This window comes from Brassica napus, chromosome C3 (genome assembly GCF_020379485.1).
Source record: "Brassica napus cultivar Da-Ae chromosome C3, Da-Ae, whole genome shotgun sequence".
NCBI classification, from domain to species: domain Eukaryota; kingdom Viridiplantae; phylum Streptophyta; class Magnoliopsida; order Brassicales; family Brassicaceae; genus Brassica; species Brassica napus.
In genome coordinates, this window is record NC_063446.1 from 56,074,399 (window position 1) to 56,146,487 (window position 72,089).

At 38.9% G+C, this 72,089-nt stretch overlaps 2 protein-coding genes, 1 long non-coding RNA gene and 2 pseudogenes across 3 annotated transcripts; 2 read left to right on the top strand and 3 right to left on the bottom strand.

The window, feature by feature from the left end:
- The first annotated feature begins 32,235 nt into the window (after nt 1-32,235).
- On the top strand, nt 32,236-35,695 carry LOC111202946. Its single transcript, XM_022696220.2, has 3 exons — nt 32,236-32,585; nt 32,858-35,215; nt 35,302-35,695. Exons 2-3 carry the CDS (start codon nt 32,888-32,890, stop codon nt 35,551-35,553), a joined length of 2,580 nt encoding a protein of 859 aa, XP_022551941.2. The 5' UTR covers nt 32,236-32,585; nt 32,858-32,887; the 3' UTR covers nt 35,554-35,695.
- A 277-nt stretch (nt 35,696-35,972) lies between these two features.
- LOC106356293 lies at nt 35,973-37,476 on the bottom strand. Its single transcript, XR_001272044.3, has 4 exons — nt 36,992-37,476; nt 36,750-36,911; nt 36,545-36,674; nt 35,973-36,391 (listed from the first exon to the last, which is right to left on the bottom strand). It is a non-coding gene; the product is annotated as an uncharacterized LOC106356293 (long non-coding RNA).
- A 20-nt stretch (nt 37,477-37,496) lies between these two features.
- Nucleotides 37,497-40,797, bottom strand: LOC111203103 (annotated as a pseudogene).
- Nucleotides 40,798-40,916: 119 nt separating this feature from the next.
- Nucleotides 40,917-41,628, bottom strand: LOC111203104 (pentatricopeptide repeat-containing protein At1g77405-like). The gene is made up of 2 exons (XM_022696551.1): nt 41,191-41,628; nt 40,917-41,072 (listed from the first exon to the last, which is right to left on the bottom strand). The coding sequence occupies exons 1-2, from the start codon at nt 41,626-41,628 to the stop codon at nt 40,917-40,919; spliced, it is 594 nt and encodes a 197-aa protein (XP_022552272.1).
- Nucleotides 41,629-63,918: 22,290 nt separating this feature from the next.
- On the top strand, nt 63,919-66,721 carry LOC125583186 (annotated as a pseudogene).
- Nucleotides 66,722-72,089: the final 5,368 nt, after the last annotated feature.

Here is a 72,089-nt window from a genome sequence, read left to right on the forward strand (position 1 = left end):
CTTTCAGACATCGATTCCATCGTGACCAATTTTGACCCCAACAGTATTCCTATGCAGGTACGATTAACCACAGCACAAAGATTGTTGTCTCTTCAGGTGTTAGAGGCAAAGCCGCTGTCTCCTCTGGCGTCAAGGGAAAAGCCATTGTCTCCGTCGAAGTGATGGCTTTAAAAGATGTGAAATACGGAGCTGATGACGGCGAGCTGAGGTTTCGGTTAATCCATTTTTGGGAAGCTCGAAATGTTGTGACAAAGGTATTTATCGGTCTCGAGATGCTTCTCATCAACCAAGAGGTATAAACCGAATTCTTGATTACAATTTAGTTTATAATATTTTTTAGATGCTGAAAAACATTTTAGATTCAAACTTATCGTTCTAATATTTTGTTCTTTAATGAATTTATAACAAGTGTTTGGTTTTGTTGATATTACAATAAATATAATTTTCGTGTTGATGCATTTCCAAGATCTCCTCTCTAGCATTTCTCATTTAATTTTTTAAATTATGATAACATGACACTGTCATCCAGGGTTACATCCCAGCTGGGAGGATAGACACTTATTTGCCACACATGAGAGCTGGTGGCATTTACAGACTAAACAGTTTTTCCGGGTCTAACAACAAGACTTTGTATCGTGTTGCAGAACCAAGTTTCACCATCACATTCTCATCGACTTTTGTCCTCTCTGGTCTAGAGGACAGTTCGGTATGTTTCCCTGAGGATCGTTTCCGGTTCCATGGATGTGAGGAGTTCGAAGCTGCCTGCGACCTGAGAGGGGATCTTTATGGTAATGTCTCACTGTTTTATAGGATAATGTTAATCTAATCTTGGATCAACCGTTTTAATTCGATAAAATATATTCAGCATTCTCTGTTTAGGATAGTGTTATGATCCATACTTACGTTTTTAAGTTACAATGTTGGGCTTATGATATATAGAGCATTGAGTTTGTTTTTTATTTTGCAGATTATGTTGGCCACATCAAGCTTGTGAATGGGCAGGTTCTCAGTGACAGTCTCGTGCTAGATGATGTCGAGATAGCTTCATTACGTCGAGTTCATCTTCATGTTCAAACACATGAGTAAGCTAATCTGTATTATTTTCATATCCATGTGTTGACTCTCTTCTCACACGTGGTTTGTATGTTATAGCGGTCCGGTGATGAAGATGTACCTATGGGACAAGGCTGCCTCCGACTTCAGTGAGAAATTTAAAGCATCCGGAGGAACTGCACGTGTCATTTTAGTCACAACCTTAAACCCGAAACGACTTGGAGCTCCGTATTAGTAACTTTTTCTTATTGTTTAGAGGTACATAGAATGGTCAGGGAATCTTATCTGTTTAGGTTAGCTTTAAGTAATAGAACTGCATTTGGTAGAAAATGGAGCTTATTAAATATGAGTAACCAATAGGCTCGGATGTGACAAATTCTACATCCCATTTTACATTATAACTTTGCATTTGTATTATAACAATGGATCTGTTATAGGTGCTCTAGCTCTCTCCTCTATGACGCCATCACGTGTGTTTTTGGACAGTGATGTCCAAGCAACCCGAGATTATCTCACTTGGTAACCTTTCTTTTATTTAAAACTGTTAGTTGTTATTCCATCATTGCTTTTGATGTTTGTACGTTGGCTTCAGGATGAACACGAACCTAGCTGTTGCTAACAGAGTTGACGCAGACATTGTCACTAAGACTGAGACAGTGACCATAGGCGATCTCTTTTCCTATATGTAGCAAGAAGATGCCAAGGTTGTTCAGTACCAGTTGGTAACACATTTAATATGATTGTCTTAGTTTCTTATTTGATCGTTTAACGTTTTGCAGGTTGCTTGGTTTGAGTACATAGCAACCATTGGAGATGTTGCACACGGTTCATCATGGTATTACATAGGCTGTGGTGGGTGCCACACTAAGGCAACCAAAGGGCCTACCAGCCTTATGTGTAAGAAATGTGGGAAAACCGATATTGTTGGTGTTGCACAGTAAGTGACTCAAATCTACTTAAACTCATACTTCAATGCACCGTTCTTACTCTGCTTATGACACAGGTACCTTGCGAAGATCTTCGTGTATGATAATGATGATCAAGCGTCTGTTGTGCTCCTTGGTGGTGCTGTACATGAGTTATTGTGGGAACCGAAATTCGCACTGTCAATTTCCATTTAAATTAGGAAAGTAGGAGAACCCTAGTTTCCCAGAGGTCCCGGATATCTGCTAATACCACACGCCAAGCAATCAGAACATGAGATAACAACGATAAGAATATGAAAAATCGTATAAAGAGCAAAAGGTGTCTTATTCCGAATTCGCGTATGAGCGTTACAACAAGGTAGAAGCCTCGGCTATGAGAGCTGTCGGCGAGTTCCTAGTTCTAACAACCTAAGACTGCAAAACCTAGTTAAGTCGCAGCTAGAAAAACCAAAATCGGAAAGTTGCCTAATTGCTCTAAATGCTAAGTTTGCTCTCAAAAAGTTCTCCTTTTTCCATGCCTCTCGCCTAGGACTCCTTATATACTCGCTCCTAGGTCGGTTTACGCTTTTCCCCTTCTGTCATAGCCTAAAAATGGAGATATTCCATTTTTCCCGATCTTCGTAATTATCTTCAAAATTTTGTATTTATCCGCGGAAACTTGACATTTATTTTTCCTTGCGAACCAAGCGTAAACCGTCCTACGGTTTACGGGCTGTTGGTTAAGAAATCATAAAGTGGGCTTCGAGTCATGTCTTAGGTCCCTTTAGGCCGTCTTTTGACTCGAAGAGTTTATTACGGCTTCTTTCGATAAAAAACGAACTTTCCGCGGTTTTTACCGTAAGGTTCGATTGACGATTTCAAAGATCGAGAGACATGAAATGGGTTCGCTACGGTCTTCGGGAGATAGCATCAAAGAGTAGACGAGAATGCATGGATTCGTGTCGTATCCGATGTTTCGGGAAAGCTCGGTCGCTACGTAGCGACCGAGCGGGACGCGCGCTCGGTCGCTATGTAGCGACCGAGCTTGGCTTTTGATACGCCCTAAATCGGGAAGGATCACTTTAGCTGGGTGTTGGATATGATCCGAGAAGGCAAACGGCACTTCTGGAACTGATATGGATTGAAAGGATCGTCAAGAGATGCGGAATGGCTCTTGATATACCCACGATCTAAGGCTAGCCACCTAAGAAAGAAGGAATGTGTTGGCTAACCACCAAACAACACACAAAGATGAATTGGCTGACCACCAAATCAACAAGCCGATTCACACCAATGAACTAGCTAAAGAACTCTCTCTCTCACTCAGAGGAAAGAAGATACAAAATATAACTCAAACTTAGACTGATTTTATTATGAGAATTGTTTACATATTTATAGAAAAAGACTTAAGAATGTATTAAATACAAACTTAGTAAATTGAATCTAGATGAGAAATTTAAAGACAATGTATTAAAACTCTTGGATCTCAGATCTGGTCAAAGAGACTCTTCGGCTAACGTCCAGGTTCGTCTGAACCAAGTGGTTCATTCGCGGTAAGGATCAAGATGTGGGCTGGACGATCCATACGGCCCAAATTCGCGAGAACTGAAGATCTCCTGATTTGCAGATTGCATAACTCCCACATCTGAACTCCGTTTGATCAGATTCTTATTCGAGGAGCTCCGTAATTGAGTTGAGAACATTCTCCAAATGATTTCATGCTAAGAGGACTCGTTTGTTGGAAGATATGAGTCAAACAATGAACATATATCATTACTGCTTTCCATGATCAAGCCATGCATGTCTATTTTGTCCGGTGCGCTACTCAAGGGCGCATCATTCCCTCCCTCTTCCAAAAGATTTGTCCTCAAATCTGGAACATTAAAAGGAAAAGAGTTATAAGTAAATGAATCATAATCTGAACATTGCTCACCTTGAGTTTGGTCCGGTTTTTGAATGGAAGATGGTTTGCTTGATGACCACAGTTTTATTCTTCATCTGGCCCTTCCTGCATTGACACAAAGCTTCCAAGACCAAAGTCATATGCACCAATATCAAGAGCATTCAAAGGACCAGAAAATTCATCCTTGTTCAAAACGTTTTCAGAATCCTTTTCAAACTCATAAATTAATTCAAAACTACTTGGATTCTGTGGTTGTAAAACAGTTAATTGCAAGCAAGATTCATCAGGAACTGATTCAGATTGAGAAGAAAATAAGTTCTTATGTTCACAAGATTTCAAACCTGCCATTGGCTCATGTGTGTAGTCATCGAAAATTGGCAATGGGTCTGAAATTTCTTCCTTTTCTGGCTCGGTTTCAACGTTCTCATTCTCCAAAGTCACCAACGGTTTCTGGTTTTGGCACTTGTTAGCATAATGACCGATCCTATGGCATTTGAAGCACCTGGTAGAATGAGCTTTGCTTGTGGGTTTCACAGCCTTGCTTTTATCAGAAGACAACACATTAGTTTTCAAATCACAATTTGAAAGAGAATAAGAATTACTTTGTTGTTTTGGTGCAGAAGAAGTGTTGGTGTTTCCCTTCTTTTTAAGTTGCCGGACAACATGAATCGCCTTATGCAACATCTTTTCCAAGCTGGCATAAGTCTGAAGCTCGTTCCAGTCAAGCACATCACAGTTGCTTCTCTTGGCCTTGGTGAAGGGACGACCACCATTTCTGACCCTCTTTTTGCCTCTTTCTTTGGTTTCTTTGTTTCTGCACAGAATCAAACCCATTAAGAGAAAAATGTTTCTTATCTCCAAAAATTAATTGCTTTTTTTCAAGCACAGTTTTAAAAGGATAATAAACATCTTGTTGTAGTTTTGAAGCCTGATTTGATTTCTTGTGAAGTCCAAACATCCTGAAAACACTTAACAAAAGAGTTAGCAAATAAAAATCCGCACACTCTCAAAGTGTTTAGCTCACGATTTTTAGGTGATCACTCAGAGTTCTTTCCACTGGTTCAAAGGATGAAAGGCAGTCAAAATTCAGCAACCAAAACCCAAAACAAACTTTTGTGGGAAAAGAAAAGAGAAAGAAAGATGAAGAGAATTTTGATAAGGATCCGCTTTAACTGTCCTAAGGCTGGGTTTCTCTTCAGCCAGCAGGGTTTCTCTTCCACCACTCCCCCTGGATTTCTCTTCAGAAGTGATTCAAACCAAAACTTTTTTTTTGTTTTTTTTATCGATTTTTTTTTGTTTTTTTAATCGATTTTTTTTGTTTTTTTTAATATAATAGGCGATCACAAAGGAGTAAAGGAACAGCCCGGATCCAAGATATAAGAAAAGAAAAACGTGGAGAGATGAGAAGATGAAAGAGGAAAGAAAACAAACCAGCCAAAGTGGCTCTGATACCACTTGATACGCCCTAAATCGGGAAGGATCACTTTAGCTGGGTGTTGGATATGATCCGAGAAGGCAAACGGCACTTCTGGAACTGATATGGATTGAAAGGATCGTCAAGAGATGCGGAATAGCTCTTGATATACCCACGATCTAAGGCTAGCCACCTGGGAAAGAATGAATGTGTTGGCTAACCACCAAACAACACACAAAGATGAATTGGCTGACCACCAAATCAATAAGCCGGTTCACACCAATGAACTAGCTAAAGAACTCTCTCTCTCACTCAGAGAAAAGAATAAACAAAATATAACTCAAACTTAGACTGCCTTTATTATGAGAAGTGTTTACATATTTATACTACTTGAGGAATAGAAAAAGACTTAAGAAAGTATTAAAGACAAACTTAGTAAATTGAATCTAGATGAGAAATTTAAAGACAATGTATTAAAACTCTTGGATCTCAGATCTGGTCAAAGAGACTCTTCGGCTAACGTCCAGGTTCGTCTGAACCAAGTGGTTCATTCGCGGTAAGGATCAAGATGTGGGCTGGACGATCCATACGGCCCAAATTCGCGAGAACTGAAGATCTCCTGATTTGCAGATTGCATAACTCCCACATCTGAACTCCGTTTGATCTGATTCTTATTCGAGGAGCTCCGTAATTGAGTTGAGAAAATTCTCCAAGTGATTTCACGCGAAGAGGACTCGTTTGTTGGAAGATATGAGTCAAACAATGAACATATATCATTACTGCTTCCCATGATCAAGCCATGCATGTCTGTTTTGTCTGGTGCGCTACTCAAGGGCGCATCAGCTTGGACTCGGTCGCTACGTAGCAACCAAGCGGGACGCACGCTCGGTCGCTACGTAGCGACCAAGCAGGACATGCGCTCGGTCGCTACGTAGCGACCGAGCAGGACGCGTCCTCGGTCGCTACGTAGCGCCGAGCTTGGCTCAAGCTCGGTCGCTACGTAGCGACCGAGCAGTGTGCATGCTTGGTCGCTGCGTAGCGATCATGCTTGGCCTGTCCGTGGTCCGATCGCCATACTCAAGCTTGTCCGTGGCTGGTTTAGATACGTGTCCGTCGCCTTGGGATAGCCAGTATTTGATTCAATCGAGACTTTGAACAAGGTTTTATCGTGAGATTCCTTGTTGTGACATTTTTTACGAAGTATAAATTTCGTAAAAGATACTCGCACTCATTTTCGCGGAGGTTTGGACATTAACTTCTTCTTAACCATTTTCGACCCCAACAGTTAGCCCCCCAGCCCGATAGAATCGTGGACTTTCGACGAGATTGTAGCGTGCGGTTTGGCGAATTAGACGAGATCGGCATATTTGGGCGAAAATATGCCTGAAAAGTCTGTGGGTAAATAGTAACTTCTCATACCTATAAGAAGGGAGGTAACTTTTTCATAACTTTTCACTTGTTTATTTTCACAAGGAGTTCTTTGAAAGAATTTCTCCCTCCTCTCCATCTTCTTCTTCTTGTTTCCAATTGAAATTTACAAAATGTCGAGTAAGAAGAAGAATTCGAAGAAAGGTCCCTCTCTAGGTTCCTCGTCCGCAGATGTCCACGAAGATCTCCTTTTGCCGAAGATCGAGTTCGTACCTCACTCGGTAGACCCTGCCGAGAACGAGGCGTGGTGGACTGCGAGGTACGGTTCGATCACGCTTCCTAACGAGAAATCGTTCCCCGTCATGAACCATCGTTCGGTCGAGGATAGTGCGCCGAGCAGGAGCACTAGCGACTTCCTTCGGATCGTGTGGTCTTTTTACTGAATTTCAGATACGGTGGAATTTCAGATACCTCGTCGCGGAGAGTGTGCTAATAGTCCCCCGAAGGGTTACTTTACTTGTTACGACGCATTCATAGTGCGCTGCCGTTTGTGGTTTCCGTGGATGAGATGGGCTTGAGGTCCTCGAAGGGCAAGGATATCGACCTTGGCGACATAGATTTTTCTGTGGATGATTCCATCCTTCCGGGATGGGACCCGGGCCTCGCCTACGGTGATGGGAGCGGTACGAGCGATGCTCCTCTCCCGGACTTTGACGATTTCTTTTCCGGTTTGCCTTCGGGTTTTGACCCTCCCCCGTCTACGGACGAAACGGGAAGGTCGAGGATCGTTGCAGAAGGATCTCGCATCATCAATGGGGTTGGCTTCTCCTTTAAAGAATTTTGCCGATAGAACTATATGTTCTTTTTCCCGTCTAAACACGTTAGTTGATTTTGCAGGGTCTGAACTTGCTTGGCTCAGCCCTTGAGGCGAGCCATAGAGAGGCCATGGTCTATCGCTTCAAAGCGGAGAAGGCGGAGAGGGATCTTGCTCGTATGCAAGGCGAGATGTTGGAGCGAGACTTGAAATTCGCTCGTGATCACGCGAGGGCCGTTCGTAAGGCGGAATGGAAGGGTAAGAGGGAGATCGTCGAGGTGATGAATAGTCGTGCCTCTCAGTTCCAGATTGAGTACGGGAACCTCAAGGATGCTTACAGCTTGGTGGGTGATTACCGTGAGTGTCGCGGTTCAGTTGGGAGTCTTTAGAAGACGCAGGCGGAAGACTATGTTTTCGAGGAGGAGATGAGGTTCATGAAAGATGGAATGAAAAACCATGCCCATGCTGAGGTGCTCATTCCCCTGATCGACGGGAGGATCCAGGGATTTTGGGATCCCGTCCCGGTTTCTCCCAATACCATAGAGGCCACGACCGAGTTCGCCGGTGACGATGAGGAAGTGAACTGTCCCGCGGATGCATTCGGAGCTTCCTTGTCCGGGAATTTTAAATTTGATCTGTGAGAGGCGAACGTTTGACGGGAAGAAAATTTTCCCTTATCTAGAACTTTGCGGCCGAGTGTGGCTACGTCTGGCCGAATGTGGCCTTTGAAATTTGTATGGGCCTGTTTTGGGCGTTTTTATCTTTATCGGGACTGGCTGTTGGTGGCTTCGAATCCCTACCACTATGTGGTTTCTATATATAACGTATGTTTGTTTTCGTTACTTTGTTTCGAGTGGGTTTGAAGTAAACATGAGTTGTCGTCTCATATTTAATTCCGTTGAGACGTTCAATCTGTTGGTTTGTTTAAGATGTGAGTTTTCGTAAGAATTATTTTATTCTTATGAACTTTCTGGAACGTTCAGATATGAACGGAGAGACATGTTTTAGGATCTCGTATCATTTTTTAGATATCATGTCTTGAGATGTTAGAGACCAATGCGATGGGTTTAGGGCAAGACCTAGGTTTATTCTCGGTTTTAAGGTTTGTGCGGTGACTAGCCAGCTATCGATTTTCCTGTTGTGATTTCTACCTGATTCGTACCGATTTAAAGTCCGCGATAGGTTCTCGGCTTATATGACTTGTATGGCACGAATCGAGCATCTTTCCAGAGACAATTTTTAAGCCAACTGGAAGTGCTATACCAAAATTTCGGATTTTTTTTTGTAGCGCGCTTTTATCCTTGTGTTGGATGTTCGAGGATCACAAGAGTGATCAGGTTGCGTTTGTTTAAGACGGCTGGCGTGTTCGTCGGGGCCAATCGATGAACAGGGTGTAAATATTTGTCGGGTTTTTATTGGTCGCATTTGGAAAATTTGTAGAGTTTCGAATTTTAACTTGGCGATGTCTCGCAGTTGTTTCGAAGACTATACGTATAATTTGGGTGTTGGAGAATGATTGCTTTGCGATTTTGACCGGATAAGGCTATTGACAAGAGTCTAATGTTCGTAGACTTTTTAAGTGTGTCCTGAGACTTTTTTAATTGGAGCGTAAACGTTCGAAAAAAGAAAAAATGCATATTGTAGTAAAGGATTTTTTTTTTTTAAAAAACTCGATTACAATGATGCATCCTTTAAAACGTGGGAGTATACGAGTAAACGTACCCACTCCCCCCCCCCCTTTTAGAGAGGGGGATAGCTGAACTCGTCTTTTGACGAGCTGCCTATGTACCTCTTTTGAGGATCAAGCCATCTTGTAGTTCTGTTTTGTGCCGCGAGTGTTCTTACCCGGCGGTTGTCGCCGTGCTGACCGCCTTGATCATGGTGACCGTGGCAGGGTCAACGTTTTTGTCCGGGTTTTCCGGAGGAGTTATAGTGTCGACTTCGGAATCGTGCTGAGTTTCGATGTCCGAAGCGTTCGTGTCAGCAGACGATACGGAATCGTCTTTCTTTGAAGTGTTTTCGGTTGAAGGCTGAGCTAACTTCGTGCGATTGCGAGTTGCCATTGCAGAAGTCGTGATTTGCCTTAACTTATGTTCTGCGAGGAAGCAAAGCCGCGACTGTTTTTGACAACCCAGATGGATGTGACTCCGCTCTGGGTTGGGAATTTGACGCCGAGGTGGTATGTAGATGGAACGGCTTTCATGGCGTTGAGCCATGGGGTTCCCATGATCACATTGTAGATGGCAGGATGAACGACCACCACGAAATCGACAATTTTTGTGATCTCCTTGGCCATGACTGGCAGCTGGATCGATCCGAGGGTCATCGATACTTCGCCTGAAAAACCCGTAAGTGGTTTTGGCGTTGGAATTCCTTCCCCGAGATCGATGTTCATCCGATTGAAAGTGTCGTAGAAGATAACATTGACCGTCCTGCCCGTGTCGATGAGGACTCTCCCGACTTCCAGATCTCGTATGACAAGATCTATGACGAGTGGATCGCAGTGAGGTTGATCGATCCCACTGGCTTCATCCTTCGTAAAAGTTATCGAGTTGTTTTGATCATCTCGGGGAGGAGACTATGTCGGCCAGTTTGCACTTGATTCGGCCTTCTGTTGGTAAGCCTTGATGGCCGAAACCGTGTCGTTGCAATATTGCGACCCTCCGATGATCATGTATTGTTGTCGTTTCCTTTGTCGTCAGGCCTTCTTCCGCGTTTATCCCCGGACTGGTTTCTTTGTGGGGACTTCTCCGCGGGCGGATTTCTGTCCGTTTTTGGGGGGCGATCAGTCTCAAGGATGAGATCTTTTACACTGGTCACTTCGGAGAGATCTCCAGCTAGTAGCTTTGCGGCCAATCTCGATCCTAAGACTTTGCAGTTCGTCGTGGAGTGTCCTCGGGACTGGTGAAACTCGCAGAAGGTGTTTTCGCCATATCCTTGGTTGCGAGTCTATGTATTTCCCATAGTTCGACCTTGATCTGAACTGATGCCCTCCTTGGAGTTCTTCCCTATCGTAATGGACGTACTTGTCGTTACGAGAGTTTTTCTCTTTCGTCTTTTGGTCTACATCTTTCAAGGGCGGCTTTGTTGGTTTATGCTTTTGCGACAAAACTTTTGCTTCCTCTTCGATTAAGATGTAGTCCGTTGCCTTGTGGAGGGCATCTTGGATCGTCCGCGGTTTGTCGAGGGTTATCCACTTTCTGAATTTCGACTTGTACCAGAGCATTTTTCTGAGCGCGTCTATGGCCACCTTGTCGCTTATCCCGCTAACCCTTGACATGACCAGCTTGAACCGGCTTATGAACTCGCAGAGGGGTTCGTTTTCCCCCTGGCACATGCTCCAGAGGTCGACATCAGATGTTTTCCTATCTATGAACATAGAATATTGTTTTAGAAATTCTGATGCGAGCTGGCGGAAACTTCCGATGGAGTTTCTCCTGAGGCGTGCGAACCATTCGAGAGCTGCTCTTTCCATGTTTTCGACGAATAGACAGCAGTAGCCGGCGTCTTTTTCGCTATCCTTCAGTCTGGCCCTTCCCATCGTGATGGGGAAAGACTAAAGGTCAGCTTTGGGATCGGTCGTACCATCATACTTTGGTACTTCGATTTTTCCCGGATCAGATACCCTCATATCGGAGATGCGAGCGGTGAAGGGTGTCTTCCGAGCCCCCTCGAGCAATCTGTCGATCTCAGGGGCAGCACTGGTAGCGTGATGGATCTGGGATTTCACGGCCCTTACTTCTGCTGCAGTTTTGGTGATGTAGTCGCGAAGATTGTGAATGTCCAACGTCTCGTCTGCAGATTTCCGAGCTTGTCGGCGTTTGCTGCGGGCGATCTCGGTTTGCTTTTCAGCCAGCTCTTCCTGCTCGTCCCAATAGAGGATTTCCTCCTCTTTCGTCATTTGTGAAGAACCCTAAGATAGGGAGGATCACTTTAGCTGGGTGTTGGATATGATCCGAGAAGGCAAACGGCACTTCTGGAACTGACATGGATTGAAAGGATCGTCAAGAGATGCGGAATGACTCTTGATATACCCACGATCTATGGCTAACCACCAAAGAAAGAATGAATGTGTTGGCAAACCACCAAACAACTCACAAAGATGAATTGGCTGACCACCAAATCAACAAGCCGGTTCACACCAATGAACTAGCTAAAGAACTCTCTCTCTCACTCAGAGAAAAAACAAAATAAACAACCAAATCTGAACTGATTTTATTGATGAAATGGACTACATATTTATAGTGTTTTGTAGATCTAGGAATTAAATGAAAACGTAGATCTAGATCTAGTCTTTAATACGAAAATAAAGAGATAAGACTAGACAAGGTGACTGTTCGTCTTCTGTCCAGATTCGTTGTATCCTGAAGCATGAACTGCGGTAAGGAGAACGACGGATGTGGGACTGTCCGTATGAACCACCATGTCCAGATCATGAACCATACTGGACCAAGTGTGTCCTATGTCTTCAGATAAGTGAAGGATCCTTGCCTTAGTGAGATTTGGCTGATCAAAGTGCATGAACTGATCAAAAGGGTCGATCAGTCCATCAGTACGGTCGCCGGTACGTGCAGTATGAGGCAATCGAGCCAAAATAGAAAAGTCTCGATCATTTTGTGAAACCTCATGATCCAAGTCAAGTCTGGCAGGATCTTTCTCAAGTCTGGCATGATCCAAGTCAAGTCTAGCATGATCTTTCTCAAGTCTGGCATGATCCTAGTCAAGTCTGGTACGGTGAAAAACATGAACCTCGGTTGAAATGTTCAGAACGTCCTGAACTCCATGCTGAGCTGGTTCCATGTAATGATCTGTGGACTGCGGCACATCAATTGGTTTATCGAACGGAGAGCTTTCCCGAGCTGATCGGCTTCTGGTCCTTCTCGGATGTCTGTCAGCGTCCTCCTCGGTATCGTTGGAGACGTCGCTGGGATCCAAGTCGACGTGCTCGACTTCATAACCTCCGAGCCTTTTGCGGGAGATGGAGGGCTTTCAGAGTTCCTTTTCCCGGCAGGGGATGTTTCGCTAGGGTTTTGGCTCGAAGGTCGTTCCCGCGATGTTCCAGGCCTGTCGAGTTGGGTTGCGAAGTTGAATCTTCTCCCGCGAACCTTCGTGATTCCGCGGAGACGGATTGCTCGAATCCTTGCCGTTAAGGTTTCGACCTGTTTGGTCAAGGTGTTCACGAGCTGATCCAGTTCTTCCGACCTTTTTTCATAGGTGGCGAACATCTTTTTAAACTCCTCGAGCGTCGGGGAGTTGGCTGGTATGTTGGCCGCGGAGACATCCGCTGCTGGAGTGTGGAGATTAGTGTCGCTTCCTCCGTTGAGAGGAGTTTGCATGTTGTCTGCGTCGTCAGTTGACATGTCTGGTTGAGCGTGATGTGGTTGAGAGTTAGATTGATCCGTATCCCCCTCCTTCTAGCGCCAAACTGTGGGAACCAAAATTTGCACTGTCGATTTCCGTCAAAATTAGGAAAGTAGGAGAACCCTAGTTTCCCAGAGGTCTCAGATATCTGCTAATACCACAAGCCAAGCAATCAGAACACGAGATAACAACGATAAGAATATGAAAAATCGTAAAAAAAAAAGCAAAAGGTGTCTTATTCCGAGTTCGCGTATGAGCGTTACAACAAGGTAGAAGCCTCGGCTATGAGAGTTGTCGGCGAGATTCCTAGTTCTAACAACCTAAGACTGCAAAACCTAGTTGAGTCGCAGCTCGAAATAACAAAAACGGAAAGTTGCCTAATTGCTTTAAATGCTAAGTTTGCTCTCAAAAAGTTCTCCTTTTTCCATGCCTCTCGCCTAGGACTCCTTATATACTCGCTCATTGGTCGATTTACACTTTTCCCCTTCTGCCCTTAAGCTGTCATGGCCTAAAAATGGAGATATTCCATTTTTCCCGATCTTCGTAATTATCTTCAAAATTTCGTATTTATCCGCGAAAACTTGACATTTATCTTTCCTTGCGAACCAAGCGTAAACCGTCCTATGGTTTACGGGCTGTTGGTTAAGAAATCGTAAAGTGGGCTTCGAGTCATATCTTAGGTCCCTTTGGACCGTCTTTTGACTCGTAGCGTTTATTACGGCTTCTTTCGATAAAAAATAAACTTTCCGCGGTTTTTACCGTAAAGTTCGATTGACGATTTCAAATGTCGAGAGACATGAAATGGGTTTGCTGCGGTCTTCGGGAGATAGCATCAAAGAGTAGACGAGAACGCATGGATTCGTGTCGTATCCGATGTTTCAGGAAAGCTCGGTCGCTACGATGTTTCGGGAAAGCTCGGTCGCTACGTAGCGACCGAGCTTGGCTCGAGATCGGTCGCTACGTAGTTACTGAGCGGGACGCGCGCTCGGTCGCTACGTAGCAACCGAGCGGGATGCGCGCTCGGTCGCTACGTAGCAACCAACCAAGACGCGTGCTAGCGACCGAGCTTGGCTCGAGCTCGGTCGCTACGTAGCGACCGAGCAGTGTGCATGCTTGGTCGCTGCGTAGCGATCATGCTTGGCCTGTCCGTGGTCCGATCGCCATACTCGAGCTTGTCTGTGGCTGGTTTAGATACGTGTCTGTCGCCTTGGGATAGTCGGTATTTGATTCAATCGAGACTTTGAACAAGGTTTTATCGTGAGATTCCTTGTTGCGACATTTTTTACGAAGTACAACTTTCGTAAAAGATACTCGCACTCATTTTTGCGGAGGTTTGGACATTAACTTCGTCATAACCATTTTCGACCCCAACAGTTATCTGGAAAGAAAGCTTCTGAGTTGGTTGAGGATTATTTCGAGGTAATTACAAATCTGTGTGCCTTTGTTATTTAGAACTGTATTTCCCAAGATAATTAGAAGTATATAGTGACAATTGATTACTTTATGTTAGGCCAATGAGAATGTAGGAGATGATCACTTGGTTCCGGTACCTCAAGCTCTTATCGATACCATATGACACACTCGTAAATTCGTTGTGAAGGTGTCAAATCACAATTTGACTGGCAAGACCCAATCTTTGACTGTGACAAAGGTGCTCACTCCAGAAGTTCCAGAAGTTGAAGCCAATTTGGAAGGAAATGGGGATGTACCAGACGCACAGAAAACTTTGCACAAGGAAGATGCTGATGATGATCCTTCCACATGCTTTGGGAGTGTGAAGAGGGCTGCTGATAAGGTTGAGGCAGAGGATTCCAAGCGAGCCAGAAGTGGCTATGATGTGTTAAGTGTTGGTTTTTATGGTTACTGAAACTCTATGCTTTGGTTTTTCAATTTCAGACTTTATTTTTGCTAAAACTCTATGCTTTGGTATTTCAATCTCAGACTTTATTTTCCCAACATTGAATTATATTTCTTTCTTATAATCTATTCTGGCTGCACTTAATAATTTCTTTCCTTAGCGTTAAAATACATATACATTGTCAATAACTTAATGGATCTGTGATGTTTGAACATATCTACTACGTCCAATGTATGATTAGTAAATATTCTTATTGATCTTTATTAGTATTTTCCTTATCAATGGCCAACCGAGTGTCATCGAGAATATTACAACTTTTTACAAATTTAGTAATATGAGTTGGTTGTAAATGAGGTTGGGAAACCTTATGATGTTAATATTCTTATTGATCTTTACGATCACATACAGCAAAAAAGGAAATACAATATTAACCAAATCGTAACGTTTTGTAAAATTAACATAAAGGAACGTAATTGACTGCATAAGTTTTGCACCGTAACATTAATTCAAACCAAATAGTTATGACTAAAACTTATTCCAAAACGTAAGATTTAACCACATCTTCTCTGCACTAACATACTTATTCCACCTTCCTCATAGCGAGTCAAATCCTTTCAAGAAACACAGCACAAGGAAAAAGCTCAAACCCTCTTTCACATATTCCAAAATGCTTCTCAACTATCATTGGAACTATCCTCTAAGTTCTAACACTAAATACTCCATAAAACTGTTTAAGTGTAAGGAATCTATGATTAGGCAAAACTTACAAAACTTAGTGCATATCTCTAACTTTTCTTCAAAAAAATTCACAGGGTTGTTGTGGGAACCGAAATTCGCACTGTCGATTTCCGTTAAAATTAGGAAAATAGGAAAACCCTAATTTCCCAGAGGTCTCGGATATCTGCTAATACCACACGTCAAGCAATCAGAACACGATATAACAACGACGAAAATATAAGAAATCGAAAAGAGAGCAAAGAGAAGTCTTATTCCGAATTTGCGTATGAGCGTTACAACAAGGTAAGAGCCTTGGCTACGAGAGCTGTCGGCAAGATCCCTAGTTCTAACAACCTAAGACTGTAAAACCTAGTTGAGTGGCAGCTCGAAATAACAAAAACAGAAAGTTGCCTAATTGCTCTTAGTGCTAAGTTTGCTCTGAAAAAAGTCCTCTTCCATGCCTCTCGCCTAGGACTCCTTATATACTACCTCCTAGGTAGGTTTACGCTTTTCCCCTTCTGCCCTTAAGCCGTCATAGCGTAAAAATGGAGATATTCCATTTTCCCGATCTTCGTAATTATCTTCGGAAACTTCGTATTTATCCGCGGAAACTTGACATTTATCATCCCTTGCGAACCAAGCATAAACCGTCCTACGGTTTATGGGCTTTTTGTTAAGAAATCGTAAGTGGGCTTCGAATCACGTCTTAGGTCTCTTTGGGCCATCTTTTGATTCAGCCGTTTATTACGATTTCTTTCGATAAAAACAAACTTTCCGCGGTTTTTATCGTAAAGTTCGATTGATGACTTCAAATGACGAGAAACATGAAATGGGTTCGCTACGGTCTTCGGGGAATAACATTAAAGAGTAGATGAGAATGCATGGATTCGTGTCATATCGACGTTTTGGGAAAGCTCGATCGCTTCGTAACGATCGAAACGTGCACGTGCTCGATCGCTACGTAGCGACCAAGCTTGGCTCGAGCTCGATCGCTACGTAGCGACTGAGACGTGTCCGTGTTCGATCGTTATGCAGCGACCTTATTCGGGTTTTTCTCCGATATTCTGCGAACGTGTTTTTTCCACAAGGCTCTTTGTAAAAACAATCTTTTTCGAAAGAATATTTTTCGTAGAAATATTCTCGCTTACTTCTTCGGACATTTGAATGTTAACTTTGACATAACCGTTTTTGACCCCAACAGTTAGCCCCCCAGCTCGTTAGAATCGTGGATCGGGACGAGATTCTAGCGTGCGGTTTGGAGATTGGGGCAAAGACAGGTGTATCGGACGAAGTTTTCATTCTGAATTCTGCGGAGGAAAGTCATCGAGGAAATATATATTATAAAAATCTAAATCCTAAGCTCATACTTCTATAAGTAGTGAGCTCCTATCATTCATTTCTTTCAAACTTTCCTTCCTTCAAATCCTCTCTAGCTTCTTTCCTAAACTCTAGTCTTTTGACATGTCTTCTTCCCAGGGTGACAAGAGAAGTTCCGACGTTGAGATGGGCGAGGCCACCTCCGAAGCTCCAGTTCCGGCTTCCTCGATTGAGGTGCCAGCTTGCGTCGCCGGCCATCTTTCCTTCCGAGAGAAACTAGCTCACCGCAAAGCCGAAAAGGAGCCAGTTCGAGCCGGCACTGAGTTCCCATCCTCTTCCACTACGGTTGTTGCAGAACGCAGGACCTCAAGTTGGCACGAGCGTTATTTGTGTTCCGGACGCTTTGGTTCAGCCCACTGGATCGTCTACGACTCTGATCCTTGTCGAGGATAAAGAGAAGGTCGCCGAATCTATGCCTCCTCCTCCGGCTAGGAAAGAGATTGTCCTAGCGCTGTGTGCTCCCAGTGCAGTTCCGGCCGCTCAGCCAAAGGGCCGGAAAAGGAAATTCACCAAGGGCGGCGATGGGGAATCTTCGCAGCAAGGAGGCTCAAATCTAGCGTCGGAACTTCGCGGAAAGGTTTGTCCCCTACTTTGGATTTTTACGATTGGCTCGTTGGATGTTTCCATTTTTTTTTTGTTTTTAGGGTTTGTCCCATTTCGTATCTCTAATTGTTCTCTTGTCTCGTAGTTCGTGTCCCTGATCGATGGAATGATCAGTGAGTGCGGTTCTGAGGCCAGTCGTTTGGCAGGGGATCTGACGGAGATGCAAGGAAAATGTTCTGAAACAGAGGCCATGCTGAAAGCTATCAAGGGTTCTCATTCCGTGAAGGTGTCTAAGCTCGAGGCCGAGATCGGGGAGCTCGAGAGGGACCTTGGGAAGACGGCGAGCTCACTGCTTAAAGAGAAGAAGGCTAGGAAGGCCAAGTCTTCGGAGGTTCACCGACTTCAGCGTCAGATTGAGAGTGGTGAAAGATCAGCGAGTCGCGGGATCGAAGAGGCCAAGGAAGCGCTTCGCGTTGAGTTCCAGGCTCGTTTGGCGAAGATCTCCGACTTTCTAGGCTCCCTTGAGCGCATCCGCGGCAGGGAGTTGGCCTTAGCGACTGTCGAGGGCGGGATGGCCGTAGTCCGGGCACTTCAGAGTGAGACTCCTCCATCCTTATGTGGCCTTATTTCTTGTTTCGGGACTGGCCGTTTTTGGCTTTGAATCTCTGCCGCTTTGCGGCTTTCTTTAAATGAAAAGATAATCAATTTGTGTTTTTGTGAGTTAGTGCATGATGTGGAAGGAAGATAATGCTTTGTTCTCGGTCTGTTTCTAGAGTTTTTCCGCGAGATCCAGGTTTCGCGGGGTATCTGGAGACGTTGAAAATAAACATATAGGTATGGTTTAGGATCTCATATCTTTTCGATATCATGCCTTGAGATGTTAGAGACGAGTGCGCTGGGTTTAGGGCAAGACCTAGGTTTACTCTCGGTTTTAAGATTAATGCGGGGAATAGCCGGCTATCGGTCTATCTGTTGCGATTTTACCCTGATTCGTACCGATTTAAAGTCCGTGATAGGTTCTCGGCTTATACAACTTGTCTGATACGAATCGAGCATCTCTCCAGAGACAATTTTTAAGCCAACTGGAAGTGCTAGACCAAAATTTCGGATTTCTTTTATAGCACTATTATCCTTGTGTCGGATGTACGAGAGTCATCTTCGTGAGATGGCTATGTCTGTTTAGGACGTTTAAGAGTTCGATGTGATCAGCAACGAACTTGGTGGTAGATATTACCGTTTGGGTCTTCGCGAAGAATATGTGTTTTGCTGAGATGTTGATGAGTATATTGTTTTTCGTGACGAGGGTTTCAATTTGTCGGCCAGGAAACAACTCTTTAGGCGATTTTGTGCGACGTTTCGCAGGGTCGAAGGTTGGTTTTTTCTTAGCGACTGGTTTATTTGCGGATGAAGATGATTTGCTCGGTTAAAAAGTTTCAGAAATATCGAGGGTGTGGTCAGATATTTTGAATTTGAGACTATACGAGTATACGTATCCACTCCCCCCCCCCCTTTTAGTGAGGGGGGACACCTGAATTCGTCTTTCGACAAACTGCCTACGTACTCCTTATGGAGATCAAGCCGTCTCGTAGTTCGGTAATCGTGAAGTTGTTTGTTTAGTGATAGTATTTTTTGAGATGCATTGCATTCCAGGTTCTCAGAACTTTTACGCCTTGCATGTTGGTTATTTCGTAGGAACCTGGTCGAACGACTTTTTCGATCTTGTAGGGTCCTTCCCAGTTTGCTCCAAGTTTTCCCGCGTTTCACTCGGCGGTGTTTTGGAAGACTTTGCGAAGGACCAAATCCCCTTCGTTGAATCTGCGATTCCGTACGTTGGAATTATAATATTTTGCAGCTGCGTGTTGGTAATTTTGGATTCGAATGAGTGCTCGGTCTCGGCGGTCGTTAACGAGGTCAAGATCGTCTAAGAGCATGGCGTTATTAAGCGCTTCTCGTTCGGGTAGTAATCTTCTTCGAACACCGGGGAACTCGACTTCTGCGGGAATCATGCATTCCGTTCCATATACGAGAGCGAAAGGCGTTTCCCTCGTTGCTCGCCTTGGGGTGGTGCGATGCGACCAGAGGACTCCCTCGAGTTCGTTGGCCCACCTGCCTTTTTTAGTCTCTAGGCATTTCTTAAGTCCATCAAGAATGGTCTTATTGATTGTCTCGGCTTGTCCGTTGCATTGCGGATACATGGGAGTTGACTTGTTTAGTCGTATCTTCCACTTCTCGCAGAATCCTTCGGATCGGGTGGAGATGAACTAAGACCCGTTATCGGTTACGATCTTGTAAGGAACTCCATGTCTACAGATGATGTTTTTCCATACGAAATTTTCAACTTGGACGTCTTTTATACTTGCATATGAGTCTGCCTCTACCCATTTTGAGAACAAATCGGTGAGGACTAAGAGGAAACGCTTTTGCTTTGAATTGTGAAGAGGTCCGGCGATGTCCATGGCCCAGCGCATGAAGGGATATGGTGGCGTGATGGAGGAGAGGACTTCCGCTGGTTGTAGGATGGTTGGAGCATACCTTTGGCATTTTTCGCATTTTCGTGCGAACTTCTCACAATCTCCGATCATCGTTGGCCAGTAGAATCCATGGCGTTTGATTTTCACTGCTAGCGACCTTCCACCGGAATGGTTTCCGCAGGACCCAGAATGAACTTCATCCATGACTTTTCTCGCCTTTTCTCCCTCCAGACACGTCATGAGTGGTCCGGAGAATCTCCATTTGTAAATTTCGCCGTCGACTGTTACGAAACGCACGGCCTGTGTTCGGATTTTGCGGGCCGCCCATTTTTCGAGAGGTAATGTCCCGTCGGTGATGTAGGCTCGAATTCTTTGCAGCCATGGGGTATCATAGCCGTAATCGGATTGTTCCGGTTCCGGCTGTACCGAAACTTCCTCTACCTCTTCGTCTTGGTCCCCGATGAGGTTGACGACGATTGGTTGTCCGATACTTGGGTGTTCGATGAATTCGACCAGAATTACTCTTTTAGAGACCTGGGTCGGAACTTGATGCCAGGGCCGCGAGAGCATTGGCTTGGACATTTTCGGAACGGGGGATTTGGTAAGAGCGAAGCAGTCAAATTCTTGGGCTAAATTTTGGACCAATTTGAGATACGCGTCCATTCTTTTGTCTCGTGCCTCGTATTCTCTGCTATATTGACTTGCAACTAGCTGGGAATCGCAGTAGGTGCGGATATTGCGTATCTTCAACCCGTGAGCTAAACGTAGCCTCGTTGTTGGACGCGTGAAATTCAAGCCTGAACGACTGTTCTAGGATCTCACCGGTCGGAGATGTGAGGCGGATTCCGATGCCCGATCCTTTCTTGGATGAGGATCCGTCGACGTGAAGGAGCCATGTCGAATTTGGTTCCTCGTTGGTCACGGTTCCTGTTGGTAGTTCGACTAAGAAGTCTGCGAGTACTTGGGATTTTGCGCTTGTTCTTGGTCGGTATTCGATATCGTACTCACTTAACTCAATCGCCCAATTGGCTAGTCGGCCCGACTGACTCGGGCTATGCAAAATTGTCCGCCGGGGGAAGGTCGTGAGGATGACGATCGTGTGGGATTGGAAATACGGTCTTAGCTTCCGCGCCGATGTTACGACTGCGCATGCTAATTTTTCCATTAGTGGATACCTAGATTCAGCATCCAGCAAGGTTTTGCTTATATAGAAAATAGGTTTTTGTTCGCCGCGCTCTTCCCTGATCAGGACGCCGCTCACAGCTGTTGCCGATACCGCGATGTATAAGAACAAAGGTTCTCCTTCCACAGGTTTTGCGAGGACTGGAGGAGTAGCTAAGTATCGTTTCAGCTGTTGGAAGGCGTTTTCGCACTCTTCCGACCATTCGAATTTTTTATTTCCCCGTAGGATGTCGTAGAAAGGTAAACACTTGTCTGTTGACCGTGAAATGAATCGTTTAAGTGCTGCGACTCTTCCGGTCAATCTCTGGACTTCTCGCTTATTTTTGGGCGAAGCCATCTCGATCAACGCATTGATTTGTTTCGGGTTAGCTTCGATACCGCGGTATGTCACTAGGTAACCGAGGAACTCTCCCGATGCTACGGCGAATCTGCATTTTGTCGGGTTAAGCTTCATGTTATGGGAGTTTAGTTGCGTAAAACATTCCTCAAGATGTGATACGTGATCCCTAGCCCGGAGGGCATTGACGAGCATGTCATCGATATAGACCTCCATCGTTTTACCGAGCTGTTTGGAGAACATACGGTCACGAGTCGTTGATAAGTTGCGCCGGCGTTTTTGAGGCCAAAGGGTATTACCTTATAGCACTAAGTTCCGCGTTCAGTAATGAACGCAGTTTTCTCGCGATCGTCGGGATTCATCATAATTTGATTGTAACCTGAGAAGGCATCCATGAAAGATAGAAGTTCGTTTCCCGCCGTCGCTTCGACCAGCCGATCGATGTGTGGTAAAGGGAAACTATCCTTTAGACAGACTTTGTTAAGGTCAGTAAAGTCCACGCAGACTCGCCACTTCCTGTTTTTCTTTTTGACTACTACGGGGTTTGCGAGCCAGTCTGGATATCTCACTTCTGTTATCGATCTGACTTTAAGCAATTTTTCGACCACGTCGTTCACTGCGGAAGCGCGTTCGGGTCCTAGCTTACGTCTTTTTTGTTTGACTGGTTTGAAAGTTGGATCGATATTCAGTTCGTGACATGTTATGTTAATGTCGATTCCTGGCATATCCTCCGCAGCACATGCGAAAGTATTAAGGTTCTTTTTCAGACAGGTTATGAGCTCTGTCCTCAGGGGCTCACGGAGATCGGCTCCGATCTCGACACACTGTTCTGGGAACGCTTCGTCGAGACACACCGTCACCACGGGTTCGCAAGTTGGTTCACGTTTTTCTTCTGGGCCAGGATTTTACGGGATTGCCAAAAGAGTTCCGCTAAATCCTGACTCCGGGTGTTTTCGTCGGAGGCCATTTTCTTCACCTTTCTAGGAATGGTTTCGAGGTCGGGTCTTTTTCCTTTTTGTTCTGCGGCGAAACACACTTACGATACCCTCGGATTTCCCCATATTACCTCGATTCCGTTAAGAGTTGGAAATTTGAGGCAAAGGTGGTACGTTGATGGGATCGCGCGCATGGAATTTAACCATGGCGTTCCCATGATAACGTTGTAGGATGCTGGACGGTCTACGACTAGAAACTCTGTGATTCTCGTCATGGTTCCAGCTTTTACAGCGAGATTAATTGATCCGAAAGCTGGTTTCTCCCGAAAGTCCCAATAACGGGCTAAGATTTTCCACTATTTCAGATGGATCGATCTCCATCTTCTCGAGAGTATCTTTGAAGATGATATCAACCGAACTTCCAGTATCGATTAATACCCTAGCGATATCGATATCACGAATCGTTAGCTCGATAACAAGGAGATCGTTATGAGGTTTGGCCTGATCGACCGTTGCTCCCCCCTTGAACGAGATGATGTTCGCGCATGTCGAGTTTTGCATATCGTTTCCGATCGTTGAGTGGCTTTTGCGGGTTAGATTGATCCGTACGTCCCCTCCTTCTAGCGCCAAACTGTGGGAACCGAAATTTGCACTGACGATTTCCGTTTAAATTAGGAAACTAGGAAAACCCTAATTTCCCAGAGATCCCGGATATCTGCTAATACCACACGCCAAGCAATCAGAACACGATATAACAACGACGAAAATATAAGAAATCGAAAAGAGAGCAAAGAGAAGTCTTATTCTGAATTTGCGTATGAGCGTTACAACAAGGTAAGAGCCTTGGCTACGAGAGCTGTCAGCGAGATCCCTAGTTCTAACAACCTAAGACTGCAAAATCTAGTTGATTCGCAGCTCATAATAACAAAAACGAAAAGTTGCCTAATTGCTCTAAGTGCTAAGTTTGCTCTGAGAAAAGTCATCTTCCATGCCTCTCGCCTAGGCCTCCTTATATACTAGCTCCTAGGTCGGTTTACGCTTTTCCCCTTCTTCCCTTAAGCCGTCATAGCCTAAAAATGGAGATATTCCATTTTTCCCGATCTTCGTAATTATCTTCAGAAACTTCGTATCCGCGGAAACTTGACATTTATCTTCCCTTGCGAACCAAGCATAAACTGTCCTACGTTTTATGAGCTTTTGGTTAAAAAATCGTAAGTGGGCTTCGAATCACGTCTTAGGTCTCTTTGGGCCGTCTTTTGATTCGAGACGTTTATTACGATTTCTTTCGATAAAAACGAACTTTCCGCGGTTTTTATCGTAAAGTTTGATTGATGACTTCAAATGACGAGAAACATGAAATGGGTTCGCTACGGTCTTCGGGGAGTAGCATTAAAGAGTAGACGAGAATGCATGGGTTCGTGTCGTATCGACGTTTTTGGAAAGCTCGATCACTTCGTAACGATCAAAACGTGCACGTGCTCGATCGCTACGTAGCGACCAAGCGGGACGCGCGCTCGGTCGCTACGTAGCGACCGAGCTTGGCTCGAGCTCGGTCACTACGACGCACTCGGTCGCTACATAGCGACCGAGACGTGTGCGTGTTCGATCGTTACGCAGCGACCTTATTCGGGTTTTCTCCGATGTTTCGCGAACGTGTTTTTTCCGCAAGGCTCTTTGTAAAAACAAATCTTTTTCGAAAGAATATTTTTCGTAGAAATATTCTCGCTTACTTCTTCGGACATTTGAATGTTAACTTGGTCGTAACCGTTTTTGATCCCAACAGTCGTCATATGAACGGAATGGAGAACCAACATCCTACCCCCCCCCCCCCTGTGGATATTGGAGGTAAACAAATCCTTACTCAGTGTCAAAGTATTCCTTATACTCAATTTTTTGGTGAATCTCTTTATTAGTCTTCACAAACCATTTTAGATTATCTCCTCTGGAGATAATAAGCTCTATCTAATGCACTATCTCTGCAAATATGCTCTCCTCTTTTTCTACCACCACCTTGCCTAAAAACTCAGCCCTGTTTTCTAAGTGATCATATAGGATCATCCTTCTCTATTATAACTTGCATCATGATAGAAACGTTAATGCAAAACGGATGATCTATCTCCCAGACTATATTTGCGAAGTGATTTTGCCAGATGTCCTCTCTACAATCAATTTCACAAAACAAATATGACATGGCTATTGAAATTGATGACATGGCTTCCGGAAAAATATGACATAGATAATTTCATTTAATGTTGATTTATATTTTTAGCAAACTTATTAGAATATGATAATAATTCATATATTACATTTAATATTGACATTTCTTTTTGGTAACCTTTTTTAAAATATGGTAATAGCTCATACATCATCTAGGGCTGGGCAAAAAATCCGGATCTAAAGAACCGAACCGAACCCGATCCGAAAAAGTAGTACCAAACCCGAACCGAAATTGATTAAATATCAGAACGGGTTCAAAATTTTGGTATCTAAAAAACCGAAACCGAACCCGACCCGAACCGAAGTATCTCGGGTACCCGAATGTAACCGAAATAGATTTATATACCTAAATATATTACTTATTTTAAGATTTAATATATATTAAAAACATCCAAAATATATAAGATACTTTAAAGTTGTCTAAAATACTTAAAAATATACATAAATAGTCAAAAGTAAATGTCTAAAATAGCTAAAATATATTCAAAACACCAAAATTCTTGAAATATCTATTAATTTTCAATCCATATATTTAAATCAAACCAATTTATATGTTAATTTTAGGTATTTTGACATATATTATACAAATTTATATGTAATATATTATTTTGATTTATTGATTTTGAGAAATTTTAAGCATATAATGAATATTAAAATTTTAAAAATAATTTAAATGGGTTATCCGAACCTGAACCGAACCCGCAAAGATCCGAACCGATCCCGAACAGAAATTTAGAAATACCCGAATGGGGCTGAAATCTTTAAACCCGAAACCCGATTAGATCCAAACAGAACCCGAATGGGTACCCGAATACCCACCTTAACATCATCTATAAAATAAATATATTCATATATAACATTTCAAATTTCGAAATATTATTATTTTTGTATAATTATACAATTTGTATTACTAAAACTTTCAAAAAATTTTACAATTTAAAAAAAAAATATCTAATCGTAAAATCATTAGTTTCTTATATATCTACAAATTTTATAAATATTGTTTAGGCTAAATTTTTGATAATTATACAATTTTTATTAGTTTTATGCAAATTGATTTAATATATATCAAATCTATATTAAATATTAGTAAGAAAATAGTAAAATATATAATATTTAATAAAAAAAATTTAAATATAAATTAGATTTAAAAAATTCATTACTGCACACATGGTGTGCAGGAAAACACCTAGTTTAACAATCATCATTCTCTGTTAGAAAGTTAACCATTAGGATGTCACTATCTGTAGTAAACATTACGCTTAGTGGGCTATTAAGATAGTTCTGCGGGAAGGTCATGATAGCGTTAAAGAATCCCCATTCCCTGCAAAGCCACCAACTTTATTAAAACCCCATAAAAGCATTGAGACAAAAAGCAGAGCATTGAGACAAAAAGACAGAGCGATCCTCACTCCTCTCCCTCTGTTCCGATGTAATCAATTGGAAGCAATACCATTTCAAACAAACCCTTATCTAAGAGTCAATCCCAAGATCTCTAAAAATGTTGATTAAAGGAAGTAGGAGCTTACGAGAGAGTATCATGATGTCCGATAATGGTAACGCTCCACTTGGATATATTCTTCTCATCCACCAGTGTAGCATAACAATCGTTTATCTAAATCGCAAATATACCAGGAAAAAACAAATTGTAATCATCGCAAGTATCATTCCATGGTTACATGAAGGTGATAAACTAAGCTTAAGTTTTATGTTAAACCAAATGCTTACAAATATTTCATTTTTACAGGGAAATTATCACTCACAACCACACCAGGATCACGTTTTTACTTTGATAACGACATTGATATCATACAACACTTCCAAAAGATGAATAAACTGCCATCCTAAGCCTAATGGCATAACTCCAATTGGGATCAAACGTAAACCAGTCAACGGTTTTTAAATTTGCATTACCGTTTCGTAAGTCAATTAAAAAGGCACACTCAAATACTCTTTTCTCCTACGGAAATTGATTGAACAACTATTTTTTAATTAAGATTATAACTTAGATTACTATTTTTGGCTTATTTATTTAGTTTATCTTAATATTTGCAAATTTTCATTACCGTTTCGTAGTCACATTCATGAAAATATCTTATAATATTCCAAAATTCATGTATAATTATGAATAATTATAAAACAACTTACTCCTACTAATTGGTAAATCATCGCATCCTTAAAATCGAAACTATGATATTAGATGATAACTATACACTGTTTGTAGTTAATTTTTTAAATCATTGGGTCAAAATATAATATAATCCTCATACAATATGTTTTCTAAAAGTCAAAAATGGAAACTGACCGAAAATTAAACACATGTTGGTAGGAGAGTTCGAACCCTGGTCCAGGAGCATTTAGGAGGTCTACTCTACCACTAGAGTAAGGATACACTTTGGATAATTCGTGCTCGAAATACCACATATAATAGGAAGCCGGAAGACACAGGATTTTTTTAATCACGCCGTTTCAGAAAGTTCGAGTGTTTCTTCTTCCTTTTAACGAGGGAAACTCGAGACTCTTCCTCTTCATCTCTCCACTGCTCTCAAATCGATCACATCCGCCATGGCTGAACAGAACAATTCTCCTACTACTCGATCTAGACGGCAGAGGTTCACCGAGATAGATTCCTCACTCGGAGAGTCCTATCACTTCCGACCTCAAATTCAATTCAAGTCGTACGATGATCGTCTCCAGAGCAGCCGATTGTTATTCCGCAATACCGTTACCCCAATCGGAGGATATTCTCGCCGTCATCACAATGAGGACGCCTCTATCGGGTATCGTTATCTCTGTCTCCGAGGCTTTGTAGTTCAGGGTCCTTTTAGATCCTAAGAATCATGCTTTAGATGATGTGTTTAGCATTATCGATAGCATAGGATGGTCCTATACTGTGATGCATGTGCATTCGTTCTGTCCTAGAGTTGTGAGGGAGTTCATCTCGAACAAACCCTACAACGATGAGGGTGCTCTTATTCGGGGTTATATTCTCCAATTTACACCATCGGTGATCAACCAACTGATGATGACACCATCTGTTGAGCACTCTTTTGAGTGGAAAAAGGTTGTTCTGAAGCAAGCCATCTCCCATCTCACTGGAGGCCAATGCTCCGGATGGACAGGATTCAACCTCAATGCTTTGCTCAATCCTTTCCATACACTCTACCGTGTGTGTGAGCGGAATTGGCTTCCAGGTCCTGACTCTGATTCAATGATGAAGAACCGACTCCACCTTCTATATGCTGTCGCCAAACGCGAGAAGATAAGCTTTGTTCATCTTGTGTATGACCAAGTGATGGACATGACCCGCAAGACAGATTGGGACAAAAACCTGATTTTCCCAAACCTCATCTACCAACTCTTGATGCTTCAGAAGGAAGTTCCTCTGCTACCAGGAGATGAAGAACCTATTGGAAGAGGTCTTCCCATCAGTGGAGTATCAGTGACACAAGTGGACCAAGGGGACGTAGAAGGCTGAATTAGAATAGCAGCCAAGTGATTTTTTGTAAAGTCAATAACTCTTTGAAGAATGTGACTAATATATGATCTTTTTGTCAAGTAGCTTGTGTCTGAATCCTCTTCTAATCGGTTGTAATCTCAATGACAGTTAGTTTTTTGGTATAATGTTATTGTCTAAGTTAAAATGTTGTTTCGAAATGATATAATGTTCCGAAACTCTGTCTGCATCTAGCATAAAGCTAAATATCTCTCTCTCTATTTTTACTGGTTGAATCGTTTCAATGATGGTGATTCACAGGATACAAGGCCAGAACCATAACCAAAGACTCCTTCAGATCTTACTTTGTCTGACAGATCTTCCGAGCATCTCACGGTATCTGCTATTCTTGCTTGGCTCAACGGCGGAGATTGGAGGATGGTGAATCGAGAGTGGTTCAGGCAGGACGACCTGCTTCACACATCAGTCTCCTGTTTCTCTCTTCCTCCATACCCGAAGTTTCAAGCTTCCTCAACGTATCCTCTCTTCCTAAGATTGGTCAGTTTAACCCGAACCTTAACTCAAAACGTTTGGTAAGAAAGTCTTCAATGACCCACACATCTGCTCCATCATTGCACACATGAGTAAAAGAAGTAAAGTTATAACAAAAGCTTTCTAGATAACAGGCCAAAAGGGTCAACGAATTGGCTATAAAGCTCTAACTTTCAGGAGTAATCATAGTATATGAAATATTTCAAAACCCTATTCTACAATGCAAAAAGCAAAAAAAATATTACTCTGTGGCTACGGCTTGAGTCTTGCATAACATGCTCCAAAACATAAGTTTTTGATAAAAATATAGTTACTAAAAAAAATTAACCTCTAAAAAGTATTATTACTAACTTTAATTAAAAGTTGTTTAAAAATACGATAACATATATTTGGAAACAAAAAAAAATATTATTAAAATATCTTTTTCTCAATTTTATACAATATCTTTCTATTAAAATACTACTAAAAAATATTTGTAATATTTATATTTCAGACATTCTTATTTGTGTGAACTTTTTATTTATTGGATACTTAAAACTACATCAAGTCTCGCATTTTTTTATAATGCTGTGAAGACTTTGTTTTCCCTTTATTTAAAACTATGCTTCTAAATTATTTTTATTTATATCATGAAAAAAATATTTAGTATTTCTATGGTATCAATTTAATTAGATATGTGATTCTATAAATAATAATTTGGATCCTTTCATGAACGGTCCCAATATTTATAACCATATTTCCGTATTTAATTGAAGAGAAACAAAAAAAAAACAACAACTTATACCATTGGATTGACATGATTTAACGGTGGAGATTAGTAGTTGAAGTTATCCTCACCATTGGTCGAACTTTTTGGAAGTAACCTAGATATGCTACTACCCTTATCGATTTCTCTCTTCCCTCAAACCACCACAACTCTCTCATATGCCGTAATCCATCTCAAGCCACCACAAACTCTCAGAGCCTCCACAATCCTATATCAAATCCGTCTTCAACCACCACGATTTAGATAACAGTGTTATCTTACACATGTTATCGACATCTAGTCCCTCGATCTTATTCATCCATCTTATAAATCTTTTGAATACACCACAAGCCTCATAGATCCACAAAGATTTGAAGCCTTACGTACCTCAGAGATAACCAATAGTCTCGATTTATAGGGATAGTCAAGGATCTAACTTTTGTAAATTTATCAGTTTTGTCTTTAGTAATTCCTTCTTCACATAGTTTTGTTCATTAACTTAGATTGCATGTTCTTATTTTCGTTATTTACTTATTTTAAAGATCTAAATTTGGTTAACTTTCCAGCTAGCAACTCTAATGGAAGCAGAGAAGCAGTCAACACAGCTCAACCAGACACAATAACCGCCACAACAATTAGCGGTCAACACAGCTCAACCAGCCACATCAATAATTAAGCACTCAAGAAAGCTCAACCTCAGGAGTAACTAATGTATACAAGCTAACCAGAGCCGAGCGCAAACCAATTGATACGCATTGAGGATCGGGAAGAAGACATCGACCCAGATTACATGCATTATCTGAGGGCAATAGGTGCATATGACTCAGTTCAACCACAGTCAGCACGAGGAAAGTGTCGTGATCGTAATGGTCCTCGCTAAAACATCTACCTAATATTCCTACTGCTGTGATATTTGTATCACCATTGCTTCACTTATGTTTTATTTGCTTCAGTATGCTATATTTGCTTGGTATGTTTTATTTTGATTCTCTATGTTTTATTTGCTTCAGCACGATATTTTCTTTCTCCTATGTATGAGATTTGTGTGTGTCTCTAATACAAATTATAATTCTAATTGTATATTTCCAAAAAATCTACAAATTATGCAATTAAACATTCCAAATCAAACAATTTTGCAGCAATTCAACCAGCAAATGTTTCATTATCCAATATGCTACATATAAAAAAATGTATATATGAAACTTGATAACCTATCACAAGAAAAAAAAACTACATTATAGTATTCAATGACACATGGTAGATGATATAATCTTTGTGATTTAATATAGCAATATAAAACATTATAATACCGTGTTTCATAATACCCAGACTATGTATTTAAAAAATGATATACATATGAGCACAAAAAAAATAAACTTTAGCAAAAAAACAGAGTATTTTAATTACTAATAAATATTAAGTATGATTATTAAAAGACTAATATAAACATTTTTTCAACCTCTTCAACTGATACCATTTGACTAATATAAACTTTAACTATGTTTACATATAAAATATGAAACAAAATATGAATTTATGGTATTCCAAACAGAACATTATAATCTTCCGAAGAACTTGCTCTGATTTTACAAATATTTTATAAAAAAATAAGATGATAGTAATGATTTTGATGTTATAGTTGATGTTAACACAACAAATTCATTAGTATAATTTAAACAAAATCATTAGTATAATTTAAACAAAACATAAATTAATGATATTCCAAACATGACACTATAATCTTCAGAAGAAATTGCTCTGCTTTTACAAATATTTCATAAAAAAAATTATTAATAGTAATAAACATTTCAAATCAAACACAAAATTGCAATATCCAATTTTCCTTAATATAAAAATTACTAATAGTAATAAAATATTCCAAATCAAACACAAAATTTAAATAGCCCATTTTCTGCGCGTAGCGCGGACAACGACTCTAGTCCGGATAAAAATAAAATCTTGCACTTACTTTAGACCATCTGACTTGGAAAAGAAACGTTTAACCTTTTAAAATCCATATGTACCATGTCCTGAGCCTTGTCTACTGGATATGCAATATGCACTGATGACAATGTGGAGAGTTGATAAGAGTTTCTGTAATAAATCATAAACACACAGATACACAGACATGGAAGACAACCGTAAATCTTGAAATAAAACCCCAAACCAATTCCATTATTCCAAACCGTAAATCTTGAAATAAAACCCCAAACCAATTCCATTATTCCAAGACCTTGCAAATAAATGCTAATTAGAAACCAAGTTCCCCCCTTTTCTTGAAAAGATAGTCCTTAATTTTATAAGCAATCCATCTCCTTATTTATTCCTAAGAGAACCACCAATAAACTCCAAAGCAGTTGTACACTAACCTCAGTGATATGATAGAGAATTTCTTGACTCATTTATGAAAATCACCCTTCATAGATCTTGACTTGTTTATGAGAATTTCTTGACTCTTTTATGAAAATCTCCTTCATAGATGAGTTAGTTTTTTTCTTTTGTGTCGTGATAAGTATTCATCATTAGTCAGGAATTTTTTTTTTTTTTTTTTGTTAGTCAGGAATTATAAATTGTTGTTTTATTAAGGGAAATGCAAAGCATAATAATTTGTTTAGTAATTAGTATTGATAGAGAATATTCTCTTGCTCAATTCAAATAAATAGTATTAATAATTAATAATAAAAATAAAAATGTAATGTTTATTAAAAATGTAATACAACACATTGTAAATAATTCAAAACTTCAAGGTGACCTCAAAAAGGACCCTTCAGTTTTAATAGTATTGATGATAGATATGCTATACAAAAAATTTATTTGTATTTATGAAATTAATTTTAAAAAAGTTAGTTTTTTAGAAAAGTATTGTATTAATTTAATTTATTCTAAAGTATTATATTTATATACTAAAGATATTTCCTAATTGCATATTTTAATATTATTTTTATGCATATTTTATTTTTTAATGATAATATTTTTATTCAATTACTTAGATGCATATTCCAACTATATAAAAAGAAGTTGGTATGGATCTGCTAACGTTTTAGCTAAAGTAAATGATAATAATTAATTAGTATTTATGGTTTTATTTTGGTTTGTAAAGAAAATTTATTTGTTACCATAAATATAGGGATATTTTCATTGTTTTGTAAATATGATAAAATCCAAGGGTAGAATCCTGGATTTATAAAATAGGATCCTGCTTTAAAAAACATAAATTACCTTTCTCGTTGACCCCCACCCCCAATAGAAGAAGAAAGACACTAGGGTTCCGGCGATCTAACATCGGATTGGATTCGCGAGGAATTAAATCCTATTCCTCGGACTAGCATTGATTTCTCATCAAGCTTGGGTCTTTGTTATCTCCGGGAGTCTCACCTTCTCTCCCGACCCGATTAAGGTTCTTTTTTTTCCTTTTTTTTTGTGTGTGTGTGTGTGTGTGTGTGTTCATATATATATATATATATATATAGTTCAAGTGAATAAATCAATCTTATTATTCCCGTAATAGAAAGGCTAGGGGATTCACGTTTAGTCTTTGGTTTGTATGTATTCATTCAATAGTAATTGTAGTTTCTTTTCTTTACGAACTTAGCTTAATTCACGGTGGTTGGTTGTCAATTCGATTCCTATTCTTCTTCTATTTCTGATGTTTCCTTGTTGATGTTGTAGAGAAGAAGAAGAAGAAGAAGAAGAAGAAGAATGACGTCGCCACCACAACCTCCTCCAGAAATCTTAGTAGTGATTGAGAGAACAGCACGTGTGGTAGCCCAGTTGGGCTTAGAGCATGAGAAGTTAATCTTGGAAGCCAATCGTTGTATTGAGAATGCACCTTACAAGCCGCCTGGTAGCAAGACTGTATTGGAGGTTGAAAGGTCCGGCTTTTTGAAGAGTTGTGATCATCCCTATCACCAAGTCTACAGGAAAAAGCGCGATGCATACTTTGCTCAGTGCCAAGATGGGGTGATTCATTTCCTACGACCTAAATTCGATGATGATGATGATCTCAAGCCTCCTCCCAATAGGGACGACCCTCCTCCTCCTCCTCACCCTCCTCCAGATGACATCACACCCATCGACCTCGGTTTGGTTAAGGTCACTGCTCTGTTTGTGGCGCGCTACGGCCAACAGTTTTGGCACGCTTTGATCGACATGCCCATGTGCCCCCATTTCAGCTTTTTGAAGTCTTCTGACAAGACATTCAGTTACTACAACGGACTTGTTGGTCTGTATCATAGAGTCCTAAGGCCTTTTCCTCCTGATGCTGATGAAGCTCCTCTTGGGGAGTTTTTCCGCTATGTTCAGTTGGAGAAGCTGCATCAGAAAGTCACTGATTTGCATGCTTTGGCGTATGGTCTTGACTGCATGGACGACCGAGATGCTTCTCCTCTTGCCATGCCACCCTCCTTTTCACTTATGACTATGCCTCATCATCCTAATCAAGATGAGGATGACATCCAACCCCAGTGTGAACCTGATCCCATTCCCCCATATATGTTTCCCGAAAGGATTTCACTAGAAGAGCTAGTTATCATTAAGCTTACTGCATTCTTTGTGTCTCGGTACGGTCAATGTTTTCTTCGGGCGCTGATGATGAGAGAGGTTTCCAACCCTCACTTTGACTTTCTGTTTTTCCGTTGGGATCAAAGGCCTCAGTTTCCGTCAATGGAGCCAGCTGAAATCAGGTCCCATGTTTTCAATGTGCTTGTTTATGCCTATTCAAAAATACTAATGCCTTCCAAAAGGGCCAACGACCCTGGTTTCTGTTCGGTGGTCGTTCTTGCTGTTTTTTCTTCCCGTCTTCTTCGACTTGAGAAGCCGAAGCTGGGGGAGGGAGTGAAGACTAGGGCTATCATTGATTTGCATGCCTTTGTGGCAGGTGTGGACTATCTTGCTCACATGCATGAGCCGCAGTATTCTGGTATCATGTCACCACCTCAACGCCTTTCAGTTATGATAAAGAACCTGCAGTCACCACTACAAACGCCGCATCCTGGTATACTTGTTCTGCTTCCCCTGGGACGTAAGCTCAGTGACTACCCTCAATGCTCAAGGTCCATGTGTAGCCACCTTGAATACACATTTCCTCAATCGATTGGACCCGATGAGCTTGGTGTTATCAAGCTCACAGCGCTGTTTGTAACAAGGTATGGGATGTCTTTTATGGAGGCTTTGATGAAGATAGCGCCTACTGAGTTTGAGTTTCTGAAGCTAACTCATAGCAGGAGAGCGCTCTTTTTCGCGTTTATTGACGTGTATTCCAGTGTATTGAAGCCTTTCACAAAGGGCGGTGATCATTTGGCCATGGCTCTTGAGTTTTTCTTCTACTGTCTTCAGTTGAATAAGCTTAAAAAGGGAGTGGCTGTGATGGAATTGTCGGCTTTTTTGAGTGGTGTTGATCATTTTGCATGGATGGATGTTAATGGCTACTCTGCTATCGTGGCTGCACCTGAATGCCGTTCAGTGATGATGAACCGGCTAACGCAGATTGATACTGGTGGTGGTCTTGATCAGCCTCCAACTCTAAGAACTCCCTTCTCGTTTCCTTCTAACTATTATCGATTTTCCTCACCCCATGATATAGCTATCATTAAGCTGACAGCTGTGTTTGTGGCACGGTATGGGGTGCGCATTTGTCGGGAATTGAAGAAGAAATTGGATGCAAGAACAGTTTTAAAGTTTATGGAACCAAGTGATGAATTGTTCCATTTTTATGAGGTAGCTGTTCATGCATATTCCAACATATTAGAGGGTTCAGATGATGCTGATACAGAGACAGTTATTGAGAGATACTTCCATTGTGTTCAATGGGAGGAGCAAAAGGAAGAAGGGTCAATGACTTTTGATGATGATTTGTATGGTTTTGTGGAGGCTGTTGACTGCTTTGCTCAGTTGGAGGATGGATACTTTTTTCAGATGATGGGGAACATCCATCTCCATCTAGTACGTCCGTGTGATTGTCTTTATGAACAGACCTCTTCATCAGAGCCAAAGAGACGAAAGGTTGACGAGTCATCTAGTGTTATAGAGGTAAATATTTTTCTTCCTTGGGCTGGAACTGGACTAGTCTTTGTGTGTTAAACTTGATATATATGTATGTGTATTTTTTTTTCAAGGATTCCTCGACGATCAAGGTGTGGGTTCCAACAGTGTATGGAAGGAAAGTCATTAAAATAGCAGTGGGGTCGTTATCGGAAAAGGTGTCGAGTTTGAAGGAGAAAATAGCCAATGAGATTCAAATGCCAGCAAAGGATCTGAAGTTACGTGGCAAAGAAGGGGTATTGAAGGGGGACAAGTCACTAGCACAAAACGATGTTGAAACAGGAGAAATCCTCACCCTGACTTGGCGCATTTCTAGGTGGTATTAGAGAAATGCAAGTCTCGTCTATTTACTAAAAATATGTCCAAAACTTGTTTTTGATTGGCAAGCAACGTTTTGTCTCTGGTATCTCTGTTTTGTCTTAAAATATTTACTACTTTTGTCTCTGCTATCTCAAAAATATTACTACTTATGATTGTGTGCTCATTCACTTCATTGGTTTCTCGTGCAAAAAACAGAGCATCACAATAACATTTGCAACAGTTTATGAACAAGGTTGCGCACATGTTCTGCTTTTGAAATAATGAGAGCAGAACAAAACATGGTACAGGGGTCAAGGCTTGTGAACAGGTGCTGAGCACCAACACCAACACCAACGATACCATATTTACTTGTAGAAGCATCAATTCAGCGACAAGTTGATTATAGATTCTACGTGGCTAGGATGCTCGTTCTACTTTGATCAGCTTTGGAACATGAAAAAACTGATTTACTATATCATACGTTTTACAACCTGATAATCTCGTGTCAATGCATCAACCACAAACACACATCCAAAAGAAAAACAAAAAAAAAACCTACAATATTTCACATCTTGATATCTCTTTCTTCTATCATATGGATACTGAACATGACACAAGTGATATCCCCAGCTTTTCACCATCCGACTCCCAAATACAGACTTGGTAGGAATATCTTCTCACTACTAAAAGCTTCCACCTCCACTCTGAACAGAAGATCTCTTCCTCGTCCCCACAATCAACTCATTGGGAACTCCGTTCTCCCATTGTCTTGGCTGGCTGGCTTGGCTCCTCATATTGACGAACGTCTCATTATATGTATGGTGTCTCTGTGGTTTCCCCTCAATCCACCAGGCCGGATTTCACCTGCAAATTAGGCAAGTGAAACTTTTGGATTACACAATAATCTAACGTTCACTATCATTCGAATAAACTCTCTCCAGTCACTTAAGATAACCTATGCAGCCTCTTCAGTACAAACCATTATCATATTAGCTTACGCATGGTAAAGAAGCATACGTTTATTCAGTGCTACCACGTCAAACTTAACGGAGTTTTACAAGCATCTGCAGCTCTTTTAATTGCCCGTAAGATAGAAAACAAGATAAGGACGGTTTCCTTGTTACTAAGTAACACCGACAACATAGGGCTGCAAAGGGAAGATGTAATAATCAAAAATTCAACAGAAACTAATTAGCAACAATAAACGGAACTTAGCTATTACCCACAAAACCGAGCATATACATGCTCATCCATGCAGTCTTCTGAAGGGAAATCCGGGTCATGTGCAAGAACATGGATCAGGAACACTATCATGTTAATCTGGACAATCAGTGAGTGATCTACATCCCGTTGATCTACACCCCCAGCTTCTCTTGTAGCATTTCTGATGAATCCATTGATATATCTAAGTGACTGAACAACTGAAACATTCCCATCTTAGAGTGAGAAGTATTAGCAACTTACATCATTTTGCAGATCTCTGCATGGATCACAGATGGATGGAAAACGAAAAAGCACATGCGTATCTTCTGGCTGGGTATCATATTTTCCATCAATAGCTTGTGTAATTTGGTGAGAAAAGTCATGGTAATAAAAGCATTGGAGTCCTGACAGAAAACAAAGGCAAATGACCAGAAAGACAATCAAGTGCACCATAAACTCAACCAAACTAATCCAACTTTCTGAACACAGGTATCTAGTACAAGAGACCAAAAGAAGCAATTACAAGTCAGACAGCCCTCACTGCCACTAAATGGTTAACTATACTAGTAACATCCCTTTTTTCAGGAACAAATGACCATAAACCCAAGCCAATTCCACTAGAGCAACTTTTGGATATGTCACATATGCAAGGGTAGATACTCTCATAAGTTATCAAGAAATTCACATAAATTCCTTCAATCTAAGAAATCGATATGTGATCAAGTAATGTAGAGTCAAAGAAATAAACGCACGTTGCAGAAAAAATAACCTTGCATAACTTGGAAAAGACAGATTTTTCAAATGTCTAGCCAACGAAGCAATGGCAGAAACAGCATGTTTTGCCTGAGAACGAGTACCCTCCAAACACATCTTCTCCAGAACAGTGGAATAGTCACTGCAAAAGCAAACCAATGTCTTAAGTATGTCCAGGTCTCACTAATCCATACGTAGTATAGTAGTTGTCTAGGCATTCAAAAGTAACAAAGTATCTAAAACGAACTCAAAGCATCTAATAAATCTATAAATTTTAGTTACTCTTTAGAAAAGTAGACTTTATGTTTGACCGAAAACGATAGACTACATAACGTGCCTATATCTGAAATTTTGTATTCAGAATGTTCATTGTATATCGCCGTATAATAATCTTCTTCAATTAGTTTTCCATCAGAGAACTAATATTAGTTATGGGTGTAGTATAAACAGGCAGAACACTTAAGCCCAATAGCTTGATAAGTTTATGTTTATATCAGCACAACATATTTGCAAATGTTTGTAAATCAGATCTCAGAGAGTAGATTCTGAAACCTTGCGCTACAAAGATGGACAGGAAATTCTTTACTATGATCAAACAATTGGTTAACAAATTAGCTTTTTACTTTGTGTCTGATTACGTATACAAACTCAGTAGAAAATGCCATGTTACACATTTCTCTAGCAACACCATAAAGCAGTATAGCAAGATACTTAAGATGATAGCTTAACCTAAACCCATTGCAAGTCAAATAGTGCTGGATGGTTACCTGAAGTTGGCAGAAATATATGGAGCTGCCTTTGACAAAGCTTCAGTTACCTCGTCAGCGAATGAATCATTGTCCTCTAACAGCTCCGAAAACTGTTTTTTTTTCTGAACCTCTCAGGTAAGAAGGGAACATGTTGAGGATTACCTAATTTAGGAAAACAGTAACTGTGTCTCATTTTCATATCCGAAGTCGATTTAAGCATATAACACTAATGTACACTTAAGAACGATGATATTCATAAAATAAAATTTAAATGTTTTATGGATTATGGAACATTAGCGCACAACAGAACACCTTAAATGAACAAAGGACGGATATCAAACGGAACAACAAAAAATTATACGCAAGGATAATAATTAGAGGATGCCTGCATGTTTCTCTGCATTTGTTCTTACCAGAAGAAGTTTGATGAAAGAAGCCTTCAACTGCGTGTCAGCAGAGGTGCTGCTAGAAAGCTGTTCCAGAAGATACCGAACATGCTCTGAGCTAAATATAGTAGGGGCACATTTTGTAGAAAGTATGCGCAGGAAGTCAAAAAGTTGATGATTTGCACCAATTCTCTCGAGAAACTTCTCCTGGAAAAAAAAAAAGTAAAATGTAAAGAGCAAATATGTACTGAAGTTGAATATATCTACTATGCACATTCAAGTGTTTATATATTTTGCTTCTTTCTGAACACCAATGCCTTTCCTGAAAAATATACTCTAGCCGATAATACTAAAATAACGCAGCACAGAATTAATCAAGAAAGAAAATGAATAGAATATTCACGATACGGTAGATGTTTCAGAGAAAACCTTACGAACTGTGAAGTGAATTTAACATAAATTACGCATAAGCCAATCATAATAAAAGTTTGGACTTACTCTAATAGTCGGAGCTTTTGTGAATGTCAGTTCATCCAGCAGTAGAGTTAAAGCATCAAAAATTGAGGTGTCGTCCATTTGGTCGAATTTGTGAAAGAAATCTTCTGCCTTAGAGGCGTCTGGAAAGCAAGCTGAAAGCTGTACAAAATAGCTTTTCTGTTTTTTTTTTTTCACTTCTTCTACATCTTGATCCTGAAGCAAGCATCAGATTAAACTAATAAAGTGAGCAACATAAGGTTTGCGAACCCTCGGGATCTGTGAGCACCAGATTTTAAGAGATAAGCGAATACTGTTAGTGTAGATGAGGCGACGAAAACAAGTGCAGAAAAGTAAGATCACACGTTTATTAAAGCGCAAATGCATAATAAATACCAGTATTTGATCTTCAGAATTGTGCAAATCATAATCGATAGATAATTAATCTCTGTACATCCATACCTTTCCCTCCTTCACTAGATTTTGAAGAATAACACCGACAAGTGACGAACTCGCCTCTTCTTTCAGAATATCAGTCATTATGGTTAGAATGTCATTGAATAAACTTTGTTGCGCTTGCTGCGTGTTAGCCTCTCGCTGCTGCACTTTAGCATTCTTCTGATGAACTAAATTCTGTTGATAGTGCTCCCTGTAACGAGAAGGAAAAAAAAATGATCATGAATACACCAGAGTAGTCTCGTAACAGTACAAAAACAAAATGTTTCATCTCTTACCTCACAACAGAGAAAAACGTGTTAAGTCATGGCAGTCCACGTCCAGCATTAGCATACAACATTTGCTATCGAGAAACTGTCTCCAAGATCTTTGCCCTTCTCGAGAAGTGAGGGCTTACAGTATCAGAGAACTCAGCAAGAAAGAGGTTGAAGATATCCTGAAATTAGGATACCACATGTTAAAAAAAATAACCCACCTGACAAAACCGAACCTAGTACTACTAACGCTGTAAGTTCCACAAAGATGCAAGTGACTACTACACAAACAGGAGCCATAAATGAAAAGGGGCTAAAGGAAATGTTTATACCCTGAGATACTTGTCTTCAAAAGGTGGCTCAGGTGCCAGAATCCGAAAGATCTCACTGACGCAAACAGTAACTAATAGATTCACGTCGTTATCAACGATTCTTAAGAAGGTCATGCTTGATAATGGATTTCTTCAGCGGTTTCAGCTCAGCTTCAAGCAGTTTCAGAGCTTGTTTCTTGCTCACAGTTTCAGTAACTAAAGGCTGCTCGATTTGTGACAGTGTAGTAGCAGCTTCCTGCAAAAAGTTACAGATACAGGTAATGAACATAGATTTCCCTATCACACTATAAACAGCCCTCAGATCAGCGACTAGCTTACCGATAAAACCCTAAAATAGATTTCAAATGTGCAAAAGCAAAAGAAAAACCTTTGGGATACTAGGGTAAAACCCATCACACACGGTCACAAAGTTGTCAATCGAACTACAGAGTGATGAAATCGAGTTGATTGGAGTAAACCCACATACTTACACGTAGTGATTTTACGAGAGAGCCCTTGTTCGGATGAGAAGACTGAAGCAAACGAGAACCCATCTCGGAGACAATCTGCTTTGGAGTTTTCTCCATGTTCCGTACAAAGATAGTAGCACAATACAAGGTTTGAGCAGGAAAAGAAAAAAAATCATTTTTCATGGTTCTTATGAAAATCCTCTTTTCAGGACATGACCGGTATGATCTCCATAGCGCTTCTATATCTCTGGTCTATTCCTTGTCTCATTCTCTTATGTACCCATCACTCCTTCTGAGGTCAAAGCATCCAACACCAACTTATATGTATACTCTCTAGGAACCAACCCGGCCTCCACCATCTCCACGAGCCTCTGCCACTCTCCTTGTCTCAAGAAGAGCGTGAATCAGCGGCGTGTTCGTGCTTGAAACAGGTACACCGTGACCCATCATCTCAACCCCACGTTCTATCTCATTGGTCACACTGTAATACTTTAGGAAAGAATTATACGTCACCTGGTTTGGGACACACTCTCTCTTCTTCATATCTTCAAACAGCTCCAATCCTGTTAGTTTTACAGCATCCATCGATCAAGCAATTGTAAGTAACCACATCAGGTGCAAACACTCTGAACAGCATTTCCCTAAACATTCTATTAGCTTCCCACATCCTCCTCCTTATGCGTCCCATATCTACAGTTATCGGTAACTGCAACAGGAATCTAGCCTTTTTGAAGTTCCCTACTCTGCAAAGAGCGTTGATGATTGTATTGTAAGCGTAAACATCATCGGGTTTGCAGTGATACTCTTTCATCCTAGCTAACGCCTCTTTCACAAAACCTTCTTCTCCTAGACATTTCATCAAACAGGTTATAGACGCCATGGTGACAACACTTCTTCCTCCGTCGAGAGACTCGCCGGAGAAACTCCCAGAGACCTTTAAAGTCGTTTGGTGAACAAACACGCCATGTCTCTGCAAGTGCGCCTCGATCCAGAAGAAGAACTCCGTTGCTTTCTGCAAACCGAGAGACGCTTTCTTAGGATCCATATACCCCCCCGGGACCTAGGACTAGGACTTCGAGACGGCGTCGTACTGATTGTTCACGGAGGTTTCTCTGTTTTAACGGTGATCGGTGACGGAAACCGTTTTGACGACCGATGGAAGGTGGAGAGATGAAGAAGAATCTGGGGATAGAGCGGAGAATGTCGGAGACGAGATGATGAGTCCATGGATTCGCGGCTTTTGCCCTCGAATGGACGGTTTTAGATCATTGCGGCGGCGAGCTGATCAGTAGTGCGGTTGCTTAACGGTGCTCTGTCCTAACTTCGAAGCGTTTAACTCTTTTTGAATTACAATTTAGCCCTGTAAGTTTTGAATTGATAGGTTCGGCCCTTCACTTATGATCAGATTTACAGCATTCCCTTTTTGATGTAGACAACTTTTTGACACCCACATTTTTCTTTCTTTTCTTTTCAATCACAGAAATTCGAAAATTTCAGATATTAATTTATTGCTATATTGTGATCCGCCCTCTGAAACCACCAAATATTTTATATCGTAAAGTTAGTAACCAATACATCAAATATTTTGGTAGAGATATAAAAATGCTTATAAACTCGTCTCATTTAAATCCGTATCTTTTATGATCTCCCCGATTAAATTCCCAACCCATTTACACCAATTTTATTTTGGACATAATTAATAGATATGTTAACCCCTTAATTCATATAAAAATGCTATTTTTTAAAAATATTTATAGAGAGTTTATAAACCCAACTCTAATCCCTTAATACTAAACCTTAAACAATAATCACTAAAACCTAAACCTAAATGTTAGTGTATTTTTTGATTGGTGGTATTTTGGACAAGTGGTACTTAGCTTGTGGTATTTCTAAAAATCTATATTATTAAAACTAAAGTATATTTGGGAATTGTTTGGAAACATGGATATGAGTATAAAAAGGAATAATATTGTTTGGAAACATAGATAGCAGTATATTTAAAAATATACATAATAGGCTTATGTTATTAAAAAAAATTGGAAGTCTATTATACTATGAAAAACAATCTATCTCGGTCATCTTTAATATATATACGAAAAAAGGTCAATCTAATTACCTAAAAACATATTTTGTCTAAATAATCATAAAAAAAAATTTAACTTTATATACACATTTCAAATCAAAATAATAATTTAACATCAAAAATTGATTCAAAAATGTACATGTATTCAAAAATTGATTTTTACTAAAATATTTTTCAATAACCATTATAACAAAATGTTTTCAATACAAAGTTCAATTTCAAACACCAACTTAAATTATGGTTTTTATATTTTGCATTAGGTTTTAAAATATAATATATGTGGTTATTTATATGATGATACATATAAAATACTATTAATTATATGATAACTTATACGATGGTACATATAAAATATGATTAATTATATGATGACACATATCTGATATATAATAATGACTAAGGGTAGGCATTCGGGTACCCATTCAGGTTCGGTTCGAGTCTGTTTGAGTTTCGGATTTCGGAGTCAAAGATTTCAGTCCCATTCGAATATTTCTAAATTTTGGTTCGGATTTCGTTTCGAATCTTTCCGGGTTCGGTTCGGATCTTTGCAGGTTCGGTTCAGATTTGGATAACCCATTTAAATTATTTTAAAACTTTAAAAATCATTATGTACTTTAAATTTTGTAAAATCTATAAACAGAATAATATATTACATATAAATTTGAATAATATATGTCAGAATACCTAAACTTAACATATAGATTAGTTTGGTTTAAATATCTGGATATAAAATCAATTATTATTTTAAGTATTTTTGGTGTTTTGAGTATGATTTAACTATTTTAGATATTTATTTTTGACTGTTTGTATATATTTTCAAGTATTTAAACCAACTTAAGAATATCACATAGATTCTGGATGTTTTTATATACATTAAATCAAAAATAATTAATATATATATATAAGTATATAAATCTATTTCAGATACATTTGGGTATCCAAAATACTTTGGTTCAGATCGGATTCGGTTTTGATTCTCTAAATACCAAGATTTTAATTAATTCTCATATTTAGGGGGGTGTATTCAATATAACTTTTGAGGTGATTTGACTTTTAATGGAGTTTTAGATGATTTCAATAAGTTGGAGAGATTTATATGATTTTTGTTAAACCACTCTAGAATATAACCTAAAACCAACGGGATTTGGGTTTTATTTTTTTTAATTAAGAAACTCCACCCAAACACCCTAAAATCATCTCAAAACTTTAAAACTCCACAACTTAAAATATTTCAATAACAGTGGATTTTATAGTACTCTACGAAATGGTAAGTTCAATAACAATGGATTTTAAATGAATTTTTAAAATTCATGTTTAAATAACAGTGAATTTATCATTTTAATACAAATCACCTAAAACTCTCAGTTGAATACATCCCTCTTAATCAATTTCAATTTGGGTTTGGTACTACTTTTTCAGATCGGGATCGGTTCGGTTTTTCGTATTCGGATTTTTTACCCAACCCACTTAATTTGATACGAAGATGGAACTCATGTAGATTTTGGAGGTTAGTCTTCGATTGAGATTACGATATATGGTTAAGGTTCATGATTTGAGAGGAGGAAATAGATATATCTGCCTCGCCGACCAAAAAAAAAAAAACTAAATACAAAGTCGAGGGGAAGATAAATTGTCCTGGAAAAATTTAGTTAGATTTCCAAATGGGCTTAGTTAAAAAATACAAATTATAAATTTTTACTAATAAATTATTTTACTAATATGATCTATTAATATGTTTATTGAGCCTTTGTGGATTAGACAAATATATATACCAAACTGGATTTACAATAGTGAAATTATATGAAAAATAAAATAATAGCTTCACCATTATAACATATAAATATATATATGTTCCTATAAATTTTTTAAATTTATGTTCCATTTTTTTACAATTCACAAATACATTCCTATAAATAAACAACTAGAAGAATACAATAAAGGAAAACTTAAAATTACAATGCATAAACAATAAAACTATTAGGGTTAACATAGTAAATATTATATATCTATAGTATTAAAATATACTAGATTCTGACTCGTATACCCGCACATAAGTTTATTTTACGATAAAGATAATGTTTGTAAACACAACAATTTAATAGTTACATTTGTACTATTGCAGTTTATTATTGAGACCATATAATACATTAATGGATCATGTTATGCATATATTTACTGTGGGAACCGAAATTCGCACTGTCGATTTCCGTCTAATTTAGGAAACTAGGAAAATCCTAATTTCCCACAGGTCTCGGATATCTGCTAATACCACGCGCTAAGCAATCAGAACACGAGATAACAATGACAAAGTATAAAAATCGTAAAAAGAGAGCAAAGAGAAGTCTTATTCCGAGTTTGCGTATGAGCGTTTACAAAAAGGTATAAGCCTGGGCTCGAGAGCTGTCGACGAGATTCCTAGTTCTAGCAACCCTAAGACGGCTAAACCTAATTGAGCCGCAGCTCGAAATAACAAAAACGGAAAGCTGCCTAATTGCTGTAAGTGCTAAGTTTTTCTCTGAAAAAGTCCCTCCTCATGATGCTCGCCTAGGACTCCTTATATACTCGCTCCTAGGTCGGTTTACGCTTTTCCCCTTCTACTCTTAAGCCGTCATAGCATAAAAATGGAGATATTCCATTTTCCCGATCTTCGTAATTATCTTCAAAATTTCGTTTTTATCCGCGGACACTTGACATTTATCTTTCCTTGCGAACCAAGCGTAAACCGTCATGCGGCTTACGGGCTGTTGGTTAAGAAATCGTAAATAGGGTCTCGAGTCATGTCTTAGGTCCCTTTGGGTCATCTTTTGACTCGAAGCGTTTATTACGGCTTCTTTTGATAAAGAACGAACTTTCCGCGATTTTTCCCGCAAAGTTTGATCGATGACTTCGAATGGCAGAAAACATGAAATGGGTTCGCTACGGTCTTCGGGAGATAGCATCGAAGGGTAGACGAGAATGCATGGACTCGCGTCGTATCGACGTTTCGGAAGAGCTCGGTCGCTACGTAGCGACCGAGCTTGGCTCGAGCTCGTTCGCTACGTAGCGACCGGGCAGTGTGCATGTGCGGTAGTTACGTAGTGACTGAGCTTGATCTATCCTCGTTCCGACCGTCACATTCGAACCTATCCGTAGCTGGCTCAGATACGTTTCTGTTGCCTTGGGATAGCTTGTGTTTAATCCAAACGGGGTTTGAACAAGGTTTTATCTCGAGAACATATGCCGTGACATTCTTTTGACCAAGTACAATTTGTCGCGGAAAGACACTCATACTTGTATTTTGCGGAGATTTGGATGTTAACTTCGTCGTAACCGTTTTCGACCCCAACAACGGACTTTCAGACATTGATTCCGTCGTGACCGATTTTGACCCCAACATTTACTATATATGTGTTGGATGAGTTATCTAATTATAAAACTGATTAGATCTATGTATACATATCAATGTTTTGAAAACCGGACTGGATTGGCCGGTTGAACTGTGACTCACTTTTCTAATTGTTTCCAGATTGTGTTTAAAATCAGAATTGAATTAAACCGGAAAACCTGGCCAAAAGTCTATCTAACTTGCTAATACCAGTGACCCAGTTCGATATTAAAAGTCAGTTTTTTTCAAATTCAAGTTAAAAAGAAAATCAAAAAGATGTCCAAAAAATCATATTATTTTTAATATATCTAAACAAATTAGTTGTCATCATGTTTTATATTGTTGAGAAAAATATTTTATTTTCATATCTTTTTTAGATTCTAACAATTATAAAGTTCTATCAAATTTTAATAGTTATACCCACATAGTTTTAAAGCCCGGCTGGGTTGGTCCGACCATTGATCCAACTATCAGCTAAAACTTTGTGGGAACCGAAATTTGCACTGTCGATTTCCGTTTAAATAAGGAAACTAGGAAAACCCTAATTTCCCAGAGGACCCGGATATCTGCTAATTACCACACGTCAAGCAATCAGAACACGAGAATAACAACGATAAGAATAAGAAATCGAAAAAGAGAGCAAAGTAGATCTTATTCCGAATCTGCGTATGAGCGTTTACAACAAGGTATAAGCCTGGGCTCGAGAGCTGTCGGCGAGATTCCTAGTTCTAGCAACCCTAAGACGGCTAAACCTAATTGAGTCGCAGCTCGAAATAACAAAAACGGAAAATTGCCTAAATTGCTCTAAGTGCTAAGTTTGCTCTGAAAAATCCTCTGCCATGCTCCTCGCCTAGGACTCCTTATATACTAGCTCCAAGGTCGGTTTACGCTTTTACTCTTCTGCCCTTAAGCCGTCATAGCATAAAAATGGAGATATTCCATTTTTCCCGATCTTCCAATTATCTTCAAAACTTCCGTATTTATCCGCGGAAACTTGACATTTATCCTTCCTTGTGGACCAAGCGTAAACCGTGCTGCGGTTTACGAGCTTTTGGTTAAGAAATCGTAGGATGGGCCTCGAGTCGTGTTTTAGATCCCTTTGGGCCATCTTCCGACTCGACACGTTTACTACGAATTCTTTTTGATAAAGAACGAACTTTCCGCGGTCTCTAATCCGCGAAGTTTGATCGATGAATTTGAATAGCGGAAAGCATGGACTGAGCTTGCTACGGTCTTCGGGAGATAGCATTCGAAGGTTTGACGAGAATGCATGGATTGATGTCGTATCGATGTTCGGAAGGGTTCAATCGCTACACAGCGACTGACTACATAGCGACCGAGCGGGACGAGCGCTCGGTCGCTACGTAGCGACCGAGCTTTGGCTCGAGCTCGGTCGCTTCGTAGCGACAGAGCTTTGGCTTGGACTAGGTTGCTACGCAGCGACCAGACAGCGTGTATGCGTGGTAATTACGCAACGGTCGAGCTTGGTTAGTTTGGTTTGAATCTTCAAGGATATTTCTTCGTAAAAACTTCGTGTTTGGTTATATTTTACGAAAGTTACATCTTCCTTTTTACTATCTCTTTCGGAAATACGATCTCCGAGGATTTTCGGGTGGTAATTCCGTCGTAACCGTTTTTGACCCCAACAGTTAGCCCCCCAGCCCGTTAGGATCATGCATCGTAGGATCCTAGCGTGCGGTTAGGCATATTCGGCAAGTTAGGCGTGATGGATGGAATTAATATCCGAAAGTCCGAGCTTGAACAGTAAATTCTCATGCTTATAAGAAGGGAGGTAACTTGTTTCATATTTTTTTCCCTTTCTTGTCTTTCTCTAAGATCTTTCTTAAGAAAAAATTTTCTTTCTTTCTCTCCACCCTTTTCCTCTATTTTCTTAGGAGAAGTTTAAAGATGTCGAGCAAGAAAAAGATTGCGAAAAAAGGGTCTTCATCCGCGAGTGCTTACGAAGAGCTCATTGTTCCGAAGATGGAGTTCGTGCCTCACTCGGTACATCCTGCCGAGAACGAGGCATGGTGGGTTGCTCATTATGGCTCGTTGACCCCTCCCAAGGAGAAGTCGTTCCCGGTCCTGACCCATCGTGGAGTCGAGAAAGGGGATGCAAGCAGGAGTACCGACGAGTTTCTCGCGATCATGCGATCGTTCTACCATATCCCGGATGCTGTGGAGTTCCGGGTTCCTCGCCGTGGGGAATGTGCTAACAGCCCCCCAGAGGGTTACTTCACTTGCTACGAGGCGTTCGTAGTGCGTTGTCGTCTATGGTTCCCAATACCCGAAATTCTCGTCCGAGTGTTGGACCGTTTCGAAGTTGCGATAAGCCAGTTGACTCCCCTTGCCATTCAACATCTTATTGGGATCCTGATCCTAAGCTACGAGCATGGCCTTTCCCTTTCCGTCGATCATTATGAAGCGCTTTTGAGGCTTCAACTTGTCACAGATACGGATAAGCATAGGTTGGTCCCTCGGAAATTTATGTCAGTGGTTATGAAGTTCATTTCGAACTTCAACTCGTGGAAGAGGTTCTTTTTCTTTGTTCGTATAGACGCTGCGTCCGTCGAAAAGAGTTGCATTCCACTGTTCCGGAGGTTGCCGAATGATCGTCCCTTCATCAACCCTCTTGTTCCGTTCCCTAAGGACATCATTGAGGTGAGGGATCTTCTCAGGAACGGTCCCTTCTTCTGGACTTTTTTTACGCCAAAGAGGGTTCGGAAGGCACTGAGATTCGTGCAACCCGGTCCTGCTTTGGCTGCGGACACGGGAAGCGACTCCGAATCTGACAACCAGAATCCCGTCGAAGCTCCAACAGCTGTGCCGGAGTCGAGCTCTCGGAAGGGAAAAGATGTCGATCTTGGCGACATACAATTTTCAATGGATGACTCTATGCTTCCAGGATGGGATCCGAACCTTGCTTACGGCGATGGGAGTGGTTCGAGCGAGGTCCCTATTCCGGATTTCGATGATTTCTTTGCTGATCTGCCACCGGGTTTCGATGCTCCTCCTCCTACGAAAGAATCGGCGAGGCCGAGAGTCGTTGCGGAAGGATCTCGCATCATCAATGGGGTTAGTTTTTTGAGAATTTTTTGGTGATTGTCCTATGTATATATATATTTATAACATGTCAATCGATTTTGCAGGGCCTGAGCTTGCTGGGCTCGGCCATTGAGGTGGGCCATAGAGAAGCCATGGTCTACCGCTTCAAAGCGGAGAAAGCGGAGCGGGATCTCGCTCGCGTGCAAGGCGAGATGTTGGAGCGAGAGGCGCAACTTACTCGTGATCATGCGCGGGCCATCCGCAAAGCGGAAAGGAAAGGCAAGAGGGAAATCGTCGAGGTGATGAAGACTCGTGCCTCTCAATTCCAGGTTGAGTATGGGAACCTCAAGAATGCCTTTACCTTGGTGGGTGACTTTCGTGAGTGCCGTGGTTCGGTCGGAAGTCTTTGGAGGACGCGAGCCGATGACTATGCGTTTGAGGAGGAAATGAGCTTGATGAAGAGTGGGATGAATGAACGTGCCCACGCTGAGGCGCTTATCCCTCCGATCGACGAGCGGATTCAAGGGTTCTGGGATTCCATCCCGGTTTCCCCTGATACCGAGGAGGTTTCGACTGGGTTTCCCGATGATGGCGAGGAAGTGGATCGTCCCGCGGATGCGTTCGGTGCTTCGTTGTCCGGGGACTTTGACTTTGGATTATGAGAGGTGGAATAGTTATCGAAAGAGAGATGCTCGTCTTTCTGTTTCATGTTTATGGCCGATTGTGGCCGAGAGATTTGTACGGGCCTGTTTTGGCCGTTTTTATCGTTTATCGGGATTGGCCGTTGGTGGCTTTGAATCCCCTTACCGCTTTACGCGGTTATTTATATGATGAATGTTTTCGTTTTCGAGTTTTCCTGAGTAGGTTTGAAGTAAATATGAGTTGTCGTCTCATATTTAATTCCGATGAGACGTTCAATCTGTTGGTTCGTTCGTGATTTTCGTAAAAATTATTTATCTTTACGATTTTCGAGAACATTGAGATACGAACGGAGAGACATGGTTTAGGATCTCGTATCTTTTAGATATCATGCCTTGAGATGTTTGAGACCAGAGCGTTGGGTTTAGGGCAAGACCTAGGTTTACTTTCGGTTAAGGTTTATGCGGTGACTAGCCGGCTATCGTTTTTCCTGTTGCGATTTCTTCCTGATTCGCACCGATTTAAAGTCCGCGATATGTTCTCGGCTTATATGACTTGTATGGTACGAATCGAGCATCTTCTCAGAATTAACTGGAAGTGCTAAACCAAAATTTCGGATTTTTGTTGTAGCGCGCTTTTGTCCTTGTGCTGGACGTTTTTAAAGATCAAAAGAGTGATCGAATTGCGTTTGTTTAAGACGGCTGGCGTGTTCGTCGGGGCCAATCGACGAACGGGGTGTAAGGTTTTGGTGGTCGCGTTAGGACAATTTGTTTGTATTATCTTCGAATTTTAACTTTGCGACGTCTCGCAGTTGTTTCGAGGATTATACGTGTATCTTTGTGCGTTTGAAGGATGATGATTTTTTTACGATTTTTAGGCCGGATGAGGCTGCAGACAAGAGTCTTAATGTTTTCAGGCGTGTCGTGAAAATTTTTTGTGTTTAACTGAAGCGTAAACGTTTTCCGATAAAAGGGACAACATATATTGTAGTAAAAGTTTTTGAAGTTTCTTAAAAACTCGATTACAGTAATGGCGATTTTTTAAGTGGGAGTATACGAGTATACGCACCCACTCCCCCCCTTTTTAGAGAGGGGGATAGCTGAACTCATCTTTTGACGAGCTGCCTACGTACCCCTTTCGAGGATCAAGCCATCTCGTAGTTCTGTTTCATGCCGCGAGTGTTCTTACTCGGCGGTAGATGTCGCGATGTCCGCCTTGACCTTGTCGATCGTGGCTGGGTCAACGCTATTTTCCGGATGTTCCGGTTGAGTTGTAGCGTGGGCTTCAGACTTGTGTCGAGCTTCGACGTCCGATGCGTTTGCGTTGGTAGACGTTTTTAATTCGTTTTTTCCCGGGGTGCTTTTGGCCGAAGATTGGTCTATCTTCGTGCGCTTGCCGTTTACAGCTGCAGAAGTCGTGATTTGCCTTAACTTGTGCTCTGCGAGGAAGCATAGCCGCGACTGTTTTTGGCACCCCCAGATGGCCGCGACTCCGCTTGGGGTTGGGAATTTGAGACCCAGGTGGAAGGTTGACGAAACTGCCTGCATGGCGTTGAGCCATGGGGTTCCCATGATCACGTTGTAGATAGCGGGATGATCGACCACCGCGAACTCGACGATTTTTGTGATCTCCTTGGCCATGACTGGCAATTGGATCGATCCAAGAGTCATCGATACTTCGCCTGAAAAACCCGTGAGTGGTTTTGGCGTCGGAATTACTTCTCCGAGTTTGATGCTCATCCGTTTGAGAGTGTCGCGGAAGATTACGTTGACCGTGCTTCCCGTGTCGACGAGTACCCTTCCGACTTCTAAGTCTCGTATAACGAGATCTATGACGAGCGGGTCGCAGTGAGGTTGATCGATGCCGCCGGCCTCTTCCTTTGTGAAGGTGATCGAGCAATTTTGGCCATCTCGGGGAGGAGACCATGTAGACCAATTTGCGCTCGACTCGCCTTCCGTTGGTAAGCCTTGATGGCCGACACAGTGTCGCCGCAGTATTGTGATCCTCCGATGATCATATTGACTCTGCGGCGATTGTTATCGTTCCCTTTGTCGTCTGGCCTCCTGCCGCGTTTATCCCCAGGCTGGTTTTGTTGAGGGGATTTTTCAGCGGACGGATTTCTGTCCGTCTTTGGAGGGCGATCAGAATCGAGGATCAGATCCTTGACGCTAGTTACTTCCGAGAGCTCTCCAGCGAGTAGCTTCGCGGCCAGTCTTGCTCCCAAGACTTTGCAGTTGGTTGTGGAATGTCCTCGGGATTGGTGGAACTCGCAGAAGGTGTTTTCGTCATACCCTTGATTGCGAGTCCATGTGTTGCCCGTGGTCCGACCCTGATCCGAGTTGATCGCATAGTTATGCGCCCCCTGGAGATCTTCCCCCTCGTGATGGACGTACTTGCCGTTACGAGAGTTCTTCTTTTTCCCTTTCGGGTCCACGTCTTTCGAGGATGGTCTTACCGCCTTATGTTTTTGCGATAAGACTTTAGTTTCCTCCTCTACTATGATGTAGTCCGTTGCTTTGTGGAGGGCGTCCTGGATCGTTCGTGGTTTGTCGAGAGTTATCCACTTTCTGAATTTCGACTTGTACCAGAGCGTCATTCTCAGCGCGTCGATGGCCACTTTGTCGCTTATCCCACTGACCCTTGACATTATCAGCTTGAACCGACTGATAAACTCGCGGAGGGGTTCGTCTTCCCTCTGGGAGAGACTCCAGAGGTCAACATCGGAAGTTTCTCTGTCTATGAATACAGAGTATTGCTTGAGAAATTCCGATGCAAGCTGTCGGAAACTCCCGATGGTGTTACGACGAAGGCGTGCGAACCATTCAAGTGCTGCTCCTTCCAGGTTTTCAACGAACAGGCGGCAGTAGCCGGCATCTTTTTCGCCGTCCTTCAGTCTAGCTCTTCCCATCGCGATGTGGAAAGCCTGAAGGTGCGCTTTTGGATCGGCCGTACCATCGTACTTCGGTACTTTGATTTTTCCCGGATCGGACACCCTCATGTCCAAAATGCGATTGGTAAAAGGGGTCTTCCGAGCTCCTTCCAACAGTCGATCGATTTCGGGGGCAGCACTAGTAGCATGATGGATTTGAGACTTTACGGCCCTCACTTCTGCCGCAGTCTTGGTGATGTAGTCGCGAAGATCGCGGATATCCGATGTCTCGTCAGTAGATTTCTGAGCCTGTCGGCGTTTACTGCGAGTGAGCTCGGTTTGTCTTTCAGCCAGCTCCTCCTGTTCGTTCCAATAGGCGATTTCTTCCTCTTCCGTCATTGGTTTTTCGAACGGGGAGCCTTCCCGACCAGATCGGCTTCTGGTCCTTCTCGGATGTCTGTCGACGTCCTCGTCCGTGTCGTTGGAAACATCGCTAGGATCCAGGTCAATGTGTTCGGCTTCGTTATCCTCCGAGTCCTTTGCAGGGGGCGGAAGACTTTCAGGGTTCCCCTTTTCGATGGGAGATTTCTCGCTAGGGTTTTGACCGGAAGGTCGTTCCCGCGCGACTCCTGATCTGTCGAGTGGGGTAGCGAAGTCGAGCCTTTTCCCGCGGATTTTGGTGGTTCCGCGGGGGCGGATTGCTTGGGTCCTTGCCGTTAAGGTTTCAACCTGTTGGGTCAAGGTATTCACGAGCTTATCCTGTTCTTCCGACCTTTTCTCATAGGTGGCAAACATATTTTTAAACTCCTCGAGCGTCGCGGCGTTGGCTTGTGCGTTGGCCGCGGATACGTCCGCTACTGGAGTGTGGAGATCGGTGCCGCTGCCTCCGTTAAGAGGAGTTTGCACGTTATCCGCGTCGTTAGTTGACAAGTCTGATCGAGAGTGATGTGGCTTTTGCGGGTTAGATTGATCCGTACCCCCTCCTTCTAGCGCCAAACTGTGGGAACCGAAATTTGCACTGTCGATTTCCGTTTAAATAAGGAAACTAGGAAAACCCTAATTTCCCAGAGGACCCGGATATCTGCTAATTACCACACGTCAAGCAATCAGAACACAAGAATAACAACGATAAGAATAAGAAATCGAAAAAGAGAGCAAAGTAGATCTTATTCCGAATCTGCATATGAGCGTTTACAACAAGGTATAAGCCTGGGCTCGAGAGCTGTCGGCGAGATTCCTACTTCTAGCAACCCTAAGACGGCTAAACCTAATTGAGTCGCAGCTCGAAATAACAGAAACGGAAAATTGCATAAATTGCTCTAAGTGCTAAGTTTGCTCTGAAAAATCCTCTACCATGCTCCTCGCCTAGGACTCCTTATATACTAGCTTCAAGGTCGGTTTACGCTTTTACTCTTCTACCCTTAAGCCGTCATAGCATAAAAATAGAGATATTCCATTTTCCCGATCTTCCAATTATCTTCAAAACTTCCGTATTTATCCGCGGAAACTTGACATTTATCCTTCCTTGTGGACCAAGCGTAAACCGTGCTGCGGTTTACGGGCTTTTGGTTAAGAAATCGTAGGATGGGCCTCGAGTCGTGTTTTAGATCCCTTTGGGCCGTCTTCCGACTCGACACGTTTGCTACGATCTTCGGGAGAGAGCATTCGAAGGTTTGACGAGAATGCATGGATTGATGTCGTATCGATGTTCGGAAGGGTTCAATCGCTACACAGCGACTGAACTTCGGCTCGAGCCCGGTTGCTACGTAGCGACCGAGCGGGACGAACGCTCGGTCGCTACGTAGCGACCGAGCGGGACGAGCGCTCGGTAGCTACGTAGCGACCGAGCTTCGGCTCGAGCTCGGTCGCTACGTAGCGACCGAGCTGGACGAGCGCTCGATCGCTACGTAGCGACCGAGCTTTGGCTCGGACTTGGTCGCTTCGTAGCGACCGAGCTTTGGCTCGGACTTGGTTGCTACGCAGCGACCGGACAGCGTGTATGCGTGGTAATTACGCAACGGTCGAGCTTGGTTAGTTTGGTTTGAATCTTCAAGGATACTTCTTCGTAAAAACTTCGTGTTTGGTTATATTTTACGAAAGTTACATCTTCCTTTTTACTATATTTTTCGGAAATACGATCTCCGAGGATTTTCGGGTGGTAATTCCGTCGTAACCGTTTTTGACCCCAACAAACTCCAAGTCAATGTTTGGTATGGTTTTCAAAACATTGATAAATATATTATGTTGGGTTAAATGTATTATTAATATATTATGCTGTTTTGGGACAAATTGAAAATCAGTTAAATATGTTATCATATTACAAATTTAATATCGTATTTCTTTGATAAATATGGGGAGATTGTAACTTTAAAATATTTAATGGTTAATATTATTCATTTTATATACTTAAAATTGATAGTGTTGTTTAAAAAATTATAAACAATGATGGTTAATTAAAAGTGATTCATGTATAACATCATCCAAGGTCTTTATTTTATCAGTTAGAGAATATTTAGGTAGATAGATAATTAATAGAAATTTTAAATGCGTAGTTATTATTGAGGGAGTGACACAAATTGGTAAATACTAAAAAAACAAAGGTTATTTCAAATTTGTACTTTAATTTTAATAATTTAAGATATATATATAAAATGATATCTGCGCGGGTGAGTGGGTCAAAAGTTAGTTAACATCTTGACATTTTTTTCCCTAAACTTTCAAAAAATTCTAGAGCATCTAATATAAAGTATAGTTTAATCTAATGGTGTCATAATTATATAACACTAGAGAACATTATATTAATCTAAAATATATGAAGTGTGTATTCTTTCCTTAAATAAAAGCTACGGAATTACCTAATATAATTTACATATATATGGCGATTAATGATTATGAATAATAAAGATTTGATAACAATTTTTGTATCCTTCTTCATTTTTGTTTAAATTTATATTATTAAAAAAATTAAACACATTAACCATATAATAAAAAAATTAGATTTTTTCTTATATGTTATATTTTGAATTTTTTTAAATGACTTTAAATTACAAAAATGAGGAAACCTTATATGTTATTTTTTTTAAACGACTTTAAAATACAAAAATGAGGACATCTTATATGTTATATTTTTCTTATTTGTTAGAATTTTCTTATATGTTATATTTTGAATTATTTTAAAACGAATTTAAATTACAAAAATGTAAGTTTTCCTTAACTAAACGACTAAAAACATTAAAATGACATGTATCAATTCGATGGTTGATTTGAAAGCTTTCAAAACCATATGGAAGATACAAGTCAAAGTAATTTAAATGTGGAAACACTACTGTTCACTTTTTTCAGGAATGTGTTCGAAGAAAAAAATAAGGTTTTTATGTCATAATTTGTCTAATGTTCACTAGAGAACATTATATTAACCTAAAATATAAGAAGTGTGTATTCTTTCCTTAAATAAAAGTTACAGAATTACCTAATATGATTTACATATATATGACAATTAATGATTATGAGTAATAAAGATTTGATAACAATTTTTGCATCCTTCTTCATTTTTGTTTAATTTTATATTTTTTTTAAAAAAATAAACGATCACATTAACCATATAATAAAAAAATTAGATGTTTTCTTATATGTTATATTTTAAATTTTTTAAAATGACTTTAAATTACAAAAATGAGGAAACCTTATATGTTATATTGTTTTTTAAATCGACTTTAAAATACAAAAACGAGAACACCTTATATGTTATATTTTTCTTATATGTTAGATTCTTTCTTATATGTTATATTTTGATTTTTTTTTAAAACGACTTTAAATTACAAAAATGTAAGTTTTTCTTAAGTATACGACTAAAAATATTAAAATGACATGTATCAGTTCGATGGTTGATTTGAAAGCTTTCAAAACCATATGTAAGATAAAAGTCAAAATAATTCAACTGTGAAAACAATATTGTTCACTTTTTCAAGAATGTGTTCGAGAGAAAAAATAAGTTTTTTTATGTCATGATTTGTTTAATGTCCACTAGAGAACATTATATTAACCTAAAATATAAGAAGTGTGTATTCTTTCCCTAAATAAAAACTACGAAATTACCTAATATTATATATATGGCAATTAATGATTATGATTAATAAAGATTTGATAACAATTTTTGCATCCTTCTTCATTTTGTTTAATTTTATATTATTAAAAAAAATAAACAATCACATTAACCATATAAAAAAAATTAGATTTTTTCTTATATGTTATATTTTGAATTTTTTAAAATGACTTTAAATTACAAAAATGAGGAAACCTTATATGTTATATATATATTTTTTAAAAACGACTTTAAAATACAAAAATGAGAATACCTTATATGTTATATTTTTTCTTATATGTTATATTTTGAATTTTTTAAAACGACTTTAAATTACAAAAATGTAAGTTTTCCTTAAGTATACGACTAAAAACATTAAAATGACATGTATCAATTCGATGGTTGATTTGAAAGCTTTCAAAACCATATGGAAGATAAAAGTCAAAATAATTCAACTGTGAAAACAATACTGTTCACTTTTTTCAAGAATGTGTTCGATGGAAAAAATAAGGTTTTTATGTCATAATTTGTTTAATGTCTAATCCGATCAACCCATGATGTATTAATTATAGTTTTGTTCCATTATTTTTAATAAAAAATTGATCCGATCCATCGGAAAAAAATTATATAATACAACAAAAAATATTTTATATATATAAATAAAATGATTAAATATATAAAAGAAACTATCGATAATATATACAAATAAACTCACCTTGCGCAATGCGCAGGTTTTATTCTGGTATATATTATTTTCTTTTCCTTTATTCACAGGACAAATCTTAAAGATGTGATATTAGAAGGAAGAGCGCATTTAGCTCTGCCCACGGCATACGGATAGACAATTTGCTGAAGTGTTTGATCGTGCAATGTCAGAACTTTCCACCATGATTTTAAAAAAGGTTCTAGAAGTTTACAAAGGATTTAAAGATGTTAACTTTTTGGTGGATGTTGGAGGAGTGAGTGGCACTACAGTCTACGAGTGGAGCATGTTCCTGGAGACATTTTTACCGGTCTCTTAGGCCCAAAGTGGACAATATCGTACTAATCGAAGAATAAAGAATTGGACATGGGATTTCACGATCCCAACAATGCAGTATTTATGAAAGTAAGAATATATATGAATATAAAACTTGATATCTTTGAATTTTGTTAGTCTAATATCTCTAAATTAATGTGGTTAACTTGTTGATAGTGGATACTACTTGATTGGATGGACGAACTTTGTATAAAGCTTCTAAAAAATTATTGGAAAGGAAAATGGAAAAATGATCATTGTAGATTTGATTACACCAACATAACCAAAGAGGGGTAACTTTTTCTCTAACTATATGTTTTCTATAGACATGTTGATGCCGTAGAGAGATGTGCTTAACATGATAGATCTTATTGATAGCTAGGAGTACATTATATACACGTACATGAGGAGATAACAAGAGATCAAAGAGAGAATATACTCCTATATTCTAGTAACAATATACAACAGTATGTACTTATCTATGTACTTATCCTTATCCTCCTATACGCCCCCGCAAAATGAGCGACCGTTAGAGAGCCCAATCTTGGAATTCAAAAGTTCAAGCTGTGGTCGAGGCAACGGTTTCGTCAATGCATCTGCAAATTGATCTTTGGAGGAGACATGAACTACTCGGAGAAGACGAGACTGAACAAGTTGACAAACAAAGTGGTAGTCCAGTGCAACATGCTTCATTCGAGAATGAAAAACATGATTAGCTGCAAGATATGTAGCGCCAACATTGTCACAGTATATGACAGGTAGTGAGGAAGAAGATATGCCCAGCTCAGTCATCAGTTGAGCAACCCATCGCAACTCAGCAGCAGTGTCAGCTACGGACGTGTACTCCGCTTCAGTAGAGGAGCGAGCTGGTGTTTTCTGTTTCTTAGACGACCAAACCACCGGGTGAGAGCCAAGGTAGACAATGTACGCACCAGTTGAAGTATAATCATCTCGATTGCCTGCCCAGTCAGCGTCCGAAAAAGCATGAAGATTCAAGGAAGTGTTGCTGCGAAGAAAAATGCCTTGATCTCGAGTACCAAAGAGATAACGAAGTACTCTTTTAGCTGCTTTATAATGCTCATCAGTTGGACAGTGCATGAATTGAGACAGTTTATTAACTGCAAAAGCTACATCCGGTCTCGTGAAGTGGAGATATCGCAGGCTTCCAACAACAGTGCGATACTCACTTCCATCTGCAAGAGGAGAGCCGGACTTAAGATGTAGAGAGCTGGAGGATGCCATTGGTGTGGAGACAGGATTTGCATCAGCCATGTTGAAGCGAGCTAAGAGATCAGTTATATACTTCTGCTGCGTGAGGAGAAGACCCTTTGCTGTGCGATTTGCTTCAATTCCCAAGAAATAGTTTAGATCACCCATGTTTTTTAGAGAGAATATGTTCCCAAGCTGCTCAATGAAACTGTTAATCGCCTTGGTATTATTACCAGTAACCACAATATCGTCTACGTAGATAAGGACATATATGACTACTCCAAGTCGATTGAGAATACAGAGAGACGTATCTGAGAGGGAATTTTCAAAACCAGAGGCGAGGAGGAATGACTTCAACTTTAAGTACCAAGCTCTGGGAGCTTGTTTCAAGCCATATAAGGCTTTGCGGAGCTTGCACACATAATGAGACTTTTCACGGTTCACAAAGCCAGCTGGTTGAGCAATGTAAACGTCCTCATCGAGTCGCCCTTGGAGAAAAGCATTATTAACGTCTAGTTGATGAAGGGCCCATCCACGAGCTACTGCCTGACCAAGGACGAGACGAACAGTTCCAGCTTTAATGACAGGACTGAAGGTCTCTGCATAGTCCACTCCTGGTCTCTGGTGACATCCCTTAGCAACGAATCTGGATTATATTTACATTTGCCATTTGGGAATCGTTTGATCCGATAAATCCACATAGTGCCAACAAGATTGTAAGAAGGATCAGGAGGAACCAAGTCCCATGTGCCATGCTTGATTTGCGCGTCATATTCTTCACCCATAGATGCTCGCCATTTATCATCTTTAAGAGCCTGAGCTACTGACGTTGGCTCTGTTTCCAGAGCTGTTGTGGTGAGCATGGCAAACATTGGATTCGGTTTGCTGATTTGATTCTTGGATCGTGTGACCATGGAGTGCTTGTTTGTCGGAGCAGGTAATGGTTGCTCAGTTTCTGCAACAGGACCAGAAGGGGTCGTAGTTGTTGATTGAGTTGAAGCCGGCACATTTTGCTCCTCTGTTTCAGTAACTGCACTCGGTGTTGTTCCACTGATTGGTGAAGGACCCGAACCTGGGGGCGTCTCAACTGCATGCGTCGGTGGAGTGGAATGGCCAGATACCTGCAACAATGGAGGAAACCAAAGAGTGGAAGAAGAAGACACATGTAATGAATTTATTTTGAGATTTTGGTGAGGAAAGGTGGTTTCATGAAACTGAACATGCCTCAAGATAAAAATTCTTTTAGAGGAAGGCTCAAGGCAAAGGTAAGCACTTTGAGTTTGAGAGTAACCAAGAAAGATGCACGGTTTGGAACGAGGTTCAAGTCTGTGTTTAGTATATGGTCTTAGCCAGGGGTAACAGAAGCAACCGAACACACGTAGTTTAGTGTAGTTCGGGGATGATCCATTGAGACATTCGAAAGGAGAAGAATTTGAGACAGTGGATGTTTGAAGGCGATTTATGAGGTAGGAAGCTGCTGAAAGAGCATAGCTCCAGTAAGATATCAGAAGAGAAGCATGAGAAAGAAGAGCTAAGCCGGTTTCGACGAGATGACGATGACGTCTCTCAGCAAAGCCGTTGTGCTCAGGTGTATGAGGAGGAGAGGTGAGATGAGAGATACCATTTTCAGCTAGAAGTTTAGCCATGGCAGTGAACTCTCCCCCATTGTCCGAATAGAATGTGATTATTCGGTGATTGAATTTGTTTTCCAAAAGTTGTTTGAAGCGGGTGAAGGTAATTAGAACATCTGATTTCTTCAGTAACGGGTATAACCACACATAGTGCGTGAAGTGATCGACAAAGATCACATAGTATTTGTACCCATCGATAGAATGAACCGGAGAGGTCCAAACATCAGAAAAGAGGAGTTCGAGTGGTTTATATGATGTGAGAGTTGAGGTAGAGAAAGGAATTTTGTGGCTTTTTGAGATTGAACAAGCATTGCATAAAAGGGATGAATCTTTATTGAAAGTAGGTAAAGAGTAATGAGAGACAACAGATTTTAAAACCGAAACAGAGAGGTGCCCAAGCCGAGAATGCCAAATAGGCAATGGACTTTTTATTGTTGCAGAAAAAACACAAAAACGAGAATCATTCAGAGCTGGCCATTCATATCCACCTCTAGATGTCTTTCCTTGGATCAATTGCGCCCCTGAGTTGAGATCCTTCACGTGAAAAGAGTTGGGAAAGAATTCCACCGAAACAAGATTATTAGTGCAAAGTCTTTTAACTGAAATCAAGTTTCTTGCGATGGAAGGAACAGTTAGCACATTCTGAAGAGATAAAGCATGTGTAGAGTGAGGAAGAGAGAGTGAACCCGCGTGAGTGATTTGGAGTCCAATACCATTTCCTACCATCACCTCTTCAGAACCATTGTACGGGGAGTGCAGCGCAAGGTTAGCAAGATCAGATGTAATGTGATGAGTTGCACCACTATTTAAGAGCCAAGACGAAGGATCTGGTGGCATAGTTGATACATTGTACGCACTTGGAGAACCATTTTGCGTTCCTCTGGGACGGAATGCCGGAGTCGACTGTGCAGATTGTGTTTGTTGCTGTTGCTGTTGCACAAGATGAAACAGAGGACATAGCTTAGCGCTATGTCCTTGTTGACCGCAGGCTTGACACTTGCCAAGGTATGGACGGCGATTGTTGTTGTGGTTCCTGGAAGCTGAGTTGTGTTGCTCCGAGGATGAGTTCGAACGCCAGTTGCGGTTCTGGTTACGGTTCTGCACGTAGTTAGCAGTGGCTGGGAATGAGGACGATGGTGGTTGGGCGTCGTTGTTGATAGCTATCTCCCGATTGAGAAGCTTCTCATGAAGTTCATGGAAAGAGATCGATACATCTCGACTATTGATGTCTTGAGATTTTGAATGGTTTTAAGCATCATTTCTATACTCATTTAGATCATTTAGGATGCATTTAGAGTCTAAAAAGGTACATAGCATATACATGTGTGGTATTTTAGGTTTGCAAAAGCTAAAGTTGAAGTATGGAGAGTTTGATGGGAAATCATGAAGAAGGTGCAAAACATGTTTCTACCGCGGACGCATTCCGCGGACCAACCCTGTCCGCGGATTATGGGCAGTGAAGACAATTGAAGCTAAAAGAACCGCGGGTCATGGCTGCGGATGCGTGCAGTCCGCGGAATCATGGCCGAGAGGTCAATTTGGTGTGAACGAACTGCGGGTCACGGACGCGGGTTGAGGCCGTCCGCGGGATTGGACGAAGATGGACTGCGGACATCGACTGCGGACGAGCATGGTCCGCGGAAACAAGGCAGAGAGATCGAGTTTTCATGTGTATGAAGCGCGGACCACGGCCGCGGGTTGGAGCCGTCCGCGGTCGATGCCAAGGCTATTTTTACCATTTTTTCCTTGTGTTTTTAAAAACGAAAAAATACATTGTAAACCCAATTTTAGGAGGAGATATTATTTTCTATCTAATCTTGATCATAATTTCTTATCTTTTCTTGATTATCTTGCTCTCTAATCCTGGTTAACCTTGAATCATCCATGTTTTTGGGGTTATTCATGTCTATTAGTGAGTAGACTAATCTTGGATTCATGGGCTAGGGTGATTAAGGGTGATTAGAGAAGATCTAGGGTGTTTAGTGTTAGATTTACTTGTTTCCTTGCTTGTTGAGGGTTCTCAATGCTATTTTAGTCTTGATCATACTAAAATAGATCTTTAGGCATTTCCTGCCCACAAGGTGTATGATGAAATGCATGAACCAACTCTTCAATACTTTTAGCTTGCTTTACCTAAGAGATTAGTTGCTAAAGGAGTTAAGATTACTATTGGACTTGCTCTCCATGTTTGCTTTAGTAACATTCGACCTAACAGATTAGATGCTTGAGTTGCTTTACCAAAAGAACATTCATCTAGAGATAGAGCTTGTTTAGCTTAGTGTCTAGGCATAAGGAAAGTGTTTGATTGGTACCTTGCCACCCTTAGATTGAATCTACATCACCCGAGATCAAATGCCTAGCCCCATGAGTCCTCTTGCTTCAAATTGAGAAAGAAAGATCATTACTTTATTGCATTAGCTTATTAGTTCTTAGTTCATACCATCTTTAAAACCGGATCGCACTTAGCTTAAGCATGAACTTGCATTCCCTTTGCTTTAGAATCACCTAGGATTGGTTCGACAATCTTTTATACTACGTTGATTTGATCTCGGATCCTTGAAAAGTCCTGCATCAACTATGAATCGATTCAATGACTGATTTGTAATCATCACCGAGGCCATCGAGGATTATGTCAGTGAGATCTTCAGGGTCGAGAGGACTACCGAGTAGAGCAAGCGCATCAGCCTTGGTCTTGATAAGCTGCATATAGCTATCAATGTCCTTGGTGCCTTTAACACATAGTTTAAGCTGTTGTTTGAGCTGTTTGATATGGCCTCTAGTGGGTTTACCATATGTGTTGGCCAAGGTGGTCCATGCTTCAAGAGTGGATCGCGACGTTGCGATGAGTTGTTGCAGAGATGATTCAATGGCCCCCATGAGACCACTGAAGATAAGACTATCTTGTCTCTGCCATGCTTTGAGAGAAGGATTGGAGATGGTGTTACCATTTTCGATAAAAGTGGGTGGAGGCAATTCAGCGGTGTTGTCAACAAACTTGACAAGATCATATCCCCTGGGAAGAGAGGTTATTTGAATGCTCCAAGTAAGGTAATTTGTCGAAGACAATTTGGTGATGTTGATCATATTGATCGCAGAGATAGGGTTTGCGGGATCAGTTGGGTTGATGTTTAAAACATTGGAGGAAGAGGTTAGTGTTACCATGGCAATGAAACAGAGAAAAAAAATTTTGAGGATCTGTTTGATTTAACAAGATCGCTCTGATACCATGTAGAGAGATGTGCTTAACGTGATAGATCTTATTGATAGTTAGGAGTACATTATATACACGTACATGAGGAAATAACAAGAGATCAAAGAGAGAATATACTCCTATATTCTAGTAACAATATATAGCAGTATGTACTTATCTATGTACTTATCCTTATCCTCCTATAAATGCTAACACAATGCTCGGGCGGTAAAGAGAAATCGTTTTCACAGTTCGAGCATTTGGCATTTGGTTCAGGTTTTAGTCGATGTGAAGCTATATGTCGTGCTTATTCATATTCTGTTATCGAAATCCACAAATAGATTTGGAATCTACGAAAACAACATAATGATTGAAGCTTTTTTACTTTTATTAATGATTTTTATTGCATGTAATACAGTTTTATGGTGTCGGTTTGCTCAATTTTTCTTTTCATTTTGTTCCTTTGTGGTGCTTGTTAGTATTAACGGAGTCTGATTAGTATGAAAGTGTGTGTGTGTGTGTTTGCATTATGTTTTTTTTCTTACATTCTATTCGTGTATTATGCTTAATTTATCATATATTTAGCTTCAGAGTTAGAATCGTGAACATTAAAACCGCTGCATAAAGGATTTTGATTTTTGTAAAAAAATATTTTATTTGGTTTTTAGCATGGTTTAGTATGTACCGGTCTGTAAACGTGATTTGCTAAACGCCTTAGTCATTTAAACGCCATTTAGTAGATTTTTTGGAATTAAATCAGAAGTTGAATATTATATGTGGTTTGGTGATCATATTTGTAAGATTGGGGGATCTAGTGATAAGAAAGAATTTGGGGGGTCTGGGTGTGGGATTGAATAGTGTGGAAATATAGTGAAGTCATCCCAATAAAACCCATTTATCATTTAGAGGCAAAAAGTTTCACCGATAAGGGTAAAAGTAAATCTATGAGAGATGAAATTTATCAGTTTACTACTAGGAATAGAATAACAACAAAAGGAGTGGTGTACTAGGCCACCTTGAGGTGTGCTATCTACTCTATTAAAATAGAGACACTTTTTTTATCTACTTAAAAAAAGTCTTACTAGGACCATTTATTTAGTAGCCTAACATAATATATTATCTAAATTAATTTACATACATATTAATAATCCCAACCATCCCACGATTATCTAGACTATTTGATTTCATATTCAAAACTAACGTAACCAACCCTTTATACTTCTCCTACCATCCCAACCATTTATATAGTTTTACATTTATATACAAGTTCATCATCAACAAAACTAATAAACCTACACTTGATTTCATATTCTTTCTACATAACCAACCTTTTATACTTCTCCAACCATCCCAAGCATTTATATAGAGTAGATTTATATATGCGTTCATCATCAACAAAACTAATAAACTAATAAACCTACACTTCCATAATCCAAAAGTTCATCATCAACAAGACTCTGGAAGGAGACGATTACCTAATTAATTAATCAGACTAACTTTTCAGTCCCAGTTTCATCTTCTTGCTTATCACCACGTGAAGGAGACCATTACCTAATTTATTTTTGGACCATTAAAATCGGTTTACTAGATATTTTATACTCTCGAACAAACCACTGATCCTAATAAACAATCAACTACGATTATCTTCAAAATAAAAACAATTTCAGATGTAAAAGAAACAAGATAATACCGAATGTTAAATCAATAAAGATAAGAACATAGATATTATGAAGATAACCGAAAAAAATTTAACGAATCAATATTAGGATCACGTTAGTTTTGTTTGACACTAAATCTTAACAAAAAGTATAAAGCTTTTTTCAATTTAGATACAAAATCACAGAAAATATTCCACAACTTCTTAAACAACATTATGGAATATCCTAATCCGTTCAAAATACAACCCTAGAACATCTCAAGCCTACACGCTATATATGCCTGTAGTTATAACACCACATTATTATTCAAACATTTACTCTCCATTGTTTACATTATGCCTCCAAAAGCTAAAACTTTCGTTAGTGATATCAAACCCTGGAAAACAGAGTGGCGAGTTCATGTCAAAGCAGTTCATTCATATTGTCTCTCTGCACAATGAATGAACTGCTTTGACATGAGGTCCTAGATCCGATTTGACCTCAGCAAATAATCAAGCACTCAGTACTGATTTTTTGAACAGTATTAAAGTTTCTGGACTGCCGAACCATAGTCTGAGATTGAAGATTGTTGTCCTGTTATGTTGCTCAGAAATATTAATTCTACAGGGGGTTTAATGAATGGAACCAGACTGCAAATAACAGAGATGATGGATTTCATGGTTGGTGCTAGAATACTTACTGGAGAGAAAGTCGGTGACATAGTTTATATTCCTAGGTTGTTGATACATCCATCAGATAAGAAACTTCCTTTCAAAATGCGAAGAAGACAATTGCCTTTAGCTGTGGCTTTTGCAATAACTATCAACAAAAGCCAAGGACAATCACTCTCTCAAGTTGGTCTATTTCTTCCTAGACCTGTGTTTTCACATGGACAGCTCTATGTTGCAATTTCTAGGGTGACCTCAAAGAAAGGATTGAAAATCCTTATTGTGGACAAGGATGGAAAGCCTCAGAGGAAGACTAAGAATGTTGTTTTCAAAGAAGTGTTTAACAACCTTGAAAACGAAGATCAGGATTGAAAGTTGACTTGATTTTGTTTCTATGGTTGAACAATGTTATGAATTTGTTTCTAAAGTTTAAGCTCTTTTGAACCTTCTAAGTTTGGTATAATTCTCATGTTTTATCTAAGTTTGATGCAGTGTTATTTCTTTTGTCCACGATCCATTCAAAACTAAGCATACCACAAGCATTATCACACATTCAAGTAATTCATTTTAAATCTCCCAAAAAAAAGAAGAATGATATAAGAATAATTCTAAGCCAAAAACTACTCAGAAAAAAATAAACAAGCCGTTCTAAACTAACCAGTCAATTCATAATAGTCATTATCCTATACTATTTCTTTAGTTTTGAGTAACTAACCTTAGTATTCGTTATTTGAATGTACTGGCCAAGGTATAATTCTTTGATGATTGTGGTTACATTCTTAGTTTCTGGTCAATTCACCACGTACCTGAAACAAAGTTGTCGTATACATCATATTAACAACAATTATAACTAAGAATGAAAGATATAAGTCGTATTGTTCCATATCCAAAGAATTTCTTTGATTATATTATGATTAATCATTAAGCTAGACAATTAAGCATCTATTTCTTAAAACAGTTAGTAACATTCTAGCTAAAATTGCATTTATAGCTTAACGATTATATAAAGCATCAAGATAGAGACGTGGACTTATCTTTAAAGCTCTCTTATTGTAGAACCACAAGTTCCTTCTATTCTCCTATCACTGTATTAAAAATAGACAAATTAGTAGTTAAAATTAGAAGTAGACAAGTATTAGAATTGTTGAACACAAACCTTTAATTAGCAGAAGTTAGTATTATCTGACAACAGAAAAAAAAACTTTAGCTTTGCAATCAATTGATAACTTGATATACACTTGGAAATATATCTTAACAAAACCCTAAATTAGAGAATTAATTATTCTATTTCATGTCTTCATATACTTAGTTATGGCCGATCTAGAGAAATAGAACTAGCTGATGAAAGAAAAAATTGACCAAAGTTTAAAGTTTTAACAATTGAGAGTCAAACCTGATGTATGATAGATGTAGATCCTGAATCAAATAGATTGATTTTCCGCAAACAGATTCTTTGATCAATCGTTTGTATTGATAAATATTTTAATTTGTAGGAGATCTTAATCGAAGAAGAAGAAGAGGAATATGAAAAGTTAATAAGATAGGGAAGAGAAGACACCGACAGAAAAGTAAAGTATATAATTATAAAAAATTTGTTAATGTTCCCGGACTATTCTGTTGATGATGTAAATTGTTTTTGATTTTTCTGTTAATTTTTATATATAATAGATTGATAATGGGCTTTTAAAAAATTATCGATGGGCCACATAATTTTAATTAGGTTGGCAATATGTAAAGTGATCGTATTGTTATATAGTGTATATTATATTAAACAGATTGCACAACAAATTAAAACATCTTAAAATTAATAATAACATCTAACTATTGTTAAAATATAAATAACACAATTTCATTTCAAATTTCATTTTCAGAATAAATTTTTTTAACGTAATTTATATCCGAAATAAAGTTATCATTATAGAAAATGTGTATAAATATAAATCATATAAAAAATTTGTTGTTTTAAAAAAAAAACAATATACCCGCGCGTGCGCGCGGGTCAAAGTCTAGTCTCTATTATGTTTGGGTTGTTGCGTTGTATTAAATAAGTTGCTAAGCAACATGTAAACACTTCAGAAAATGTATGAATTTAACATGATTAACAAAAAAAAAAAAAAAACCAAAAGGAATGGTCGGCTGCATAATGCATAGTAATAATAATTGTAATAGATTTCTTTTACTTTTTCTACACGTCAGTTGCAACTTCGAACACATTACATAATCAATGTTTTTAAAACCGGACCGTGAACAAAATTTATTTGGGTCACGGTTCAATATGGTTCGACCGGATCAAACCTTATTCAATAATATAGTTATTAATAATTTAGATATAGATATTTTAAAATAAACCGAGTAAATATGATATATAATTAAAATGAATACTATTTTTTGATCATATGATTGGTTTATATCATTTTTATAGTTTTAATAGTGTTTTTTGTCACCGATATCTAATCCGATTACCGGACCAGTTCATTGTCGAACCAAATATTACATCAAACTGGTTACGTGACCGGGTCATGGTCGAACCTTGTCCAACCAAGAGTCTGTCCAGTTTTAAAAACACTACACATACTTAATGATTTAAGCAATCTATACTAATAAAAATGACATTTTGAGACTCCATAGAGCGTCCACATCAGTAAAAAAAAATTTCTCCCGAAAAATGAAATGTGTCATTGTTACTAAAAAATAAAAAAAATAAATAATAAGTAATTATATAATATAAAGAAAAATAAATATTAAGTAAATATACAATATAAGAAATAGAAATATTACATTAAACAATAATATGCAAATATGCAATATAAGAAAAAAATATAATAAGTAAATATACAATATAAGAAAATTATAATATTTAATATAATATTTCTATTTCTTCTATTGTGTATTTAGTATTTAATTTACTATACATTTTTCAGATAGATATTCAATTTAGTTTTTTCAATTCATAATTGTATATTTTTTATATTCTATTTTTTTTTGCTTTTATATCAAATGATAATATTATGATAGATGTTTAATTTAATATTTCTATTTCTTATATTGTATATTTACTTATTATATTTTTTTCTTATATTGCATATTTACATATTATTGTTTAATGTAATATTTCTATTTATTATATTGTATATTTATTTATTATTTGTTTTTCCCTATATTCTATATTTACTTATTATTTATTTTTTAGTAACAATGTCATGTCTCATCTTTTGGAAGAAGTTTTTTCGCTGATGTGGACGTTCTATAGAGCCTCAAAATATCCATTCAATTAGAATAGACAAGAAATAAATAAATATAAAAAATAAGGAAAGATAAACAGTAAGTAAATATACAATATAAAAATGAAAACAATTAAACATATATCTGAAAAATGTATAGTTAAATAGATAATAACTAAATATACAATATAAAAATATTATATTAAACATCTATGATAATATTAGAAAAAGTAAATATACAATATAAAAAATACAAAAAATACATTACACATCTATTTGAAAAATATATAATAAAATAAATAATAAGTAAATATATTATATAAGAAAAAAAATATTACATTAAACATCTATCACAATATTACAATTTGATACAAAAGCAAAACAATTAGATAAGTCAATATAAAATTAAAATATACAATATAAGAAATGGAAAAATTACATTAAACATCTATCTGAAAAATATATAGTTTTACATTTTTATTATTTCCAAATATTTTTATATGTAAATATACAATATAATAAAAACAAGCATACAATATAAAAAATAGAAATTTTACATTAAACATCTACCATAATATTATCATTTTTGATATAAAAGCAAGAAAACTAGAATAAGTAAATATACAATATAAGAAAAAAAAATAAACAATAGGTAAAATACAATTAAGAAATGAAAAACTAAATTAAAAATCTCTATGAAAAAAATATATCGTAAAATAAATAATAAGTAAATATACAACATAAGGAAAAATACACAATAAGTAAATATACAATATCAGAAGTGGAAAAACTAAATTAAACATCTATTTGAAAATGTATGGTAAAATAAATAATAAATAAATGTAGAGTTTAAGAAATAAAAATATTGCATTAAACATCTATCATAATATTAAAATAAAAATAAATATTAAGTAAATATGCAATATAAGAAATATAAAAACTACATTAAACAAAAACATACTGTAAAATAAATAAAAAATAAATATACAATATAAGAAATATAAATATTACATTAAACATCTATAAGTAATATTACCATTTGATATAAAAACAAAAAAAATAAGTAAATATATAATATAAGAAAAAGTAAATTGAAGTAAATATACAATATAGAAAATAGAAAAACTACATTAAACATCTATCCGAAAAATGTATTATTTTACATTTTTATTATTTATAAGTATTTGTATAAGTAAATATGCAATATAAGAAATAGAAATTTTACATATTGTAATAATTAAATATAATATAATAAATAATAAATAATAAGTAAATATAGTATATAAGAAACAAAAATATTACATTAAATATATATCGTAATATTATCATTGATATAAAAGTAAGAAATTTAGCATAAGTAAATATACAAAATAAGAAAAGACAAACAGTAAGTAAATATACATAAAAATGAAAAAAAAAACAAAATTAAACATATATCTGAAAATGTATAGTTAAATAAATAATAATCTCATCTACAATATAAGAAATATAAATATTACATTAAACATCTATCGAAATATTACCATTTGATATAAAAGAAAAAAAATAGAATAAATAAATATATAATATGGAGAAATTTTCTAGGATAACCATTTATAAGTGTTTGTCATAAAAATAGCACTCAATGAGAAAAATATCCAAGAAATTTTTTATTAAAGAGTAAAATACATTTATACCCTAGGGTTACTAATCTAGACTTAAGGTTTAGAGTTAAGGGGGTGGAGGTTTTGAGGATAGGGTTTCAAATTTTAAAAAAAAAAAAAAAAATATTAAAATTTTCAAAATAAAAATTGGCTATTTTGGTCATTTTCTTTATTGGAAGTTACTTTTTGACAAAAAATTAAAAATAGTTATTTGAGAGAATTGCCCTACAATATGAGAAAAAATAAATAATAAGTAAATATACAATATAAAAATAGAAAATTATATCAAACATCTATCTGAAAAATGTATTGTTTTCTGGTTTTTCTAAGAAAATATGTATTCACACAAACATATAATTCAAAATTTTGTTGTTGTTCAGAATACAACGTGCAAAAGAATAGCTATATAGTTAACATTTGAAAATCAAAAAAGCTCCGCGTGTAGCGGGGGTTATTGAAAACCATGCTACAAAAGATTAGTAAAAAAGAAATTTCGAAAAAAAATTCAAAAGAAAAAATATAAAAGTTCGAATTTGGAAAAATATAATTCGAAAAACATAAAAACAAGGGTAGAAGAGTCTTTTGCCACTTAATGAAAAATGTATTTTTGAAAATGTCCCTTAGTGGTGGTAAAGATGAAAAGTGGTACTATGAAAGTGGTAAACAAAAAATTTCCCCATTAAAAATCTATCTCAATAATATATAGTTTTACATTTTTATTATTTCTAAATATTTGAATAAGTAAATATACAATATAAGAAAAACAAACATACAATATAAGAAATATAAAAATTACAGTAAACATTTACCATAATATTATCATTTGATATAAAAGGAAAAAATAATGATTTATTATGAAAAACCTAAATATTAAGAAATAGAAATGTTTCATATCATAGTAAGTAAATATAATATATAAGAAAAAAATAATAATAAGTAAATATAGTATATAAGAAACAAAAATATTACATTAAATATAGATTTTAATATTATCATTGATATAAAAGCAAGAAATTTAGAATAAGTAAATATACAAAATAAGAAAAGATAAACCGTAAGTAAATATACAGTATAAAAATGGAAAACTAAATTAAACACCTATCTAAAAATGTATAGTTAAATGGAAAAATGTATTGTTAAATAAATAATAAGTCCATTGTAAATATACAATATAAGAAATAAAAATATTACATTAAACATCTATCGTA

What these genes read in the sequence shown, in the direction of transcription:
- LOC111202946 (XM_022696220.2), top strand. Translation starts at nt 32,888, where the DNA reads ATGACGTCGCCACCACAACCTCCTCCAGAAATCTTAGTAGTGATTGAG. An exon ending in AGTCATCTAGTGTTATAGAG is followed by an intron (nt 35,216 to 35,301) that starts GTAAATATTTTT and finishes TTTTTTTTCAAG; the next exon opens with GATTCCTCGACGATCAAGGT.
- LOC111203104 (XM_022696551.1), bottom strand. Translation starts at nt 41,628, where the DNA reads ATGGATCCTAAGAAAGCGTCTCTCGGTTTGCAGAAAGCAACGGAGTTC. An exon ending in GAGTGTTTGCACCTGATGTG is followed by an intron (nt 41,073 to 41,190) that starts GTTACTTACAAT and finishes TCTTTCCTAAAG; the next exon opens with TATTACAGTGTGACCAATGA.